The sequence below is a fragment of the Alosa sapidissima genome, chromosome 11 (genome assembly GCF_018492685.1).
Source record: "Alosa sapidissima isolate fAloSap1 chromosome 11, fAloSap1.pri, whole genome shotgun sequence".
Classification (NCBI taxonomy): Eukaryota; Metazoa; Chordata; class Actinopteri; order Clupeiformes; family Clupeidae; genus Alosa; species Alosa sapidissima.
In genome coordinates this window covers 23027313-23098458 of record NC_055967.1, presented here as the reverse complement: position 1 = coordinate 23098458, position 71146 = coordinate 23027313, and the positions used below count along the sequence as shown (strand labels likewise).

Below are 71146 nucleotides of genomic sequence, written 5' to 3'. Positions count from 1 at the left end.
TCCAATTTAAATAGTACAACATGGACAATCATTGTGTGGTGGTCAGTGTTGATATTGTGGTGGGCCGCCACAAATAATGCCACAAAATGTATGGGAAACACTGAAGTGGATGTTCATGTCACTGAGGACAAGCATGGAACAGTCATTCTCAGGGATGGAGGAGAGCAGGGTGTCCAGCTCATCCAGAAAAACGCCCAACTGTCCCGGTGGAGGGTAAATGACAATCACTTAGATTTTGACCGGAGCTGTTACAATGATGGCATGGTATTCAAAGGAGTCATATTTGTTTGACATTAACAGTGTAGTATTGTAATGACTCGAGCAAGGCTTGATTCCAAAACATAGCTTTATTGCCAGGAGCGGGTAACACAGACACAGAACATATCACACGCTAGAGAAGTCAAGAACACAAAGGGTCACACAAGAGGTGGAACTAAAAAGGGATTCACGCTACACTACAACACGTACATAAATAAAGGCACAAACACACACAATAACAACCCCAAAGTTCTCCCAGAATCCCCAGCGCAAAACATTGTGGGAGCCGATAGCCCGCAGCCTCCTATGCCGACGCTACACTATATTTCCATTTTTTGGAACAAAGGAAAGAGACACAGGTTTGGTGGGTTCACACACACATGCAACTAACTAAACCAGGTTAACAAACACAACAAACAGTACTAGCCAGGGACCTTATGCTGGCCCTGGCACTAGACATCAACAGCTGTAAAAGGCCTCCACTAGTGATGGGTCATGAACACAAGACAAACTGTAGCTCCATGCAGTAACTCCATAAACCAATATTCTCAAAGCGGAGTTGCAGACACTGATGATCAGCAGCATGGGCCTCCATCATTGGTACGGTGAAATTAAATGTAAAGAAAAGAATACAAATGGGCTGAACGCTGTATCAGAAGCGCTACACAAATGGCCTCCTACCAGTGGCAAACATAAAGGAAAACAGACAGACAAACAACAAAAACAAACTCAGTTGCGTCAGTTAGGTTACTCAGACACTCAATACATACATAAGACAATCGCGATACATTCAGTCATTCATTCAGTCAGTATTGAAAGGAGCTCTAGCAATCAGGGTAAACATGTCCAAAGGCAAAATCCAGCTGTCGTTGAGGTACACACACATTAAGATTATTATAGCAGAGCATTTCAAGGAGATTATTATTATTATTAACAAATAGCCCTTTGGTATGCGCTCATTGCACTTCTGCTGTGATGTATTCAGATATGAATATAATTAAATTTACTGTGTTGATAAATACAACATGTCTGAAATACCCACCTTGTAACACCATGTAATAATGGCAACTGTTAAAGACGTGGGTGTGATATGCCTTCTCACCTACAAAAGTCTAAGGCAGGGACATGCACTCTTTGATTGAGGGGTCATTCTACAGAAACGCAGACTTTTTGCATGGTTTACCACATTATTACTTAAGCATTTTGCTGCAAGAATACACATAAGGGACAGCTTAATAATTAAAAAAAAAATACATTTATTGAAGTTTTACATGTGGTGTTACTCTATGTCTTTGTCAGTGGTAAGTTGTCACTACACTGTTTGCACATCATAGCAATAACTGGCCTGTAAAGATGACTTATCTGTATATGGTGTAATGTTGAGGGGCGTTTTTAGGTGAAGGGGCATATCACACACAGGGGCCAAATTCCAGAAAAATATTCTAACTGCTTGTCCTATCTTAACTCGGGTTTTGACATTATTACATGTGTTACTCACAGATTCACCTGATGTACTCTCCATTAATTTGAACAGTATTTTACCCTGTTCTTTGATATGGACATAGAAGGTACATGCAACATTGGTCAGTCAAAACACTATTTTACAAGCCCATATACTGTACATCCCTATAAGTAGACAAGACAGACAAAAGACAGAAACTCTTCAAAAACGGTCCTGGTGTAAATTCCCAGTTAATCCAACAGAACATTTGTGAGCTGAGAAAGAAGGTTCATCAAAGAGACCCATAAACCTGTCAGCTGTTCAAGTTATGCAGGAGGAATGAGTTAAAACAGTTGGTTATCATCCCTTTAATGGCACAATATTTTGTGTCCATATCTGTGTCTTTTTGTTTGTACTGTAGTTGTCTTCAATAAATTATTGCATGTTTGACTGTACACATGACTCTGTCTTTCTTTTTCTTTTAGTATAACAAACCTGTGTGACCTGCTGGGTTAAGTGAGTGGGTGGTCCCTGGGTCCCTTAAATTCCCTGGGTAGTGTAGTCAACCGGTTTCCCTGCTTAGCCACCCTGAGGAAGAGAAAGAGTGCAAATAGAACTATGACATAAGCTAAATGGTTCTTGTTGTGTTAACCCAGCTGCTGGGCTCTATGACACAACATTTCTGCAGCGTCATCCACTGGAGTTGGTCAGAGGGGATTACACAGTCATTACACTACAGATGTTGAAATAGTTAATCCTTACCCCCATTTAAAAACAAATTGCCTGACATTGCACATTATCTACATAGAAGGGTACTGTTCCCACATATTTAGGCTCATCATCAAATGCTTGACCTCTTTTGAAAGCTGAGACCCTGTAGTGTTCTCTGAAACAGTCAGAGTGACTGTGTGATGTACTGGCAAAGAGTTACAGAGGTTTAGATGTTGTTTTTTCTTTAAGCCAGTAACATACAGTACAGGCCCTTTTTTCCAACCTGGAGCATGGCGGAAAACGGGTTATTTTCCCAGCGTAAAGTGTATTCTTATTTTGCACGTCTCTTTTTTTGAGCAAGACGCCAAGGGTGTGCCAATTAACGAAAAAAGTAGGGGATCTGGCGCATTGTTTAAAAATTGCTATCGTACACTACCTAAAATGTATTACGCCACTGACCAAGAGAAACCTGGTCAGAAGTCCATGGCGAGTTGTTTATGTGCCAGCCTCCTATGCCGACGCTACACTATATTTCCATTTTTTGGAACAAAGGAAAGAGACACAGGTTTGGTGTGTTCACACACACATGCAACTAACTAACCAGGTTAACAAACACAACAAACAGTACTAGCCAGGGACCTTATGCTGGCCCTGGCACTAGACATCAACAGCTGTAAAAGGCCTCCACTAGTGATGGGTCATGAACACAAGACAAACTGTAGCTCCATGCAGTAACTCCATAAACCAATATTCTCAAAGCGGAGTTGCAGACACTGATGATCAGCAGCATGGGCCTCCATCATTGGTACGGTGAAATTAAATGTAAAGAAAAGAATACAAATGGGCTGAACGCTGTATCAGAAGCGCTACACAAATGGCCTCCTACCAGTGGCAAACATAAAGGAAAACAGACAGACAAATTCATAAACAACAAAAACAAACTCAGTTGCGTCAGTTAGGTTACTCAGACACTCAATACATACATAAGACAATCGCGACACATCGCGATACATTCAGTCATTCATTCAGTCAGTATTGAAAGGAGCTCTAGCAATCAGGGTAAACATGTCCAAAGGCAAAATCCAGCTGTAGTTGAAGTACACACACATTAAGATTATTATAGCAGAGCATTTCAAGGAGATTATTATTATTATTAACAAATAGCCCTTTGGTATGTGCTCATTGCACTTCTGCTGTGATGTATTCAGATATGAATATAATTAAATTTACTGTGTTGATAAATACAACATGTCTGAAATACCCACCTTGTAACACCATGTAATAATGGCAACTGTTAAAGACGTGGATGTGATATGCCTTCTCACCTACAAAAGTCTAAGGCAGGGACATGCACAGGACAGGGCTAAAGTTGCCCGGGCAACTGCTCATCTGCCCTCTTTGATTGAGGGGTCATTCTACAGAAACGCAGACTTTTTGCATGGTTTACCACATTATTACTTAAGCATTTTGCTGCAAGAATACACATAAGGGACAGCTTAATATTTTTTTAAAAAATACATTTATTTGAAGTTTTACATGTGGTGTTACTCTATGTCTTTGTCAGTGGTAAGTTGTCACTACACTGTTTGCACATCATAGCAATAACTGGCCTGTAAAGATGACTTATCTGTATATGGTGTAATGTTGAGGGGCGTTTTTTAGGTGAAGGGGCATATCACACACAGGGGCCAAATTCCAGAAAAATATTCTAACTGCTTGTCCTATCTTAACTCGGGTTTTGACATTATTACATGTGTTACTCACAGATTCACCTGATGTACTCTCCATTAATTTGAACAGTATTTTACCCTGTTCTTTGATATGGACATAGAAGGTACATGCAACATTGGTCAGTCAAAACACTATTTTACAAGCCCATATACTGTACATCCCTATAAGTAGACAAGACAGACAAAAGACAGAAACTCTTCAAAAACGGTCCTGGTGTAAATTCCCAGTTAATCCAACAGAACATTTGTGAGCTGAGAAAGAAGGTTCATCAAAGAGACCCATAAACCTGTCAGCTGTTCAAGTTATGCAGGAGGAATGAGTTAAAACAGTTGGTTATCATCCCTTTAATGGCACAATATTTTGTGTCCATATCTGTGTCTTTTTGTTTGTACTGTAGTTGTCTTCAATAAATTATTGCATGTTTGACTGTACACATGACTCTGTCTTTCGTAAAAGATATTACGAAAAATACATCTCACATTTGCAAATTGCTAATGACGGAGAGGCACGCTGAAGACGCACTGTCACGAGATGTAAGCAACTCCTCTGCAGGATAAACGTTTTTTATTCTGTCATTCGAACATTATTGGGGTAAGTGTTGCTTTTTGCAGGCTATGTTTTCGATGGTAATCCTTTGTCAGTCAATAGTGAAAGTAACTAACTTTTCCACCTGGAGACGCTAGGTCACCATTTTCACCGGAACAGGTCATTTAACCATCCAAATGATTTCTAAACAGGGTTATTAAGTGAGACATTTTTCTCACATCTCAACTTTGGCCAAAATTTTCTGAAATAATTGTTTTCAGTAATAAAACCTCATTAAATAATATGCATTTTCCATATGGGGTCTTAAAAGCATGTCTCCTTCTAGCCACAGCGTTTTTGTTTCAAACATAAGCCTAGTGCTCAGATGACGTGGTAGACCAGGCGCTGTTGCTCACATGTCCATCATCGTTAAGCCTGATTTGATTGGTCCGCCCGATCTAGGGCGAGCATACTTGCTCCACAATGGAGCAATGCCAGACCGAACTTCCAGACCTCAAATGTTGTGGGCGGGACTAAGTTCGGACTGGCACCCAGGCTAGTGTTTTGTAGGTTCTTATGGTTAAATCGCATGCCATCGAAACATATACTCCTTGGCTACAAGAATATCCGGGTCTCATCTTCTAGGCTTGCTGTAGGCTCGAATTACTGTCAATCAAAGCTGGGGACGCTTGTTTTCCCAATTTCCTGCGATAAATCATACCTTGAGAACAATATGTCGCTCAGACACATGGGTGGGCCATCATAAAGAAGTTTAAACAGGGCCCTCATTCTGAAGTTGGTCCAGGGCCATCATACAGAAGTTAGTCCAGGGCCATCATACAGATGTTGGTCCAGGGCCATCATACAGAATTTGGTCCAGGGCCATCATACGGAAGTTGGTCCAGGGCCATCATCGAGAATTTGGTCCAGGACCATTTTACAAATGTTGGTCCAGGGCCAGAATTTTAAAACCATGTTAGGATATATTTATTGTCATTCACAGTTCTCTTTCTCAGTTGCAACAGACACGTAATATAACATGTGCATTTTGTCTAGCAATGATTACTATTAGATGCTGCAGTGCATGATATCCAGTACTGATTTGACTGGTGCAACCCAGGAGGCCTCAGTAGTTCACAAATCTACAGTTTGATCCATGCAATAATAAACAATGACACAGTGAGGAGAAAGGAAATTATGTTTTGTTTTTAAGTCTGCAGTAACGGGTTTTACATTAAAAGCAGACAAAGCCTTGCACATCACAATAGCACATTTGCCCTTGATAAGCTTGCTAGCATGATACTTGGCGACTCATATAGCAATACAGTTGGCAGCTTTCCTTTCAGTGCTGCAGGATGGTCTGTTCAGGGCACAGAAGACATACTGCTTGGGTGGCAAATGCTATCAAAATTAAATTGAAGATAAAAAACACATCTTACAGTAGCAAGTCGCTGCACGTTGTTGCTTTAATTAACAAACAAGTTTACAGTAAGTAATGTGAGAGGAGAGAAAGGTGAATTCTATATTTCATATAATCTTACAGTATAATTTTAACAATGTGTCATCTTAGTAGGCTAGACATTACTCCAACATAGAAAAACACATTTTTATCAATATCACATTTGGCATCATAGCATAAAGGCTAGAAGTCAAAGGCATACAATGCATCTCATATCAATCACATCAAGTCAAACTCTGTGATAAGATCATTGGTGCGAGACAGCCCAGTTCATGAATCCATTCAGCTTCCCTTACAGAATTCTCTCTAGATCCATTACCACAGGTGTATGAAATCAAGCACATAGTCACACAGTTTGCATTCACAAACCTTTGTGAAAATCAGAATGGGTTGTTCTGAAGAGCTCAGTGAGTTTAAGTGTGGTGTAGTGTATGTTCAGTTAATACCCCATGTTTAGAATTACAGTGAATATAGTGATATAGTCATTTCACTGCTGCCATTTTCACTGACTATATAACTATACAAAACAAGATAACATGTACTTTATGCTTGTATGTCAAATGTGGTGGAGTAAAACAAGTATTTAAGTAGAGCATATTTAAGTACAGGTCACATATTTAAGTACAGCATTCAAGTATATCATCAATCAATCAAAATATATGTAGACGACACAATATTCAGTGTTACCAATTGTGGGGTTAAGACAAGAAATATTTACTGCATACATGATATTGTGTCATGCAAGTGATTTTTAATGACACGGTTTTGTAATACCTGCCAATTATTTACAAATAATTTTCCATTAGCTTGCCAAACTTATACAGTTACTTACAGTAATTTTGTGTTTCCCAAGTATAAAGTGTCATTGCTAGTCTAGAGGAATACGCCTGGATTCAGGGGAAAATAGGGCGGAGGTAATGTCTCTGATTTCGAACAAAGCTTTTTTCAATAGCCAATCACGGAAAGGTGAGTATGCATATGTACTGGGGGTTTCATGAAAATACCGCCAACAGCGAACTAACCAAAACGATGGCGTTTAGTTTGCCTTTGTAAGCATCTCTGGTTAGCCTTTGCTTCGGCAAATGAGACATAACTTCTGCAGAGGTTTAAAGCAACTGTTGTTACGAATTTCAATTTCTTCAAAAATCGACTCTAAACATGCTTCAATTACGTTTGTATCGGCAGCCATTTCGCACTTCTGGGTACTATTCTCATCATGTCATTGCCAGAATAGAAAGTGTTACTCACTTTTGATTTTCTTTCTGAATAAAAGTGAACAGCATTTTTTGATTGCCAGGAACATAATCAGTAGTAAGAGCAGCAGAGCCATGAGCAGAGTCAGAATGACGTCTATAGAATGATACGCGATCCAGGACATCCTGAAGGACTGAGTGCGCAGGTGAGGGGCGCCTCCGTTCCTCATGACAAACTCGATCCAGAAAATGGCGCGGTCCAGAGGCTTCATGGGCTGGTCATGGTGGATCCTGGAGAGCCTCTGCATGTTCTCCCTGTAGGACGGCTCATAGAGCACTTCCTTTAGCGCCTCCACAAACACTGCTCTGTCTAGAGTGGCAATGTCCACTACCTTAGACGTACCTCTTGCTACCATTCTGGACAGGTTGTCAGGCTGATCAAACACTAGGGGCAGGCCAAGTATTGGGACACCATGGTAGATTGCTTCTTGGACACCGTTGGTACCCCCATGGGCTACAAACACTTTAGTCTTTGCGTGTCCCAGCAGGTCATTTTGGGGCAGCCAGTCCACTAGTAAGGTGTTGTTGCCAAGAGTCGAGGGCTTGGCCCCTGTATATCTCCAGATGACCTTTTGGGGAAGCTGAGCAAAAGCTGCCGCAATCTCCTCCGTAATATCACTGGGGAGCTCAGCTAAAAGAGTACCCAGGGTCATAATAATGACCCCATGCTCCCCAGAGCTATTGACAAACTCTTCCAGGTCAACAGGAAGTGGTCTAGCTGGCTTGCATTGGAACCCACTCATGTAGATCACATTGGGCATGGTTGGGCGTGGGAACTCAAAGGTGAAGTCATTCCTCATGAGCCAGATATCAGCATCCTGGAACAAGGAGAAGTAGTCGACGTCAGGCCCAATGAACCGTTTGCAAAAAGTGTTGTAGTGAGGAGCAACAACTGTTGAAATTTGATATAAATTAAAGGCGTATGTCAGCATGTTCTGAAGTCTCTGAGAGAAAGTCATCTTGTCTGTCAACTCAGCTCCTGGTATAGGGACATACGAAAGAGGGGTGGGAGCGATGGCAAAGTGTCCCTCTCCATGCACTGTCCACCTCACATTAAACACCAATGGAAGACCAAGACGTCGAGCCAAAAACACTCCACCTCCTACGCCTGGATCAGTCAGGACAACATCAAACTTGGAATCAGTGAGTGATTTCATGAGAGCCTCGTCTTGAAACATCATCGCCATCATCTCACACATTTGCCGGTGCAGCTCGGTGAACTTCTCCGCTACTTCCAACTCGAGCATCAAGCGAGTCCAGAAGAACTTTCCTTCTTTCCGTATGTTCAGCTGTCTCATCACAAAGGAGCCAAAGAACTTCTCATCAAAGCCTCCAGGGGTGGGAATGGTGATGGCCTTGTAATGGGGAGACTCTTCTTTAATGTACCAGCTGTCAGAGGCACGCACTACAGTAATGCTGTGGCCTCGGGAGTGCAGCTCCTCAACGATGACCTTCATGTTCACCCAGTGGCTGCCATCTAACGGGAACACCAGCACTTTACCTCCAGAGCTCACAGACAGAGTGACTGACAGCACCAAGACTGTCCAGGTGAAGTGATGCATCTTGACCAATCTGAAAGAAAAGAGGACAGACCAGTTACTGTGTGATACAGGCATGCTATGCTAACCCTAAATCGGGACTGTCCGGGATAGACTTCAACCCTCCAACAGAGAAATATTATGGGTTACAGATTTTTTTAATGTTTTAATTTTTTAGCAATGTTTTAAACAGTGTAATGGAACGGCATCAGGAGCATCAGGCAACACCGACCATATCCACCACCGACCTCATTCACTAACATCGTGCATTGTCAAAGTGAATTGTGGGTCTGTTGTGTTGCTTGCGCTGCTTGTGGCAAAAGTTGAGAAAAAATCAACTTTTCAAGCGCCAACACATACGTCAGCCATGCATCAGCCAATCACATTGCTTGTGTGCAAATGTCCTGACAGAAATTGAGCGTCAGCGTCAGTTCTGGCAGGCCAAGTAGTCAAGGCGCTGCTAACCGCTATGGGCGTCAGCTGATCAGCTGTCAACTCCCTTCGCACTCCCCTCGCACACCCCTCGCTTCTAAATGGCTACATCCAAACAGGGCGCCTTATTTAAAGCTGCTTTAGTTATTCCTAACTGCTTGCTGCTCGCATTTATGCAACCCACCTCCTCCCCTGCTCCACCCTGTCGTGTATAACATGGCATAGGCTTTATGTCATAGTTGCCTGCTCTGTTCATATGGGGGAATAGTTTAGCTCGCTCAGTGTTAAACTGTGTGAGTCCCCCCTAATGCTGCTGCTGTCCCCAGGCTCACTGCTCTTTCATGGTGCTCATGAAAGGTCTGGGGACCCCTCTGAACAGAGCCATACCGCCAAATTTAATTTGTAATATATTCAATAAAATTTCCTAAAGAATTTATTGCCTGTGTTGTTCTTGACTTAATGGACCTGACAGAACTCTTGAAAAGCAGAGTAGTGACACTCCTGTGGAAAATGCCATTTGCATTTCTCTCTGCTAAGACACTAAAAGTGGGTCATGATTAGATCACTCAGCAGGTCATAGAATCAAAACACATGTCTAGATCAAAACATAAATGGTTTACTGAACACTAAATCAAGTCAATTATCAATCAATCAATTAAGTAACCAATTAAGTAAATGGAGTATGATTTTCAGAATATAAAATAAAAAATTTGAATAATTTAATAAGAAATTGCAATCATATACTTTTATTGGACAGAGTGAACCATCAGTGAGAACCCATGTATTGAAGGTGAGGGTACTGTAAACACTTACAAATTAAATAACCCATAAACAAGATATTACTTTTCTTGAAATAAAAACAAAAGTTTGTTTTCTGTTAAAAGCACTTAATTCCAACACATCTGAGTTTGTGTTCACTGTAATCCAACAGATCCTCTTAGAGGACGTCAGATGCTGACTACTGAAACATTCCTACCTGTGTGTGAATACAAATATGGTATGTCAAAACTACCACAAACAAACATGACAAAAGTACACACACATTGCTATGTGTATGTAAATGCATCTTAGATATCACAATGTTATGTCAAAACTAAGCATACGCCAAAATAAGCTCTAAAGACTGTGTGTGCAAACTGCACCTGTACAAATTGCATTTCAGTGTTACACTCACCCAGCACAGGTACAAGGTTAACTGGAGAAAATCCCGGCACTGTGAGGATTCAGCCAGAAGAGAGGGCAGGAGTTATTCAGGATGAACGTGTAAACTACACAGGAAAGTCTCTGGACCACGGGACACAAAACACTCCCACTCCCAAGGTAATCCCTCCCTGGGGGAATTTGCCTTATTCACCCGGCGGCTAGAACAAGGTTAAAGGGTACACTTGCCATTATACAGAAGTCCAGCAGATGGTGGTGGTAATGCACTCAGTTTGCAAACTGCTAAAAAAACTCACTGTTTCTCAATGATCATCTGAAGGGTTGATGCTGCAGGTCTGGTTGCTGGTCAGCTGAAGGGGGTGATGCTGCTTAGTCTGGTTGCTGGTCAGCTGAAGGGGATGATGCTGCACATCCGGTCGCTGGTCAGCTGAAGGGGGTTAATGCTGTTGGTCTGGTTGCTGGCCTGATCTCTGGTTAGCTGGCCCACTGCAGGGTTCTGTTCTGGTTCTCCACGCTGTTCTCCCAACAGCCATGAGGACCTCTGCACGTCGTCATGTTTAAACCATAGACTGTATAAAATAGGTTTAAACTCATATAAGCAAAGTCCACCACAAGAACACTGTCATTCTACTCACTTGCTCCCTCAACTTAACAAAATCATACAATTTCAAGTTACTTTATTGTCCCCCCCTTTTATTGTCTATGATTCTTTATAGAATTAAGAAGTGGAATGGCTGCATCTACAAAAGAGTGTTTACAGCGGGGAGAATAAATATTTCAACCCATGCTAAAGTTGACTAAAAAGAGGAATATGAAATCATCTGCTAGAAATTGATCTTAATACCTTATTTTTTTTTATTTACGATACATTCACTAAGAAAATTGGTGTCCTTAAAGGTTGGATTTTAATGAGTAAAATATTGTATAATATATATACAATATAATAAATAAATGTTCTTCCTTAAATTACAGGGGCAATAAGTATTTGACGCCTATGTTAAATTCCCATAGAGGCAGGCAGATTTTTTTCATTTTAAATGCCACTTATTTCATGGATCCAGGATACTATGCATCCTGATAAAGTTCCCTTGGCCTTTGGAATTAAAATTGCCCCACATCATCACACACCCTTTACCATACCTAGAGATTGGCATGGTGTGTCTTTCAGTTAGCCTATAGCTGGTTTGATGCTCATTGAGTTCAATGCAAATCAATGTAAATTGCTCAACAGCTTGTACCACCACCTTGAGAGCCCCGTGTCCCATGCTAGACTTCTTTTCATGGATTTTTCCTCTGCTTTTAATACTATACAGCCTCATCTCCTTGCTGAGAAACTTCTTCATGAATTTAAACTTGATCTCAACATTATTGGCTGGATTTTAGATTTTATGACAAACAGGTCACAGTGTGTTAGAGTCAATGGTGTTCTCTCTGATAAGCCCAATTCTTCCACTGGTTCTCCTCAGGGTGTGTGCTTTCTCCTCTCTTGTTCATCCTATATTAGAGGGAGAGCAGATAACAAACGTTCAGAAAAAGTCCTGTTGGCAAATTTGAGGAAAAGTCGGTAAATGGGCTATTTCACACAATTTGAGGGTGCTGAATTTAAATATTTTGTTTACCAAGCTCAATTTTGAGTTTTAAGCTTGCTAATTAGCATAATTAGCATAATTCACATACTTTTTTGTTTTGCAATCAGATATCATAAGAACTGCAAAAAATAAGGCATTAATATACTCTTTATGTTACAGATATGTTGTAGGACAGGACAGGAATTACCCCAATGACCCTTAAGTAGCAAATTAAAATAAGATAAAATTAAAATATAAATTGAAATAATAGCTAAAATTCAGTATGAGGTTTAGAAACAAAATAGATTCCTTGATAATAAATTGATAGAATAGTAGGTGACAGCTCATTTTTCTGTAGAAAGTATTTTGTCACTAACTATTATGAACAGTTGTCAGTCTTCACAGAGGATTTACGCTGTATTTTTGACTGTGCTTGCCTAGTTAAAACATCTCACTGGTGCTCTTTCCTATCATTCAAATTCCAGCCATGCAGAAAAATGGAAGAGTGTGCATGTTTGAGGAGTGCTGAAGAGTGCTATGGAGATTGCATTATTTGCAAAACATTTAGACAAGATATCCTTTATAGTGCAACAAAAAGAAACATTCTCCAGCGCATCATTACTGCATATGATGCTGAAAGGGAAGTGGACCTAGTACAAATCCTCAGCTATGAACTGATTATTGTCCCTGTACTGTAGCTATTGCAGATAGCAATGGTTATTTGTGAAGTGGAAATAAGTCATCCTCACTCAAGTGCTGTCTAGCAATGTGGAATGTCCAGTAATGATCACTGCAAAAACTGCTCATTCAACACTGGTAATAGATGCTCAAGATCTAGTTATGTCTTTAGGACACCCATCTGACTGCAGCCCATTTAAGAAGTATGCAGGAAATCTGTGCAACTTGTTATTGTAATGAAATGCATTAAACACCATGAGTGACTCACTATATGTTAGCAATAAAAATATGGTTGTGTTTTGATTAGAATTTTCGAGTTTATTACATGTTAACTGTAATCATGTTCCCATTAAATACATTAATAAACTATAGTATGGCTTCTTTAATGCTTAAACATGTATTTAGAGAACACTTTTATTTGGTTTTAGTGATTACTTTTGAAATCAACCGAATTTAGGGAAAAATAGGCAAAAAAATCACTATTTTATGTTAAAATGCTGATTATGCGGCTTAGAACTCAGAATTGAGCTTGGTAAACAAAATATTCAGAATCAGCACCCTCAAATTAGGTAAGAGGGGTGGTTTACCAACTTTTCCTCAAATTTGCCGTCAGATGTTCTGTGAAGCTGCTCGGACCCTGCTCTCCCTCTATATACTAACAGCTGCAGAACTCAGTTTCAAAATAGACAAATCATCAAGTTTGCCAATGACTCTGTCATAATTAGTCTGCTTAAGGGAGGGGAACTAGAGCATGGACCAGTGGTGAATGACTTTGTCTCTTGGTGTGTGGAGTCCTATCTTGAACTGAACGTGTCCAAAACCAAGGACATGGTGATTGATTTTAGGAAGTCTGCACCTACTCCCAAGCCTATTGAGATAAGGGGTCTGGAGGTGGAGCTAGTTGACAGCTACAAATATCTCAGAACGGTGCTGGATAATAAATTGAGTTTCCAGACTAATTCAGAAGCCATCTATAAGAAGGTCCAACAGCGTCTCTACTTTCTAAGAAAAATGAATTAATTTAGTGTGATGACATTATTTTATAAATCTTTTATTGAGTCAGTACTTACCTTCTCTATCATTGTATGGTTTGGTAACCTTAACCATACGTAGCCAAATAAGCTGGGTCGGCTTGTCAGTGTTGCTGCCAAGGTTATAGTGGCGATTCAGTCTCCACTCCATCACTTATTTGAATGACGTCATCTTTTTAATCTGCTGCTTCTTTGCACATTTGGACTTTTTGGACTGTTGCTTATCCTGGCCTCTCCATGTAGTGATCTGGCAATGTGTTTTATTTAATGTACTGGTATTGTCTATCTGTGTTGTAATACTGTCATCATTTATTATCTTGTGTGTTGTGTCGTTGGTAGTGTGTCTTGATACCTACCTGCAACTTAATTTCCCCCTGTGGGATAGTAAACTTTGGCTTGACTTGACTTGACTTAAATACTTGTACTCTTTAACAACCTCTATTTCCTGACCGCTCCGGCCCCACGACCACAAAGGTTTCTATTTACTGATGCTTATTTGTACTGATTGCTAGGGAAAATAATAATTAATGCTACTAAAGATGCCACTGGTCCGTAGAGTGCACTCACAATGGGAGTTCATCTGTCATGCTGCAAATCAAATTTGGGTATTGCCCTTCTCCAGCTGACCATCCCAAAAATACACCAGAATACAGGAAATCATATCTAACAAATTCAGAATTTTATGGGGGAGTAACCCCAGACCCCCCACTCAACTTACTCAACTCAAGCCTATCTGTTCCTTTTGTCTTGTTCATTCTGCAAATAAAATATGAACTAGGCTAAGGAGTCGAGTCTTGTTTGGTTATCTTTTATTATGCAGTAAGCAGTTTGTTCATGTAGAGATTAGAAAACTAAACTGGTATTTTAAGCTGTTTTATAGCCAACGTTGGGTGAATACAACAAAAATATTGTAATATAATTTAGCTTAAACCAGTAAAGTAGGCTAGAGAATGTTGGGAACAGAGGTTTGAAATGTGTGTAGACAAATGATCAGGCTTCTCTAATTACTCTATTAACATCTAGGCCTACAGATTCATGTGTATGGAGGCCCGATATTATTATTTATGGTTTTTGTTTGGGGGGGGGGGGGGGGGGGTTGAGGGACATGGGGCCCCATCAGGACTGACAGGGGCCAAGGATATTGTGCTACGCCCCTGCCCACACTGAACGCGTAAGAACGCAACAAGGCCAATATATCCCTCGTGTAGGCCTACTCTCTGGGACTTATGCACAAGGTAACTGAAGTAGCCTAAATATATTTGTGCCTTGAAATTAATGTTTGAAATAAAAGACCAGAACAAAAACGTTGTGTGGCTATCTTGTATTTTATAAGTTAGTGAAAACGAGCTGATGGCTAGTTGAGTTTGTAAATATCAATAACCATAACAGCTAATGTCGGGATGAGCAGGAGACGACCATAAATCCTCCACTTCAGGTAGGGGTGGCCACAGCCTAACCTCAGTGGAACGTTTGTAAAACTTAACCACGATACTTTGAAGGCCTACTAAATGGCTTGGGCAACGGTAGAATGATAACATGGTAGCCAGATAACATGAACAGCTATGTTAACTTGTTACAATTATAATAACGTTAGCTGACTTTTTTTTTCAATTTCCGAGAGAGCTGTCAGCTGGTTCGTGGCGCAAGTGGATAGACGTTGGAATACCAAGTAAGCAGGTCAATCAATTTATTCGTGGTTCGATACCCACGTGAAGTTAATTTATGCTATTTAGGTGTTTGTTTTTTGGGTGGCATATTCATGGTCCAGTGGATGTAGTACTACATACAATTTTGACTTTTAAACATGTCATGTATATTTGTGTGCGTCTCCAGTGTATCAGAAAGTGACAAATCTGCAAGCGGCCACATCTGTCAAAGACTCGTCATCAATCATGAAACGTCATCAACGCAGCCAGTTAACATGGGAGCCAGTTGCCATGTAACACCGGGCATCGGATAATAATAGCCAGGGCCATGGTCGATTCGGACAAATAAGTACCGGTCCCCAAATACAAGAAATTGCCTGCAATAGGGCTAGGCTATCAGTCCGAGCACTATACATTGTTTCGATTTAACTCAATGAAATAAGACCTCTTCTTAATGTTTTATATTGTTGGTAAGATTAATACTGTTGTCTAAGAAAAGTCATTTTCCTACACCATGGGTCTCAACACGTCGCTCTCAAGCTCAGTCGCTTGCCACCTTGACAGAGGCTGAAGCACATTGCCACAACTCGAGGCAGCCTAAGAGTTTAATAAAAAAGTAAATCCTTCATAATTTAAAAATAACTCAATTTAGGCTACTTGGCAACGCAATAAGGCGCAGCGCAGCGCGCACGTTCAGTACCCCCCCCCCCCCCCCCCCCACCCCGATTTCAGTGCCCATCACTCCCAACAAAACCCTGTAAATATGGCGTGTCAATAAAAAGTCTAGAAGTTTGTGTTTAGAACATTTTCATTATGTCAGAATGTTTTCATGATCAATCATGATAATAGCCTACCATCTGCGCGATTGATGAGGTGATAATGACTGCACCTGGAGCCAGAGGTAGTTTGGGCGACATTCCTTTTGTTATTATTATGATAACGCATTATATCCGGGACAGGCAAGAATGCACCTCGATCAACAAGTGTTAGGCTACTTGGGAGTTTCGAGATTTGAGTTCAGCATTGTTCAGGAATAGGTGATAATGACTGCACCAAGCGAGAGTAGGTAACAATTACGTTCCTTTTATTATTATTATGATAACGCATTAGGCCTAACCTATATCCAGGGGTGAAAGTAAGCCGGTACTGGCCGGTACGGAGTACCACTAAAATATTTGGAGAGGGTACGCCGTACCGGAAAGAAAACTATACTGTCTCTGAAAAATATAGCACTTTCAGCATGACAACACAACTGCTAACGTCAAATTACCAGAAGCAACACGTTTCCCCCAAAATATATTTCATATCGTTCTGAACTGTATCTGAATTGTATCTAAACCTCCCGTGCAGCTGGACAGACAACGAGCAAGCTATAGCGCGCGTACAGTAGCCTACAGTAATTGCGCCAACGTGCACTGGTATCCAAAGTGTTTTAGCAGACGGACGTTTCTTGGAAAGTCTCCCAAATAAAAAAAACATACAGGCTAAAGAAAAATATGTTGATGTTTCAATAGCCTACAGTGTTTCGCTGGAGAGACAGGAGACAGACAGTGCGTGTACGGCTTAACCAGATCTTGCGCAGCAATAATGAAAGTGTTTTAGCGGACAGAAGTATGTTGCAGTCTCCCAAATAAAAAGGCATGACTCAAAGAAACGTGTTTCATGATATACAGTAGCCTAAAAAAAAATTGATTGGAAGTGGGAGCGAGCAGAGTAACTAGGTTAAATAAATAAATACATTTTGAAATTAAGTGTTTGCAATTTATTCATAATCAAAAACAGATGCAGGTGGGTTAAAGAGTGATACTAGAGTGATAAGAAGCCCTAGTGAATGCTTGATAAGTAGACTATAATACAGTAAATAAACAAATAAATAAATAATTAGGCTAAGTGAAAATTTCGGCGCGCATTATAACTCTATATCATAGTACCACCAAGAAATAAAAACTACTTTCACCCCTGCCTATATCCGATTATATGCTTTCTACAGGTGGAAATTCGCCTTTCCTTTTATAATTATCCCATAGGCCTATATGTTCTGTATGAACAGGCACCTAGCTTATGTGTTCTCTCCCTTCACGCAGACTCATGACAACAGATGTGAAATATAAACACGCTTTTAATAAATGATATGCAATGATAAAAATGCTTTGTATAAAATTAAAGTCCTACAAAGTCCAAGGATGACTAGGCTACTGTTCTTCTGGCTCCTGGCACTCCTCGAACCACTTTTGGACCAACAGCATCACCGCTATCTTGCACTGCCCCCTTTTCACCAGCGGCATCCGCGTGAGCGTCTTGCCAATGTCGTCTGTAAATGACTTCTCCTCATTCAAGTTGGCATCGATCTTCTCGAGATGTTTGGTTAAAGCCGCTTGCACTGCCGACATCGGTGGTTCCCGCTTTCTTTTCTTTCGCTGGATAGTTGTGGCTGCGAGCTGAAATATGGATGAAGACGCAGGAGCTGGCGAATCTGTGTCAGTGGACAGTGGCTCTACATCGGTCGCCAGGAGGGAGCTTGCAGCCGAGGGATCAGGGTCGAGCGTGGTGTCCAACGTGGTGTCGTTCTAAATATAAAATACAAAAAATGCATGAGATGTTGTATTCCAACATCAGACAGAACCATGTAAACAAAGACACAAACAACCACATTTTTGAGAATTCACTTAAACCTACCACATAATTGTGGAACGCTCCTTCCCTAGCTCTTCCTTCGTTCAGTCGTCGCACATCCCACCTTCTTCTCTTCTTCAGGCGTTGCTCTTCTTCCAACAACAGCCACAGGCAACACAGCTCCTCTTCTTCATAGTTCGACATGCTGACAGTACCACTGAATAGCTACTACACACCTGCTAAAATTTGGGCTGCTGTTTTCCTGCTTTTAACTAGCCTGGGTGCCAGCCGAACTTAGTCCCGCCCACAACATTTGAACAAAATTCTGCTCAGGGCCCCCAAAAGGTTCGGGCCGGCACTGCGCTCAACTCGCCAGGGTTGACCCAGGTCTCGCATAAAAATAAATCTACTATCATACATATCATGTCAACATCAGCTATGTCCGATTTAGTAGAAGCAGATCTTAACATTGTGAAACAAATTGCCCTCAGTTTCAGAAACTGTCACACCAGTGAGTGGAGTAGCAACAGACCCCTCATCCTCTCCTCTTTGGATTTGAGACAATGTGAGCTTATCATAATTTAAGCAAACCATATTTAGCCATTTCCCGGCCTGCCTTACAAATAATGTTCTCTCAAGTAAAAATTATTTAAGTAAAGTGACTGTAGACCAGAGTATGTTAAAGTGACTATATTATGAAAATATTTCTGGGATTTGGTGTGTTATTGTGTGTCTCTGGTGCTTCCACACGCATACAAACTTGGAAGAAAAACATCCATGCTGTTTTGAGTGAGATAAGGGTTTCTGGATGTATCCTGCCTTCAGCATCCAGGGTGAGCTGGTCAAGGCTTTGACGTCACAAGCCGAAACATTTCAATATTCCCACCCACCACCTCCTTTTAGGGCAATTACGTTACGTGGATATCATGGAAACCTATGGAGCTGGATGGAAGTGGGCAGGGAAAAGGATTTATACTTACTAAATTGTTGAACAAACATGAATAAAATGCACAAAATAAGGTTGGTGTAAGAGTTATCTGTTTGTTCATGGGATTCATTCTAATTCCATCACTTACATATTTCCTACAAGTAGGTGAGATAGCTAAGCTTATGTTGTAGGCTACTGAAGTTCCACTGTTAGATAGCTAGCTAGCAAGCTAACCGTTTTACATAGAGATTATGGTAAGTGTTAGCTAGGGGCTAAATTCGTCCTCTCAACACTGGGGTATTGGAAACGAAATAGGTTGGTAGTGTACATAGTTTCAGCACGAGTCAGTTACATACACATTTCTTCATAACCATTGTGTTAGTAAAAGGATTGAATGTCCTGTGAATCAATATGTAACGTGTGACTAGCATCTAGCTGTCTTTGGAATTGGAATCAATAGCCACGTTTGCATGGACATTTGTATTTAAATCCGATTGAAATGAATCTGATTAAAGATTTCAACCGACTTGTTTACGCTAAATAATCTAATTGGCAATTATTGACCAAGATAATATCACAATGCTTCATCTGAGTTCTGTAGCCTAGTATAGTATAGTATAGTACACTATCCTTCACTGGGCTAGTGCCTGCTGTGTTAATATGACCGTGCTGATGCTAAGCTGCAGCTCCCTCAAATCTATATAGGTTCTCATGCATATTAGGCTAGCTTTTGCCAATGAAAATGAATGCAACATAAAAAAAAATAGTAGGCCTAGGCTACTGCTGCTAACTGAAACGTTTACGTTACTGTAAGGAAATGATTATTATCATTGTATAATCATTTGTGTAAGCAGAAATATTGTTGTGCTGAATTCTAAGAACAGAGAGTTCAAGTTAAATGTTGTTGTGCTGAGTTCTAAGAACAGAGAGTACCAGTTAAGTGTGCAGACAGACAGGAACTGCACCCATCTCATGTCTAGCTTTCCAAAAACGGGAGATTTTTTTTCGGGGGGGGTGGGGGGGTGTCAGTGTTTATACCGGAGCTGTGTTTGCATATTTAATACGTTTCATACACGTGTTTCAACACTGAATTTCGGTCGTTGCTTTTACTTTACCATTACCTTACGCATGCCAGTTATGTATCCACCAGCTGCCTGCCTGCAGCCTACTTCCAAAACTCCAAAGCTGCTTGCTGTCAGATTTGGTTCCGAGGGAACAAGTTCAGTGTATCAACAACACTCAATAACAGTTTATGTGATGTGTTAATCAATTAAATTCCCAACAATTTCACAACAGCTAGTTCTGGAGTAGGCCATTCATCTAGCCCGCTTCCTTACGACGAGACTCAGGCTGCACCCACTTCCTTATTTGGGTTGCCAGGTTTTAGCCTATGACAAAACGGTTGAAATTGAAACTAAGTGATCGTGTATGTGTAGGGTGTATTTCATACACAATCTGGCAACCTGAATGCATCAATGATTTTAAAATGAAGTTTGATGGCCATGCAAATTACTGGAGTTTTCCGGGAGAAATAACAAAACGGGAGTGTGCTGGGAGATGACCTTGAAATACGGGAGAAACACGGGAAAAACGGGAGTGTTGACAGGTATGCCCTGGCTGTCTGTGTGTGTGGGTGGGTGAGATAAGAGTATGTCACAATGAAGTCGCTATGCCTTGTTTTCTATTTTCTGTGTGCATCTGTACAATAAAAGACACAGCTTTTGGGCTGCAGAGTCAGAGACTGATGGTGTGAGGAATTCTTCCTTACATTAGCAGGCTCCTCTTGGTACCAGAGTTTGTGGGCAAAGCCATACTACGTGTTGTGGTTGGGGTTAAATTCCCTGACAGTTACCAACAATGTTAACAACAAACTCAGCTTCACTGCTGCAAACAAAGTTGGCTATATGCTTCGCCATATAACGAACCAGCTAGCCTTGTGATAACAACATCTTTACCTTTTGTTTAGTCCACTGAAAGTTATCCACATATCAAACGATTAAATACACAGTTATGGAGGAATTGTTTCGGGGAAGCAGTTGCACTATATCCCACTTTGCTGCCTTTAAGCCACTTAAATCCATAGCCTAGATGAGCGTTACAACGACGTGATGGTGAAGCTAAATGCCCAAGAAACGTCACGTCAAGTTGCCTACTAAACGCAAAAACTTAATGACAGCTTGTGGTGGTGCTGCCTAATTGAAATGGGATAGGCAAGTATCTTATATTCGGCTATTATGTGTGGCACATTTATTGGGCTTTTAGCCTCTTTTAATTTAGGTCTATTTGATGTTGAACTGATATGACTGAGCAGCAGAAAAGTCATAGTCGATACATCGTTTATTATTATAATTAGGCTCTTGTGATAGCCTACTATTACTTTACTACTATTACTGTTATTATTATTATTATTCGGATGAGGCAAAGGAATGTAAATCTGAGTCTGAAATGTTGGCTACAAACAGTCTATACTGCTGTAACTGCACTGCTGCTATTATTAATTGTTAACTTCCGGGAACTATTTGAGGCTTCCATTAGCTGCCATTGTTGGAAAAAATGGAACATTAGCGTCAATGGAGTTGTCGCAACTCTACCTTTATATGGCTCTGGTTCCGGCCACCTCCAGCAACTGTCTGTCTCAGGCTTTAAGCATACAGTCTGGCTCTCTTAAGACTACAGATCCTGTTCAACCGTTTCCTCTGCCCACAACTGTTTCAAAATAAAAGTCTCCACTACAATAATTCCCTATTAAATAATTTAACCATTTAAGCTATCCAACTATTTAACTGTTCAACTATTCCAACTGTCAGTTATCATCAACTATGCCTCTAGCCTACTATATTAAACCACCACCTACCTAGCAACCAATTTAGCAACCATTGAAATTAAGCACCTATGTCAGTTTCCATACCAACCAAGATGATTATACTAGCAAACCACTGTAGTAACTTTATTTCAGATACTTAGCCACCATGGACACCCTAGCAACAACCTAGCAACGACTTCAAGTACCCTAGCAACAATCCAACTATTTAACTGTTCAGCCATTCCAACTGTCAGTCGTCATCAACTATGACTCCCCGCCAGCTTTTTTCTCTATCTGACCTCCATCTTTTTACCTAGATTATATTTTAGACAATATTCAACAATATTTCATTCAGCATCCATTTTTGCATTTTCATGCACTCGTAATTCCTTGGGGTGTTGAGGAACATGGGGCCCCATCAGGACTGACAGGGGCCAAGGATCTTGTGCTATGCCCCTGCTGAACGCGTAAGAACGCTAGTAGGCCAATATATCACTCGTGTAGGCCTACTCTCTGGGACTTATGCACCAAGGTAACTGAAGTAGCCTAAATAATTGTGCCTTGAAATTAATGTTTGAAATAAAATACTAGAACAAAAACGTTGTGTGGCTATCTTGTATTTTATAAGTTAGTGAAAACGAGCTGATGGCAGGCTAGTCGAGTTTGTAAATATCAATAACCATAACAGCTAATGTCGGGATGAGCAGTAGACGACCATAAATCCTCAAATGTATTGATTCGAACAAATAAAGACCGGTCCCCAAATAGCCTAAAAGAAATTGCCTACCAGTAGGGCTATCAGTCCACGAGCACTAGAAGACATTGTTTCGATTTAACTCAATGAAATAAGACCTCTTCTTAATATTTTATATTGTTGGTAGGATTAATAATGTTGTCTAAGAAAAGTCGTTTTCCTACACCATGGGTCTCCAACAACACGTCGCTCTCAAGCTCAGTCGTTTGCCGCCTTGACAGAGGCTGAGCACCTGCCACAACTCGAGGCAGCCTACGAATTTAATACAAAGGTAAATCATTCATAACTCAATTTAGGCTACTAGCCCCCCAGATTTCAGTGTCCATCATCCAACAAAACCCTGTAAATATGGCGTGTCAATAAAAGTCTAGAAGTTTGTGTTTAGAACATTTTCATTATGTCAGAATGTTTTCAATATTCACTAATTCAGAAGCCATCTATAAGAAGGTCCAACAGCGTCTCTACTTTCTAAGAAAAATGAATTAATTTAGTGTGATGACATTATTTTATAAATCTTTTATTGAGTCAGTACTTACCTTCTCTATCATTGTATGGTTTGGTAACCTTAACCATACGTAGCCAAATAAGCTGGGTCGGCTTGTCAGTGTTGCTGCCAAGGTTATAGTGGCGATTCAGTCTCCACTCCATCACTTATTTGAATGACGTCATCTTTTTAATCTGCTGCTTCTTTGCACATTTGGACTTTTTGGACTGTTGCTTATCCTGGCCTCTCCATGTAGTGATCTGGCAATGTGTTTTATTTAATGTACTGGTATTGTCTATCTGTGTTGTAATACTGTCATCATTTATTATCTTGTGTGTTGTGTCGTTGGTAGTGTGTCTTGATACCTACCTGCAACTTAATTTCCCCCTGTGGGATAGTAAACTTTGGCTTGACTTGACTTGACTTAAATACTTGTACTCTTTAACAACCTCTATTTCCTGACCGCTCCGGCCCCACGACCACAAAGGTTTCTATTTACTGATGCTTATTTGTACTGATTGCTAGGGAAAATAATAATTAATGCTACTAAAGATGCCACTGGTCCGTAGAGTGCACTCACAATGGGAGTTCATCTGTCATGCTGCAAATCAAATTTGGGTATTGCCCTTCTCCAGCTGACCATCCCAAAAATACACCAGAATACAGGAAATCATATCTAACAAATTCAGAATTTTATGGGGGAGTAACCCCAGACCCCCCACTCAACTTACTCAACTCAAGCCTATCTGTTCCTTTTGTCTTGTTCATTCTGCAAATAAAATATGAACTAGGCTAAGGAGTCGAGTCTTGTTTGGTTATCTTTTATTATGCAGTAAGCAGTTTGTTCATGTAGAGATTAGAAAACTAAACTGGTATTTTAAGCTGTTTTATAGCCAACGTTGGGTGAATACAACAAAAATATTGTAATATAATTTAGCTTAAACCAGTAAAGTAGGCTAGAGAATGTTGGGAACAGAGGTTTGAAATGTGTGTAGACAAATGATCAGGCTTCTCTAATTACTCTATTAACATCTAGGCCTACAGATTCATGTGTATGGAGGCCCGATATTATTATTTATGGTTTTTGTTTGGGGGGGGGGGGGGTTGAGGGACATGGGGCCCCATCAGGACTGACAGGGGCCAAGGATATTGTGCTACGCCCCTGCCCACACTGAACGTGTAAGAACGCAACAAGGCCAATATATCCCTCGTGTAGGCCTACTCTCTGGGACTTATGCACAAGGTAACTGAAGTAGCCTAAATATATTTGTGCCTTGAAATTAATGTTTGAAATAAAATACTAGAACAAAAACGTTGTGTGGCTATCTTGTATTTTATAAGTTAGTGAAAACGAGCTGATGGCAGGCTAGTCGAGTTTGTAAATATCAATAACCATAACAGCTAATGTCGGGATGAGCAGTAGACGACCATAAATCCTCAAATGTATTGATTCGAACAAATAAAGACCGGTCCCCAAATAGCCTAAAAGAAATTGCCTACCAGTAGGGCTATCAGTCCACGAGCACTAGAAGACATTGTTTCGATTTAACTCAATGAAATAAGACCTCTTCTTAATATTTTATATTGTTGGTAGGATTAATAATGTTGTCTAAGAAAAGTCGTTTTCCTACACCATGGGTCTCCAACAACACGTCGCTCTCAAGCTCAGTCGTTTGCCGCCTTGACAGAGGCTGAGCACCTGCCACAACTCGAGGCAGCCTACGAATTTAATACAAAGGTAAATCATTCATAACTCAATTTAGGCTACTAGCCCCCCAGATTTCAGTGTCCATCATCCAACAAAACCCTGTAAATATGGCGTGTCAATAAAAGTCTAGAAGTTTGTGTTTAGAACATTTTCATTATGTCAGAATGTTTTCATTATCAATCATGATAATAGCCTACCATCTGCGCGATTGTTCAGGAATATAGTAGGTGATAATGACTGCACCTGGAGCCAGAGGTAGTCTGGGCGATACTCCTTTTGTTATTATTATGATAAGCATTATATCCGGGAAAGGCGAGAATGCACCTCGATCAACAAGTGTTACTTGGGAGTTTCGAGATTTGAGTTCATCATTGTTCAGGAATATGTGATAATGACTGCACCTGGAGCGAGAGGTAGTAGGCTACATTCCTTTTATTATTATGATAACGCATTAGGCCTAGTCTATATCCGATGATGCTTTCTGGAACAGGTGCGATTTCGCCTTTCCTTTTATAATTATCCTAGGCCTATATGTTCTTTATGAACAGACGCCATTGCTTATGTGTCCTCTCACTTCACACAGACCCATGACAACAGATGTGAAATATAAACACGATTTTAATAAATGATATGCAATGCTAAAAATGCTTTGTATAAAATTAAAGGCCTACAAAGTCCAAGGATGACTAGGCTACTGTTCTTCTGGCTCCTGGCACTCCTCGAACCACTTTTGGACCAACAGCATCCGCTACCTTGCACTGCCCTCTTTTCACCAGCGGCATCCGGGTCAGCGTCTTGCCAATGTCGTCTAAATGACTTCTCCTCATTCAACAAGTTGGCATAGATCCTCTCGAGACGTTTGGTTAAAGCCGCTTGCACTGCCGATATCGGTGGTTCCCAGGGTCGGTTCTCCCTATACGCACTACGCAAGTTGCGTTGGCCCCGCAAGTAAATGAAGCCCCCCTTCCCCCGTCTCCCCTTCAGTCAAGCTAGTGACAGACAGGTAGCCTATAACCTACAGTTAGCCTATAGCGACAGGTCTCATGGCTACATTAAGAACATGAACATGAAACCGAATTACCATTCAGGACATGAGAAACGGAAGAAGAAACTTCACGAGAATAAGCAGCGGGAACAACAGTCGGGTAAATTGTGTTCATTCCGAGGTTTGATACAGCCTCTCTCCAGTGTGTGTTGCTTTCCTAGCGTAGGCCTACCTAACAGGGCAGTGAATCCCCTGATCTGTGGCTTGGTTGCCAGCCTTCACCAGTCACAGTAGCCTACATGGGAAAGTTGTGAAATATAATCGCATATTCCGTTTTTTAAATGCGGGCGACCGGCTACATGTACCGGTATATAACGGCATATTTAAATGCGTTCATAATAACGTGCAGCTCGGGATGAAACTAGCAGTTCTTCAGCAGAAGTATAAGCCTACAGGACCCGTTGAACCTAATTGGTGATTTCACTCTTCCCATACAAGAAGTAAATGGTTTTTCAATGTTTCAGTCAAGCTTTAGTTGGTTTAGATAGCCTACAACTGAACGCATGCGAAATGGAAAGTAGCCTAATTTATTAACTTTGCTGTGCTGCATACTAGACAATAGAGACACAACGTAAATTAGGCCTATAAGAAGTATTAAAATGATTGTTTAAAATAGTATGTTTGAAGTTTTTTTTTTAAGGGAATCAGGGGGAGCCAGTTCAGTAGGCCTAGCCTACTGTAGGCTATGCCTTTGGCAAGTATACTACAGACACGGGTGAAGAACAGTCAGCCTCAGCCAGGCTATAAGCACAACACAGACCCTTACAACAAAATAACTGCATTACTTCAAGTGTCAAACTGCAGATTTCTGAGTATCAAAACCACAGTTTTGGAGGAAATATGTGCATTTCTTATGCAGGACATTTTTGGACACAACAAAACAGCATTGTACTACTGTACTTTACTGCAGAAATGCAGTATTTTCAACATGAAAATATTAGGCTACTGCACTATACTGTAGTATAACTGAACTGTACTTCGAAAAAACTGCAGCATTTTGTAACGGGATACGTACAGCAAGCATCAAAAGCAAGCAGCCCAGCCCTGGGCATTTATAGCTGTGAAGGTGATTCACGCACAATTATTTTTCTTTCTCCCTAGTCCCTTATGGGGAAAAACACTATATTTGGTCATTTCCGTAGACATCCAAAATGGGGCGGGATGATTGTATTGGGAGCACTGAGGTGTCAGGTGCGACTGTTAACCCTTAAAGGAGTATACCGTCACACCAGTGACGGGAATGTTGAGAAATGAACGTTCTAAAGAATATCTGGGTTCATTGAATTCAACATAGAATTTTAGAACCTTCAATTGTTGTGGAACTTAGAACGTTCAAAAACCTACACCTTTAAGGGTTAAAAAAATTGTTACAATTTGGCCCTCAGAGTTCAGGTTGGAGGGCCCTTTAGGAAGATTTTGCTGAGGGCCCCATATAGGTCTGAACCGGTACTGGTGGTTCCCATTTACTTTTCTTTCGGTGGATAGTTGTGTGAAATGGGGATTAACCCTTAAAGGTGTAGGTTTTTGAACATTCTAAGTTCCGCAACAATTGAAGGTTCTAAAATTCTATGTTGAATTCAATGAACCCAGATATTCTTTAGAATGTTCATTTCTCAACATTCCCGTCACACCGGTGTGACGGTACTCCTTTAAGGGTTAAGACGCAGGAGCTGGCGAATCTGTGTCAGTGGACAGTGGCTCTACGGTCGCCAGAAGGGAGCTTGCAGCCGAGGGATAGGGGTTGTGTCGTGGTGTCGTTCTAAATATAAAATACAAAAAATCCATGAGATAAAATCTCTTAATAACGATTTGTTGTATTCCAACATAATCAGACAGAACCATGTAAACAAACAACCACATTTTTTGAGAATTCACTTACCAAAGGTGGCACGTTTGACTTGGTGTCGCGGTGCTTCACACAGTTCGGTAGCCAGTGGTCGGGAAGGTCGATCAATGTAGCCTAGTGTACAGTGATGGCCAAAAGTATTGGCACCCATGCTAAAGTTGACTGAAAAGAGGAATATAAAATCATCTTTTGGAAATTGATCTTAATCTTAATAAGTGAAAAATGAGGAAATATATAACCTTTAAGGACACCAATTTTCTTAGTGAATGATTTCTTAATGTATGATAAATAAATAAATGTTCTTCCTTAAAATACAGGGGTCATAAGTATTCCCACCCCTATGTTAAATTCCCCATAGAGACAGGCAGATTTTTATTTTTAAAGGCCAGTTATTTCATGGATCCAGAATACTGTGCATCCTGATTGAGCTCAATGCCAATCAAACCAGCTAATAGGTTAACTGAAATAACACCCATGCCAATCTCTAGGTATGGTGAAGGGTATGTGATGATGTGGGGCTATTTTAATTCCAAAGGCCAAGGTAACTTTATCAGGATGCACAGTATTCTGGATCCATGAAATAACTGGCCTTTAAAAATAAAAATCTGCCTGTCTCTATGGGAATTTAACATAGGGGTGGGAATACTTATGACCCCTGTATTTTAAGGAAGAACATTTATTTATTTATGATACATTATTCATTCACTAAGAAAATTGGTGTCCTTAAAGGTTAGATATTTCCTCATTTTTCACTTCAAGATCAATTTCCAAAAGATGATTTTATATTCCTCTTTTCAGTCAACTTTAGCATGGGTGCCAATACTTTTGGCCATCACTGTATGTTCAGTTAATAATAACCCATGTAGTATATGTTCAGTTAATAATAACCCATGTAGTGTCTGTTCAGTTAAGTAGCCTAAGGGATAACGGCCGCCGAGGTGTCTTGTTATACGGAATTAATGGACGAGGACGAAGGGCAAAGAACTCCCCGACGCGCTTATCACCCAGTTGCCACTGTAAAGCAAAGAAAACACGCGGTTCCGTTTAAAAAGAAGCTCACTAGTTCAGCTTGTTGTACAACTTTCGTTGGCCCTATAACAGCGATAGCAGGACAGTTAGCTTGTTTACAGTTGATTCCATTGTTGCAAAGCCTGCAACCGTTGTCCTACTATGGTTGTTATAGTGACCATTCATATGGAACGGTGTCCTGTTATTCAGATTTAATAGCCACCCACCAGCCAATCAGAAAAGAGTATTTCTTCTCTCCGGCTGATAATAACCCTTAAAGGTGTAGGTTTTTGAACATTCTAAGTTCCGCAACAATTGAAGGTTCTAAAATTCTATGTTGAATTCAATGAACCCAGATATTCTTTAGAACGTTCATTTCTCAACATTCGTACACCTTTAAGTAAGGGATAACGGCCGCCGAGGTGTCCTGTTATACGGAATTAATGGACGAGGGCGAGGGGCAAAAAAACTCCCGACACACAGCGGAGTCCATTAATTCCGTATAACTGGACACACCTCGAAGGCCGTTATCCCGCTTATCACCCGGTTGCCACTGTAAAGCAAAGTAAACACGCGGTTCCGTTTAAAAAGAAGCTCACTGTTGTACAACTTTCATTGGCCCTATAACAGCGATAGCATGGACAGTTAGCTTGTTTACAGTTGATTCTATTGTTGCGAAGCCTGCAACCAAAGATTCTAGAGTGCTGCAACCGTCGTCCTACTTGGTTGTTATAGTTACCATTCATAAGCATTGATATGTAACGGTGTCCTGTTATTCAGAATTAATAGCAACCCCACCAGCCAATCAGAAAAAAGTATTTCTTCTCTCCGGGTGATAAGGGATAATAACCCATGTAGTGTATGTTCAGTTAATTACCCATGTTTAGAATTACAGTGGATATAGTGAGGGAAATGACTGCTGCCGAATACAAATCAAGATTCAGTAATGAGTACTTCATAGTGCTGGGCGGTATGACCAAAAATGTATATCACGGTATTTTTCAAAATTCTTATGGTTTCACGGTATATGACGGTATTTTTTTTTTCATGCATAATCAGATGTTCACAGCATTTTCTACAGGTTGAGAGAGGAATTGCTGCAGTACATTGACTAAGGATGGTCTATTTTACTGTCATGATGTAGAATAACTCCACACTAGTGGTAATGCAGTTTTGCATGGCCCCAGAAAAGGATGCTGTTTACAAAGAGCCACTCATGATTCTAATGAAGAATCTAATCAGAATGCAAAGACAATTGCATTCAAAATACACAACTTTTACTGTGCAAATTTCACAAACATCTTAAAACCAATACAAAAAGTAGTGCAACTTGCAATAATTATACTTGTTTGAAAATTATACAATTTAAAATAAAACTTCTTTGCTGATATGCTTACTCTGTTAAATAGGCCTATCAGAAACATGCCTTATTGTTATTGTGTGGTTTACATGACGTTAGTGGTAGGCTAACGTTAACTTCATGTGGCCTGCCATGAGCTTTGGTTCAGTTCGCTAGGCAAAACATTAACAAAAAAGTTAGTTTTGGTGCATTGATGACAGTCAGGATCATTTCTAACTAGCCAGCTAGTATTGCTCAGTTCCTGTCTATAACATGCTTTACTTGCTACCTGGATAATTTCAGCGAATATTCTTAAAGTGAGATGAATGATAAGATCATTAAACTTCACTGTGTTCGGTGGGTTGCTAACGAACGACATCACCTACTAGCCAGCTAGTTACAGCTGTTGAACAATCTCAATTTAAGTTTCGTGTAAATCCCTTTCAATGCAGTATCCCTTAACGTTTTTCCTTAACTAAATAAACAATTTAAGGTATCCTGTGCAACACCCTTAAATAAACCCCTTACCTAAGCAGAAATTAAGCCTTAAAGGTCATACTAAAGGGGAAAGCTCAAGGTGTTTTGTGTTTACCTATAACTATGCCTCACAGTCGCACCATGCGTGCGTGTGAAAAAAGTCCCGTCTGAAACACTGTCGCGCGGCGCAGCGTTCCAAACGTTGTGTAATCAAATACACCGGTATGGCGGTATATTAAAAATTCATATCATAACGAAAATATACACCGGTATACGGTGTGAACCGGTATACCGCCCAGCACTAGTACTTCATGTCCGTATGTCAAATGTAGTGGAGTCAAAAGTACAGTATATGTCTTTCAAATGTGGTGGAGTAAAAGTCAGAAGTTTTCAAAAATACAGACACTCTAATAATATATTAAAGTATTCAGGTTGATTTATTTAGTCCCTGCTTTATCAAATAGATCCTTTTCAGTACATTTCTGTTACCAATTTTTGGAGATGAGTAAAGAAATTAACTGCATAATTGAGTTTGTGTAATGGTGATGATTTTAATGACAATTTTTTGTAATACCTGGCAATAATCTTACATTAGCTTGCCATTTACAGTTTACAGTAATTTTACATTTACAGTTACTCACAGTAATTTTGTGTTTCCCAAGTAGAAAAATATGAGGAAATGCAGAAATAATAAAAGCTAATACAAAGGTATTACGAAGGTGCTTGGAAAGATATCACCAAGGGCTCTGTAACTATATCATTGCCAAAATAAAAAGCGTTACTCACTTTTGACTTTCTCTCTGAATAAAAGTGAACAGCATTTTTTGATTGCCAAGAACATAATCAATAGTAAGAGCAGTAGAGCCATGAGCAGAGTGAGAATGACGTCTATAGAATGATACGCGATCCAGGACATCCTGAAGGACTGAGTGTGCAGGTGAGGGGCGCCTCCGTTCCTCATGACAAACTCGATCCAGAAAATGGCGCGGTGCAGAGGCTTCATGGGCTGGTCATGGTGGATCCTGGAGAGCCTCTGCATGTTCTCCCTGTAGGACGGCTCATAGAGCACTTCCTTTAGCGCCGCCACAAACACTGCTCTGTCCAGAGTGGCAATGTCCACTACCTTAGCAGTTCCTTTTGCCACCATTCTGGACAGATTATCTGACTGATCAAAAACTAGGGGCAGGCCAAGTATCGGGACACCATGGTAGATTGCTTCTTGGACACCATTGGGGCTACAAACACTTTAGTCTTTGGGTGTCCCAGCAGGTCATTTTGGGGCATCCAGCCCACCAGTAAGGTGTTGTTGCCAAGAGTCGAGGGCTTGACCCCTTTATATCTCCAGATGACCTTTTGGGGAAGCTGAGCAAAAGCTGCCGCAATCTCCTCCGCAATATCACTGGGGAGCTCAGCTAAAAGAGTACCCAGGGACATAATAATGACCCCATGCTCCCCAGAGCTATTGACAAACTCTTCCAGGTCAACAGGAAGTGGTCTAGAAGGCTTGCATTGGAACCCGCCCATGTAGACCACATTGGGCATGGTTGGGCGTGGGAACTCAAAGTTAAAGTCATTCCTCATGAGCCAGATATCAGCATCCTGGAACAAGGAGAAGTAGTCAACGTCAGGGCCAAAGAACCGTTTGCAAAAAGCGTTGTTATGAGGAGCAACAATTGTTGCAATTCGATATAAATTAAAGGTGAATAACAACATGTTCTTAAGTCTCTGAGAGAAAGTCATCTTGTCTGTCAACTCAACTCCTGGCATAGGGACATATGAAAGAGGGGTGGGAGCGATGGCAAAGTGTCCCTCTCCATGGAGTGTCCACCTCACATTAAACACCAATGGAAGACCAAGACGTCGAGCCAAAAACACTCCACCTCCTATGACTGGGTCAGTCAGGACAACATCAAACTTGGAATCAGTGAGTGATTTCATGAGAGCCTCGTCTTGAAACATCATTGTCATCATATCACACATTTTCCGGTGCAGCTGTGAGAAGTTCTCATTTACTTCCAACTGAATCATAAAGCGAGTCCAAAAGATCTGTCCTTCTTTCTGTTTGTTTAGCGCTCTCTTCACAAGGGAGCCAAAGGACTTCTCATCAAAGCCTCCAGAAGTGGGGATGGTGATGGCCTTGTAATGGGAAGACTCTTCTTTAATGTACCAGCTGTCTGAGGGTCGCACTACAGTAACACTGTGGCCTCGGGAGTTCAGCTCCTCAACAATGACCTTCATGTTCACCCAGTGGCTGCCATCTACCAGGAACACCAGCACTTTACCTCCAGAGCTCATGGACAGAGTAACTGACAGCACCAAGACTGTCCAGATGAAGTGATGCATCTTCACCAATCTGAAAGAAAAGAGGACAGACCAGTTACTGTGTGATATAGGCATGCTATGCTAACCATAAATCTGCACTGTCCAGGACAACCTACACTTCGACCCTCACACAGAGAAATGTTATGGGTTACAGCTTTTTTATTGAAACACGGCTAAACAGCAATGTTCTAAACAGTGTAGTGGAACAGCAGGGGGGTACAATCCTCATGGCTGACAGCGTAGCAGCAGCATCAGGCAACACTGTCCGTCTCCATCAGCGAACCTCATTCACTAACATCATGCATTGTCAAAGTGAATTGTGGGTCTGTTTTGTTGCTTGTGTAATGGAAATGTGTTGTGTTGAAATGGGGTACCTGTGCCTCTGAAGCAAACCATCCCATCTGTGCCAAACCGGATGCAATGTTAGATAATTAATGAGGAGGCGGGACTGAGATGGCCAGGTAAGCGGCAGGATTCCTCATTCGCTCCTCTTTGCTCTGTGCCCCTTTGGGTGGCAGCTATGCAAGTTGGACACACTCTTTTATCTCAGACCGAGAAAGATCGGCGTAGAAGAGAGAGATGCTGCATTTACTGTGGCAAGCTTGGTTACTTCAGAGTCTCCTGCCCAATACTCTTGGGAAAGACCAGTCCCGTCCAGAGGGAGGGCTGTGACGGAAGCCACCTTTTCTCCTGAACCATTTTTTGTGCTGGTGTCTACCTACCCATTAAAATCTCCTGGGCAGAACAAGTGTACTCTTGCCATGCCTTGGTAGATTCTGGTGCTGCTAGAAACTTTATAGATGCCAACCTTGCCAACAAACTCAGAATTCCTCAAGTTTCTCTTGCTGTCCCTCTCTCTGTCACTGTTTTAGATGGCCAAGCTCATGGTGGCATCTGTTACATTCCCTGTATGTCTTAAAATTGGGAATCACCAAGAAAAGATAGCTTTGCATTTAATAAGCTCCCCTGAGTTCCCGGTGGTCTTAGGTTTCCCTTGGTTAAGCTGCCACAATACTCATATAGGCTGGATTCAAGGTGTTATCCTTGACTAGAGTCCTAAGTGTCACACTACATGCCTCTACAAGTCCTTCCCTTCAGCCAGAGTCTGTAGATTGTCTGAGTTATCATATGTCCCCACTGAGTATCTGAACTTGAAGGAGGTGTTCAGCAACAAAAGGGCATCTTCTCTTCCACCCCAGGCCCTATGAATGTACCATTGAACTCCTGCCTGGTACCACACCCCATGCGGCCGTATCTTCTCACTTTCGTTACTTGAGCGCAAGGCAATGGATGCCTACATCAAGGATGCCCTGGCCTCTGGCTTCATTCGCGCCTCTACTTCCCCAGCAGGGGCAGGGTTCTTTCTTTTTTGAGTAAAAAGATGGTGATCTACGCCCATGTATCGACTACCGGTGTCTCAACAAGATCACCTTTCGTAATCGCTACCCTCTGCCCTTAATGTCTACTGGTTTTGATTTACTTCAGGGAGCCGCCAGATCTGGTCAAGAATACTTGGGCAGAATACGCCCATAAACCCTCTTGTCTTCAGGCGCGAGGATGTCACCATTTCAAGCCTACTGTTATACTGGATATTATTGCCTTGCTGGATTTCGGCTTGTTTTGACACGGAATGTTTAAGGCATCCCTTTGGATTTTGCTACTGGATTTGTTTGCCCTTTTCCCCTTGATTTAAACTGTGTACTCTGGACTCTGACTTTGTTCATTGACTTTGATTCTCTGGATTTTGAACTATTTTTTGTTGCAAATGTTTCATTCAATCTTCTGAGCTTTGGTCTTGGAATAAACCTGGAATACCTGGAATAAATTCAGCTGAACTCTACTCTGATTGCTCTGCATTTGAGTCTCATTTGCCACTCCAGCGGCCCGGGTGATGACATACCATAGTTTCTCAACTATATATATCTATGCATCCAAACACGGTGCCATTACAGACAGTTAGCCAGCCATTCTCTCTCTGCCAGTAATGTTTGTACCACTTTGAGCAGGGTAAATGCTTGAGTGTCCATTTAGTCAACACAGAGCTTTTAATAATTGTTTTGGGCATATGCAGCTCACTGGACTGCTGTACATCTCAAATAGGTGACTAAGGCAGAGGTGGAGAACACCAGTGATTCAGGTGCAGAACAGTTCTAGGGGAACAGCAGCACTGCAGGTGCAGAACAGTTTTAGGGGAACAGCAGCACTGCAAGTACAGAACAGTTCTACAGAAAATTTGTGGGCTGAACTGAAAAAGCAGGTTTGTGCAAGGAGGCCCATCAGTCAGCTGCTCATGTTTTCTGCCAGGAGGAACAAGCCAAAATAGTTGTTTTTTTCATCTGTGGCTATTTCCTGGTCATTCTTGAATATATTACATCAAAAACTACTGACAGTAGCTTTAAGATGAGATATTGAAATTGAAATATGTTTTACCAATGTTTAAAAATGTGCAACCACAACGGTTGATTTGCATTCAATTAGTTGGGCTGAATTGATCATCTGCATTTAGACATTCTAAATGTATAGTCTAAACTCTGTCTAAAAACAGACAGGCTGTTCCTAACCTTGCCTCCACTTCCCATTGGGCTGAGAATCCAAGGTGTGGAGGTTATGCCACCACCTGGTATTGTGTGGCATAATATCCCCTTGTGCCAGGTTATCATCCTTTTAATGGGATGATATTATGTCTCCTTTTCTGTGTCTTTTTGTTTGCACTGTAGTTGTCTTCAATAAATTATTGCATGCCTGACTGCACACATGACTCTGCCTTTCTTTTATTATAACAAACCTGTGTGACCTGTTGGTTAAAGTGGGTGGTCCCTTGGTCCCTTAAGTTCTTGGGGTTGCATAGTAGTGAACCCATTTCCCCACAATGCCACACTGAGAAGGAGTCAGCTTTATGTGAATAGAACCATGACAGCTGAATGCCTCTTGTTGTGTTAACCCAGCTGCTGGACTCTATGACATAACATTTTTGCAGCATAATCCACTGGAGTTGGTCAAAGGGGAGTTCATGGTCATTACACTACAACTGTTATTAATGATCTAACCAACCTCTTTCATTAAGACTACTTGAAATACAGTTTAGATACTGTATATAGGGCAATTGCAATTGGAAGAGTTTGCTTCATATCTATTAGTGAAATCATTTTAAAACCATTTGGAGATATGTATTTTACTTCACCATTCTCCTTCTTACTCAGTAGCAACAGACATGTAATATAACATGTGTATTGTGTCTAGCAACGGTTACTATTAGATGCTGCGATGCATGATATCCAGTTTTGATTTGAGTGGTGCAACCCAGGAGGCCTCAGTAGTTCACAAATCGACAGTTTAATCCATGTAATAATAAACATGGTTTTGGCCTAAACATAGTGAGTAAACTTTACCTTAAAAGCAGACAAAGCCTCGGACATCACAATAGCACATTTGCCACTGATAAGCTTGCTGTTACAGTAGCAATACAGTTGGCAGTATTGTGTTATGAAAGCTTTTCTTTCAGTGTTGCAAGATGGTCCTTTCGTGGCACTGGACACATACTGCCGGGGTGGCTAGTGGGACAGGTGGACACTGTTCAAATGCTGTCCAAATTCATTTGAAGATGAAAAACACACCTCACAGTGGCAAGTTGCCGCATGTTGCTGCTTAAATGATCATGAGTTTACAGTAAGTAATGTGATACCTTAAGGGAATCATCTTGTCTCAACAAAGAGAGAGAAAGGTTAATTTTCATGTCATATTTTATATAATCTTACAGTATAAATGTGTCATCTTAAGAGGCTAGCCATTACTCTAGCATAGAAAACACATCTTTAATATTTCCCTTTTATCACCCGTCATCATAGCACAAAAGCTAGAAGTCAAAATGCATCTCATATAAATAACATCTCAAGTCAAACTCTGTGTTAAGATCATTGGGGGCGACAGAGCCCAGTTTATTAATCCATTCTGCTTTCCTTTGGTACAGAATTCTATCTAGATCCATTGCCACAGGTGTATGAAATCAAGCACCTAGTCATGCAGTCTGCATTCACAAACCTTTGTGAAAGTCAGATATGAAGTAAAACTTGTCACCTCAAAACGAATTTGAAAATGTTGTATTTGCATTTGAATTGCCGAATTTGAGCAATTGTATTGAGAAACCGAATTTGAATAGTATATGCTAAAATTGAATTCATTAGATTGAAACTGAATCCCAGCCAACATGAAATTGAATACAATATTTTGAAATTGAACTCATTTGCTCTGATATAGTACATGAATTATAGTCACTGAAAATGTTGCTCTTTGCACTTTCACATTCAGTTCTCACAATTCAGTTTCAGACCGTGAAATCCAACTTCAGTCTACCAAGACAAAAACAGCTGGTCGCTAAGGAAGCAATCGAGTGCAGATCAATTGTGATCACAGCATGGGAGCCTCCGTCTTTGTCAGCTCATGAGTAGAGCGAAGCGTGCAGCACTGTAGATACCAAAGAGCACAGTGCCCCCTCAGCGAGCTGTCTCTGGAACCCCCTTACAAACTAATGAACTGTGTCAGAAGGGAGGCTCCAATGCTGCGATTGCTGTTTTTGTCTTGTCATTTTCCTATCTAATTTTAACTTCTTTAAGTTAATCAGAGTGTCTGTGAACTTAGAAGTAGTTCATGACTTTCTTTTTCGTTCTTCGTATGAAAATAAAGTGACACAGAGGCTAAATCCCCTAGTCATTTTTCAACAATGGAAAAACAAGAGAATACACTAAATCTAAATCAATAGAAACTGTGTTGAAATGTGTAAGTCAGTGAATGACTATACAAACTAGGTACTTTGTTGAAAATACCTATATTTACAGTTAAAACAATTATTAAAAGGTTCTAATCAACTGGAAATGTGGCAAACATGCTTGGACAAAGACCCATGGTTATCTTGCACCCATGTACAGTATGGAGGATGGTAAAAAGTGGCCTCACTGCTAATAGATTATGCTAATAGGGCATGCCAGGTAAAAGCCTGTTCAGTCATTTAATTACAAATGTAAACAGCACAGAGTTACCGAATGGTAGTGACTTTGTTTGGAAGTGTGGTCTATTGTCAGATGAAATGACAATTGCGCTCTTTGGCAAGAAACTTTAGGTGTTTAAGTGTAAATAGAGGAATGACTACCTAATGAGAATTATGAAAAAAATTGAACATTTTCAAAGGAAATCTGTCAAGACACTTAAAGTGGGTCATGATTGGATTATTCATCAGGTCAATGGACCAAAACAAACGTCCAGATCAAAACAAAAAAAGTTAAGAATATTGAAAAAAAAAAAAAAGCTTCGGCCATTGCCATCTCAGTTCCCTGATCTAAACTCCATAGAAAAAGAGTGATTCAAAGAGGAGAATGCGCAAGTGTGGACCTATGAATCTGGACGATCTGGGAGATTTTGTAAAGACGAATGGTCTTAAATCCCTTGCTTTGTATTCTCCAACTTTATGGGGTGTCATAGGACAATATCACTAGAGTAGATGTTTTACTGTATCGTCAAAGGGATGCAGGGGTGCCAATAATTGTGAGCGTATTTTTGTTAAAACATATTTATTTCTTTATGAGATTTTACTTTTTCGCAAAATAAATTTTCTTCCATTCAAGGTTGGATATTTCCTTATTGTTTTCAATTGTGAGATTACAATAAGGTCAACTTTAGCAGAGGTGCCAATAATTCTGGAGGGTACTGTAAATTGGTGCATTAAATTCTTACCAAATCGTTTCAGAAGTGCAACAATCAACGCCCACGCCACACCCATTTTAGAAATGTATTTTCTTCCGCATTGTGCTTAATCTTCCGGTCAGTTAGTTCTGGCTGGTTAGCTTCATTCGGATAACACGACAGAAGAGGATGGAGAGGTAAACTTGGGAGGATACAAAAAATTCATGAGGTCAGATGGCAAGATTGTACTTCTCCACCCAAGATTATTCACCTCTACAGAGTGAGTAGATGATTGCGGCGGTGGCCTCCCGTATCATATGTAAATATATTTTAGAGACAGACTGGCCATTCTCAGCACAGTATGTCAATACATAATGGTCATAATATATCCTTATAAAGTGATTTATTTATTTTTACCCAAAACCCAATGCATTATATGATTACTTACTATCTAAAATGCTAAAACCAAAACACTTACTGCAGTGCCGCATATCATCTACCCACTCCGTAGAGATGAATAGCCTTGGGTGGCGAAGTACAATCTTGCCATCTGACCTCCTGATTGCCAGTCATCTCGATAGAACTCTGCTATCTCAATGTATCGCAATGGATGTACTGCTCAACGGGAAGTTCGGACACAAAGCAGACAAAGATGGCGCCCCCTTGTTTGCACACAGAATAATGGCTTCTACATACCTGACGCACCCGACCGGTAGCGCGACAATGTGACGTCAAAATGACGTAGATCTCTCTGGCGCGCCAGGGTTTTGGCCGTGTAGCACACGGTAGCGCACCACTCATTTTTTTTCAGACGAGCGCGACAAGGCGGAAACAGGAAGATGGACTAGTTCGAGGGCAAGCGAGTTGCAGTGTTTTGTTACAGTCGTGAATTTTTAATAGTTTGCTGGATAAGTTAACAAAGTTACCAGTGAGAGTTGCAACACATGGAATTAAGAGGAAAGAATAGAAACGATTTATTTTCAAACAAAGGATATCTATTAAGGCCTTAACAAAATCTCTTTCCACTTCAGGAAATTACACAAACTCAGCCAGCTGCTAGCTAGCTAGCCAGCTAACTAAACTGTTTAAATTATTAAAATTAAATTAATAAAGTACCTATCTATATATCCATCTATCTATCTATCTATCTACCTGTGCACACACCTTGGAAACTACATGATAATGATGATGGTAGTTGTGAATAGTAGCAACCAAAGTCTGAAGTACCATCACAGAGGCTAGCTACTGGTGTTTCTTACTGCAGCTTCTTCTGCTGTGTAAGTAGTTAATGTTAGTCTTTTCAAAACAGCGACACCTCTGTTCAGGAGAATATTGCAACTAGTGTTGCGACCACCACGCGCGAGTATAAATGGTTACGGCGCTTCTGTGACGTCACATTGTCGCGCTACTGGTCGGGTGCGTTGAGTATGTGGGACGTTTAAGGTGAATACTCAGTAGGGCTTAGAGCAGTGTTTCTTAACTGGTGGGTCGCGACCCAGAAGTGGGAGGGGTAGCGGGGTCCTTGGTGGGTCGCGGAGCTGTGGTGAAAAAATGCTAATTCATTTATACGGTTAAAAAAAAAAACATTATTTGAGTTATTGTTATGGTTATTTGAGAATTACATTTAAATTGACTTGAACGCTAAAAAAATTGGGTCGCGACCTAATGACAGTGGAAAATTGTGGGTCCCAAGACTGTTCCAGTTAAGAACCACTGGCTTAGAGTTATTTAGGAAGAGACCGCTTTTTCTGTGGTGTTTGAGAGGTGGATCAGACAGCTGGGCCGACTCAACAGGAAAGACAGCTGTTTTCCTAGGAGAGCAATCTCGGTTCCACGCATCACTACTAACCCCTTTTTATTTCAGACTTGCTTCTGTTTTATTTTGCGAACTGCTTAAATTTATTGTATGACCCCCTATGGACAGATTTCCACAAAACTTGGCATACCTCCAGAGGATGTCAGGTTAATCATACACATGAAATTCGGTGCTGTTCAGAACATCTCAACTGAAGATAGGGGCGATTAAAGTGGCATAATATTGCATTTTAATTTTTTACCAGGGGGTGCAAATCACAAATGAGTGGTTATGGTTGATGCGGCCCTTGAGACCAACATATCATAAAATAATGGTCATCCTTGGTTCCACGGTTCAGGTAGCGATTTAGGAAGAACTGCTACATGCCCACCAAGTTTCATGTGCCCCGGTGTTTCGGTGTCCCGGGAATTGTTGACTAAAAATTCATGAAGTTGATGACAAGGGAAAAAAAAAACTTTGACAATCCCTATGTGACCGTTACACTAGGGGGGAATTGTGTAAGGAAGGCTGGGAAAACGAAGTCTGCGATGTTGGACTCACATGGACAGGATATAATTTGATACTCAGAGAAACAAATGAGGAAATAGTCTGAAACACATGACTTTAGAGTCCTTCTAGGAGGAGGGCGCAAGCCCGGTAGTTCACTTATGTTCCTGGTGAATTGAGACACCTATTAGATATGGGTTCACACCGGTTCTCTTGATATCGACAAGATGAAGCCATTCGGCTACTGTCCTCTGCTCAGCTCAACTCAAATCTACGCGCTGCTGGAGGATGTCATATCAACAATATGGCCGCGGCTAGCTACTTCCGGTGTTTGCCAATATACCCAATTATGATTGTTCTTTTGATTACCAGCAAGTTACAGTAAAATATTTCAATGTTAATTTAATAACATGTAGTTCACTACTCCCCAACACTGTTTCTATAGTTGTTTTTAGAAGTGTCTGGCTATGTGAGACAACGCTTCATCAGACTTTGTCTATGCTGGTCTGGTCAATGGTCATCTGAAGGGTTGATGCTGCACATCCAGTCTCTTGTTAGCTGAGGGGGTTAATGCTGCTGGCCTGGTCACTGGTCACCGCTCAAACTACTACTCATCACTCATAACCTCCTCCGTGTCCAGGCTAAAAACTCTATTCAGGACTGTGGACAAACTCCTAAACCTCCTGTCACTGCCTGTCCTAAGACCCCTGAGCAGTGCCAGGCCTTCTTACACTTCTTTGACGATAAAATTAGCCAAATCTACCACTCTTTCAACCCCAATGCTATCTCTCTCTCTTCTCCTCCTTCTCTGGGCCCTCAGCTCTCTCATTTTACCGCTACTGACTCCCTCACCTTCACTGACATCATTACTAAGTCCAACTCCTCATCATGTCAGCTTAAACTTAAAACTTAAAGCCTGCTCCACATCCCTGTCTGAACCCATTACATTGATTGTTAACACCTGCCTCAACTCTGGTGTGGTGCCTGCTGCCCTAAAGACTGCTGCAGTTACACCCATTCTCAAAAAACCTGACTCCGACCCTACATCACTAATAAACTACCGCCCTATCTCCAACCTCCCCTTCCTGGCCAAGGTACTGGAAAGAGTGGTGGCCTCACAACTACACACCTTTCTTAACCACCACAACTTGTATGAGCCCTTTCAATCTGGCTTCCGCTCATGTCACAGTACAGAGACTGCCCTTCTACGCATAGTTAACGACCTCCTCCTGTCTGCTGACTCTGGTTCACTTAACATTCTCATTCTCCTTGACCTTAGTGCTGCTTTCGATACCATCAACCACAATGTTCTAATCTCCCGTCTGTCTGCTATTGGTGTTTCTGGCACAGCCCTCAATTGGTTTCAGTCATATCTTACCAACAGAAAGCAGTTTGTAACACTTGGTCCACATCAGCCCCCCAAGTCCCCTGTCACTCGTGGTGTCCCCCAGGGTTCTGTACTTGGGCCTCTCCTCTTTCTCATATACATCCTCCCTCTTGGCCAGATTATTCGCAGCCACGGTCTCAACTTCCACTGCTATGTCCCGTTTAGATTACTGCAACTCACTTTTCCTTGGTCTCCCCACTAAAACCCTTCAAAGACTACAATATATTCAAAACTTTGCAGCCAGGCTCCTCACCCATACCAGACGATCAGCACACATCACCCCCATTCTCCATCAACTCCATTGGCTACCAGTTCCGTCCCGGATCAAATACAAAGTACTACTACTCACCTTCAAAGCCCTCCACAACCTTGCTTCCCCCCTACATCTGCGACCTCCTGACCCCTTACACTCTTTCCCGCTCACTCAGATCCTCTGACCAAAACCTCTTGGCTATCCCCCGCTCCAGACTCTCCACCCTGGGTGGCAGGTCCTTCAGAGCCTTGGCCCCCAAACTCTGGAACTCCCTCCCCCAACCCCTTCGTGCCTGTCCTTCTCTTCCTTTCTTCAAAGCACATCTCAAGACCTTTCTGTTTAATGATCACTTCTCCTCCACACCCAACACATAGTTCCATACAGATAACTTGTCTTTGTTGTATTGCTTTGTTTGTTTGTTATTGTGTTTCCCTGCCTTTGTCTCTGTTGTATTGTTTGTTTGTTATTGTGTTTCCCTGCCTTCCTACTATGTAAAGCGACCTTGGGTTTGAGAAAGGCGCTATATAAAATAAACATATTATTATTATTATTATTTTGAAAGGTTAATGCTGCTGGTCTGGTCGCTGGTCAACTGAAGGGTTACTGCTGCTGGTCTGGTCACTGGTCCGGTCTCTGCTCAGCTGAGGGGGATGGCGTCCTGCTGAGAGAGAGGCTGCAGGAACAAGCCCAGGGTTCCAGCCACACACACAATCACAAAGACCCACAGGAAAAGCCGGTCCACAACCATGGCCACAAACTTCCAGTCCTCGTTGACCTGGAGGAGACGGAAAAGGAGAGGAAGGTGGAGGAGTTTGAGGAAAAGGAGAGGAAGTCTAGCTCAGCTCACAATTATCACCTGGACACTCAAAACATGTATGTAAGCTCATTCTAGGAATTTATGTGTGAGTGATACCACTATGATGTGTGAATGATTCATTCATTGCATTTTTCTGTTTGTCTGAATATATAACTTCAAATATCTTTTAATTTATATCTTAATACTTTTTGAGTTCTTAATATTAATATTTATTATTTATCAAAAGTTCAACTCTTCACTGGCTCCTCACAGTTTTGAAATGTTTTAATCAGGAGCATACAAGCGGTAATAAATTAATGGGCACAAAATCTCTCACAACATCGCTTTCATCTGAGGAACTTACCAGCTGGTCCTCCTCCTCCCCGAGCAGGCATTGGGAGATGAACTCGAGGCCATGCAGGGCTCTTTCCACTGCAGGGTCCTGTTCTGGTTCTCCACGCTGTTCTCCCAACAGCCCTGAGGACCTCTGCACGTCATCATGTTTAAACCTGTAAGCAGGGTCCACCTGAGTGTCCACCTCAGTGCTGGAGCCGAGCGAGCCGGAGGACGAGCTGGAGGAGGCGGCTGCGGTGGCGCTAGCCGAGTCCCACGAGTCATCCTCCATCCTGGGCCCCGCCGTAGGCTGCTCCCTTCCGCCGGTCCTGCACCTGCGGAGCCGCTGCTGAGCGGAGTGGTTCTGCGGGCGCCTCATGAAGAGCAAGGCAGGGAGGCTGACCAGGAACACCTGCCTGACCCAGCGGGGCATGGTGTGTGTGCTGGGGGCGCGGTGGTGCAGGTTTAGCACACACACACTCGTGACGATGGAGAAGGTCACGAGCACCAGGGTGAAGGTCAAGTACTTCCCGATGAGCGGCACGTCCAGGGACGTGGGTGGCACGATCTTGGAGATGAGCAAGAGGAAGACGGTGAGAGCCAGCAGCACGGAGATGCAGAGGGTGATCTTCTCTGCGCTGTCCGACGGCAGGTAGAACACCAGGATGGCCAGGGTCGAGATGAGCATGCACGGGATGATGAGGTTAATGGTGTAGAACAGCGGCTTCCTCCGGATCAGGAAGTCGTAGGTGATGTCCACGTAAGTGGGGTCTGAGGGGTTGACCGTGCGCCTCCCGGGCAGGGCCAGGATGTCCCACTCTCCACTGGGAGTGAAGTCGTCCATGGTGGCCATCTTGGTGCGGAGAACCAGGTCGACCTCTGTGTGGTCGTAGGTCCAGGAGCGGAACTTGAGGGTGCAGTTCTGCCGGTCAAAAGGGAAGTGCTTGACCTCAATCCTGCAGGAGCTCTTATAAATGGCAGGAGGCAGCCAGTACACCAGTCCGCTGGCAAACACGATAGCGTTGGTGTAGACTGTCACCTCGTACTCCCCGTCGGCGCTGGATGGCGGAACGGGACGCAAATGGGCAAGTAAGAGCGAGAAACCACCCATCAGGTACAATGTACCACAATCTCAACACAACGAAAGTAACGACACATACTTGTTGTACAGAACAACATCTGGAAGCCATAAGTGCTTTGAGGGAACTCTGAGCTTGGTGATCCCTTCGTACTTAGAGGCGTCCCATGTCAGTCTGAAGTCCTGCCAGCTCTAACACAGGTGAACCATCAGCCTCCCGCACACAGCATGTGGTGTGACACACACATCATTGGGGTATAACACACACATCATTGGGGTATGACACACGTCATTGGGGTAGGTATAAATATATATATACTCTTTTGATCCCGTGAGGGAAATTTGGTCTCTGAATTTATCCCAATCCGTGAATTAGTGAAACACACTCAACACACAGTGAGTTGAAGCACACACTAATCCCGACGCAGTGAGCTGCCTGCTACAGTGGCACTCGGAGAGCAGTGAGGGTTTAGGTGCCTTGCTCGAGGGCACTTCAGGCGTTCCTACTGGCCAGGGATCGAAACGGCAACCCTCCAGTTCCAAGCCCGAAGCCCTAACCAGTAGGACACGGCTGCCCAAAAGACATCAGTGGCATCACACACACACATCATAGTGGCATCACTCACACATCATTGCCTGTCAGTAGTTTATGTTATTGAGACATTATCGCAACAGAGCAAAGTGCAAACCTGTGTAAGCCAGACATTGGTCACCATGATCTGTTCTCTTTCATTCTACAGATTAAAAACAACATGTCAGTCAAACAGAAGGAAACTGGAACACTTAGCATACTAAAATCAACGGGTGTGAGAAATTTAAAATTTTAATTCACTGAAATCAACATAGACATACACAAGCGTTAACACACTTATAAGCCGACTATTAGGATATGTACATGAGCCGTTTTGTAGCTGTTTCTCTAATCGTCACCATGATCCCCTTCCTAACTCAAGCTGGTATGACAGTGATAGCTATTGGAGGGCCGACGCAGGAGGTTACCATGGTGACTCAGGAAACAAAGGAGTGCGCGCACATCACAGGAGTGCAGGTGCTGGACCAAAAAAAGTAACCGAGAAGAAATAATAAAGGTCCGCACACCGATTAAAGCTCCCAAACGTGGATTTATTTAGCAGGACATGTTGTCCTTCATCAAAAAATGCAATGCAGAACAGGTGTAGGGGGTGGGGTATATGTACCTGGGAATAGGGGAAGGGGTGTGCCACTCATGAGTAAAGAATATATACAAAATGTACACAAGGGGGCCCAATAGTGACCAACAGAACACCCAATCAATATTGGCTGTACTATTAAAGAACAGGAAAAATTACATTAAGGCCTGCTAGAGGCTCATGTAGTAATGTTGATGTGAAATGGTCTAATACAGCTACATAAATATAATTTCATAAATATCACATCGTAAACTTGGCAAGTTAGAATATCCTACACAAATCCAAAATCTAGGTTTGGGACCTTTATTATTTCTTCTACCATGGTGACTCACCACACTGATGAGCTGCGCCAGAGACACCTGCAGGCTGACAGTCACCCGCTCACTGCGGTTGGCTGCAGGTCGGATGAGCTTGTTGTAGCGATCTTCCCCTAGCAACCAGCTCATCAGGCGCTCCTCTGCACTCTGGCCTCCTCCACCTGGACGACATACAGTACACACCTATGCGTCAGTCAACCTGTATGTGCTATTAGGCCTACACACCTGACCTGTGCGTCAGTCGACCTGCATGTGCTGTTACACACCTGTCCATCAGTTTGAGGTTTGTTTATGAAGTCAAGACGTTTAAAAACTCACTGTTGAGAAAGAACGTTTCAATGGCAGCTGCTTCTCATAGTAATTTATCTATGCTAACGAAGACTGTACTGACACCTGCAGTTTCGAATACAGTAGAGAGACTGGCATGACAATACCAGCCTCTATTACAAACGAATCAAGAGACAGGCGAATATAAAACGCTGCTCGACAATAGTGCAGACGTCTGTGCAAATGTATGGATGACTACGGTCAAATTGTAAAGAAATGGACAGATTCGAACGAAGTAGGCAATGGGATTATGACTTCACGTCAAGTTAAAACTGAAGATGCACAGTCGGCAAGCTCCAGTATCCAAAGTGGGTGATTATACAGGGTTTTCACTATTTAACAATGTAGCCTCAATAATGTGGGGAAATATGCCACCATGTCACTGTAATGGGGGAAAACATGAAGCTGTATCAGCATATTAAGCACCAAATTTGACACTGTAATGTGTAACATTCTGTGTAACCTACATGTATTTAGAACTAGGCCTACTGCCGACATGATTTCAAGCAAAATGCTATTTAACCTTGTAGTGGCGCTCGACCTTAATACAGCCTTCCACAGCGCCTAGGTGGAAAGGTGCTTGCCATGGCAGAATGCGCACAAGAATTGTATACATAAGAAACGCCAGATTTTGGGGTTGCTCCTCCAAAAACGCGTAACTCCCTCTATCGCACGTAAATGACAGATTTAAGCTAAGGGGAGAATTTGCGCAGAGAGAAATGAGAAAATAAATTTTACTTAAGCACCCTTACGCACCTTTGCGCACAAAATGCGGCAGCTAGGGTTCTCACAAAAACTAAAAGAACGGACCACATTACTCCAATTCTTAAGTCCCTGTACTGGCTTCCAGTGAGCACTAATGCTTGTTTATAAATCAGTAAATGGACCTAAATACCTATCAGACATGTTTCAGCAGTACACACCTTCTCGACCTCTCAGGTCTCAGGAGAAAAACCTGTTAGTAAAACCTGCTGTTAGAACTAAACATGGTGAAGCAGCTTTTATCTGCTATGCGGTTCAGTTTTGGAACCTACTTTCGGATTACATCAAAAAGGCCCCAACTGTAGCCAGTTTTAAATCTAGACTTAAGACCAAAGTGTTCTCAGATGCCTTCTGCTAACTACACTGAGTTACAAATTCTGAATCTGCCTTTAAATTATTCTACCTTGTGTCTTTTATTTTGTCTTTTTAATTATTCTTTATTTTTTTTAAATGATTTTATCTTCTGCGTTTTATGTCTTCTTTTTTATTATGATCTATACCTTTTAAACTATTATTTGACTATTGCCCTTCTATGCTTTTATTTGCTATTACTGTTTACTTTTGTTTATGTAAAGCACATTGAATGACACATTGAATGTGTATGAAATGTGCTATATTAATAAACTTGACTTCACTTGACTGAAGCACTCCATGATAGTGTAACCTTCAGAAGTTTCTACTGAAGAACTGTGACAGAATACAGAACTACTTCAACCTAAGGCATCCATGACATGTGAAACCGATGAATAAGAAACACACTTACTTGGTATGAGACAGGACAGGCAGAGGAGGAGGGTTGAAAGCAGTTCCATTGCACCTCAAAGACTTTCTTACTGAAGACAGATGCCACCTTTAGACCAGATAAAGATGTGGATAAACTCGCATAGCCATACTGTGAGTTTGGTGTCTATCTAAACATTACGTTTTTGTCAGAAATAACTTTTTGCACAAACCTGAGTTCATCGGTCCTCCGTTTTTACGATACACTCACAGCTCCGACACTGCTGTAGTGGAATGTAGGGCACAGAACGAACCCCTCCCCCCAGCCACACACACACACACCTTCCCCATAACTCTTACTCTACACTAACAAAGACAACTTATGGGGATGTTAAATTACTCTAAAATGGTAATTGGTAAAAGGTCATTTACATTACTAGTATTATTGAGACCAGTTAGCTTATAGCTAGCGTATAGCTAAAAGGGAGCTATAGGCTAACTGGTTTAACACACTTCCAGTGACTTATAGTAATCTAGGCTGCCTGTGTCAGACTGGGTTATTAGACTCACAGACAAGAAAAGGGCATATATCCTCTCATCTAACTCTGGGGTAGGCAGTGAATAGGCTATTTCTCATAAAGTTGGCTTGTTCCTTTAAGAATCTGGTCTGGGGAGGCCCTGGTGTGTAGAATGGACCAGCCATAATAAAGGCTGCTGTGGGTAAACCCTTCACCTGTATGCTCTGGCCACAGTCTCATGACAACAGTAAGCAGCATTACACAGCTGGTAATACAATTGATTATTTTCTGTCTGTGTGACAGACTTGTTGACCATCGAGACAGACTTTCGTCTCATTGGTGGACTAACCGAGCTGAGCCTGGTAGGGCTGCCAAATGCTCTCAGTCTCAGACACTCTAATGGGGCAGAGCCTGGTGGGACAGCGGGAAGCTGAGGCGTAGCCCAAGGACAAGTCTCCGGGTCTTCACAGGAGCCGAGCTGGCAGTAGGAGACATCTCTCCAGGCTTCTCCTGGGAGCTAAGCTGGCAGTTCTGGGTTGTGCTGAAGCACACGTCATTCAGACTAAAAAGTAACATAAAGATAACAAGCGTTCCTAATGAGACCATGGAACTGTGTGTGTGTGTTGATCAATGACATAATTTTGTGGGAGGATTAAAATCAGTATATCCCTGTATTCCTGTGCATTCAATGTTTTCTGTTCCGGTCATTCACTAAAATAACAAACTGAAAAGCAAAACTTTTTTTGCTAAAAATATGAAAACCACAAATCACATCACACTTCACAATCACGCAACATTTGATTGGCAGTCAACAAGCAAGCAAATCATCGTAAAATTATTTATTATTCATAAACTTGATACAAGTTTACAAATTCTGTACATGGTCGAAATTTCACTTGCAATGGAAAAGAAAAAACAAGCCAAACCCAGCACATGGCCCCAGCGTGAAGTTGAACAGCGTAACTACCAATAGATGGCACCACATCAGAGGCCATAAATGACCTATGGGGACTTGAGAACAAACACTGCCCAATAGTGAAGGGCAAGCAAGCGATGGGCCTATATCTCTGAGGAAGGCTTTCTGATGACAGCCAGGTCCAGGAGCATTTAGAACTTGTATGACAGTTTATTGCCATTTCCGACAATACCTTTAAAATAAACATAGAGATGAACCTCCATGATACCTGTGTACACTGACTGAAGATGTATGATCTTTTTATGTGAGAATTTTATTCCAGGACAGTTATTGGCGAATAGTTAAGTTTCGAGAGGACCATGCTATGTTCTTTAGCTCGTTTTGGCCAGTACTGACCAACTTCAAACCATCAGTTAGAAATAAGACACACACTCATCCTTCCACGCCCGAGGCCATCATTGCGAAGAACAGTTCACAGCTAAAACCCCACCGCTGGTGGCCGGAGTGCACCACCAGGTTATGTCATGTGCTGTTATGTTTGTCAATCAGAGCTCAAGGAAGGAATATTGAACAACTTTTCTCACCCCTGGCTCAGACATTATATTCCTACCTAACTCATATTATACAAGGTTAAATTCAGTGTTTGGATATGACATGATCTTCCAGGTGGACCAAAGAGGCACATCTTAAGCATACTGTGCAAATACCAATCAGCGGAACAAGAGCACTTGCCACGCCTGTCGTTCCTGGGTTAATGTCCAATAGCATATTTGGAGATAAAAACAGAAGAAGCATGAAGCGTAAAGTAACACCATTACCCTCCAGACCACAGACGCCAGCACGGCTCCAGTGTGTGTGTTAGCATGATGCGCTGGGCATGGCCGTGCGGCTCCTGTGTGTGTGTGTGTGTGTGTGTGCGCGTGTGTGTGTGTGTGTGTGTGGCAGAGGGCTGGTTCTATGAAGAGGAGGCCCCCGTTAGCATGGCGTTCATTTTTAAAGGCTATACTTGTTCCTGAGTTTCTACAGAACATAATGAAGGGACATCTTTAAAGAGACAACCCTCTGCACTCACTGTTTTGTTTTTTTGTTTTTCTTTTAAACTCCAAGTAACAGTGAGTGACAAGATTCTCCATCTCCAACTGCAATGCAAATGTCGATGGTGCATGCTGTACACTTGAATGTTCTAAAGCAAACCTAACCCAGCAATGGAACAAGTTATAATCCTTTTCTATAATGTGCATCTTAACAGCTTAACACTGTACTATGATAAAAGAATTCTGTTATGGTATTATCCTTTCCACTCTATTGTATTCGGTTATTGAGCAGCTACGCTTGTCAAAAATAGAAAACATAAGGCTTAACCATATTTTTGTACAGAACTACGCTAGTGAGAGGATTTAATGTGATGAGGAGTCAGCTTATAACATTAGGATACAGCACAACCTTCCACCCGTACTGACCACGGCGAGAGAAGAACACAGAGAGGCTTCTACATCGGCCTGCAGACGGGACAGACTGTCACCTCTACTACTGACCATGTCCCCTGCTCACCTCTACCCCTGACCAGATGCAGTGTAAACACAGCCACCCAGTCTCGACCTCACGCATGCGCGCAACACAAACGCACGCACGCACGCGTGTCTCTGTATTACTATTAAAATCTGCTCAATATCACACACGCGTATGCAGGACTACTTTTCAGCTATGGTACAATGGCAGACACCTCCCAGTGGGGCCTTCTGAAGCCCACGCTTGTGTCTATCTGGGGGGTTAGCTACATGCTAAAAGCTAGTGAGGACAGATGTGCTGTCGGGTACTCATCGGTGGGATTAGCTGAAGTCATCATGGTCATCTCTTTCTCGCCCTCCACTTCATGTTTGGTGTCAAGACAATAATCATTAAGACAATGGAGAGTACAATACAAGCATATAATAGTCCTGTAACAATCTCAAAAGTATGAACCAGAACATTTCACACACTACAAGAGCTTCAGAGAAGACCAGAGCAGCGTCTCTGGAATGGCTGGCCAGGGCAGTCCGGCTCCACTGCGTCCTCGGCGTCTGTCCCGCCGTCTCCGAGAGCACTCAGTCCCTCTCCCACCAGCATCTGAGAGTCGAGAGACAGTCCCTCTCCACCCTCTGTCCCAGAGACAGGAGACGAGCACACGCCTGCAGCAGTGGCCTTCTTCTCCTCAACGAACTCCAAGCTTACTGAGCAGCCGGCCACCACTGCAAGCCCACTGCCACACACTGGCCATGGGAAATGTCAGACGTCCGTAGGGGAGGCTCCAGCCAGGCCCTCCCGTTCGCTCCCAAGTTCTGGCGGAGCAGAGCAGAGCTCTGGCCTCCGACCTCTGACCAGACGTCTGGTCCTCGCTGAGCCCGAGTGGACAGAAGCCATTCCAAACAACACAACGGAAGTCCGTTTCCATGGAGACGGAGGGCGCCTCCCTCCCAGTGAAGTCAGTGAAGTAGGGAAATATTACACAAAAAAAGAACAGGGGAAAGAAAACAACTACTGAAAGAAAAGAAGCGTAAGGTTTGACCTGAAAACTTGTGCTCCCAGTACACACAGACAGAGGGTCCAACTCTAGCCATCTTCTTTTGGAGGGGTGTACCAGCCTGGGGAGGAAACAGAGACAGTACAAATAAAACAACACAAAATGTACTATTTCTAAAGAACAAAACCGTATGACAATATAAACAATATGACAATCAAGGAACAAGGAGTTTTGGGAGCAGCTGAAATTCTTATCCCTTCAGTGTTAACTAACAACACGAAAACACATTTTCCAAATCATTGACGATTTACAATTTGAAAATCAAAAAATGTGACACATTCTAGCCTACAGGCTCAACAGAAGTGGTTGTAATATTACTGCTTTAAAATCTAGGACACAGTGTAGGAAGGATGTCTCATGCCATCTAGCTGTTCATGGTACAAAACACACTATTTTAAGTGCATTATAATTTCAGTTCTGACACTTCAACACTGGTGCCATTTCAGAATGCATGTTTAGGAACTGGACAAATCTAAAGCCAGGGTATCTGCACATTTTCCAAGTCCAAATTTAAAGACTTTTAAGACCTTTTTAAGACATCTAAATGGAAAAATTAAAGACTATACCATGGCAAAAAAGATACATACAACAACTTAAAACTGTTTTATGCAATAGTCAATAGTTTCTACTAATTTCAACCCACCCCATTTTAGATGTCTACAGAAGTTACCAAATATATTTTGGCAAAAGACAATAATTGTGTGTGAATTACCTTCACAGCTATAAATACCCAATTTTAGGGTCTGGGCTGCTTGCTTTTGAAGCTGGCTGTACATATCTGGTTGTGCTACTGGCTGAGACTGACTGTTCTACACCTGTATCTGTAGTAGCCTAGGCTACTTACCAAACAAGTGTACTGGACTAGATATTAAAATAATATTTTTTTCTAAGGTAGAATAAGCTATTTAAATACTTTAATAGGCCTACTTTATATAATTTACTATGTGCATCTTTTGTCCCATATGCAGCACAGCAAATCAAAGTTGATCCACTACTTTAAATTTTGCACACCAGTTGTATTTAAACCAACCAAAGCTTGACTGAAACATTGTAAAACCACCACAACCACAAAGTGAAACCACCCCATTAATTAAGAGACAGGTCCTCCTCGCATGTTCCTGCTGAAAAACAGCTGGTTTCATCTCAAGCACGCACGTTTTTTTTTTTTAGCCAAAATTTTATGTAGTCGCCGACATAAAAAAAATGCGGTTATATTTCACAACTTTTGCGAAGTACTGGGAAAGGCTGGCAAGCAAGCTGCAGACAGATATTACAGGTAGGCTATAGACAGATATTTACTTAGGCTAGGCCAGCAACACACGCATATGCAAAAAGATCAACTTCACGTGTATTTCCTCCTGATTGCGAAAACGTTTGTTTTCTTTTTCTGTCGGTCAGTGGTTCCTTCGTAAATTGAGCAGCAAATTATCAGACGAGTGACAGAAGCACCGGTCCGCGCATAATTTGACCAGAAGTCTTCGTGTCTATAATTTGTGAAACGATGCTGCGTCCGAGCAGAGATTCTAAGCCCAACGCAACTCCAAGGAGGACAAATGAGCGTCCGGCTTGAGGCTGCGCCGGACAGGGCTTTTAAAATCCGTATGTCCGGCCTAAATCCGAACATATGGCCACCCTATCGCTAACTGGCCTACTAACTCCCTACTTTCTCCCGCTCACTCTACCGTTCACGGCTACCTGCGTATCTCTCAGGCCTCGACTACACCACGAAAACGTCAGGCATATTTTTACATATTCTTACCGTTTTCACACCTTCAATTACACCCGTGAAAAACATCTTCACGCTGCAACCACTACACTTTCTCCAGTAGCCTTATAGTCACTTACAGTTGCGTTTAAAAAATACACGAAACCGGGTGGAGACATTTCACTCGCTCTCTTGCACTCGCTGGAGGTCCCATAGCCTACACAAATTGAATACCTCCTTTTCGAAAATTCAAGACATTCCAGACAATTTAAGACTTTTTTAGGCCTTAAAAACCTAAAGTTTTTTAAAAGACTTTTTAACGATCCGCGGGAACCATGTAAAGCGTCAGCACAGGCCAGGATCATTGTAAGCAAGCCTGTTTAATCCATTAAGATGAGGATCTATCCAGACCTATTCTGAATAAGGTTACTCAAGAAAAGCTCTTAGAAATCCATCTTACCATTCTTTTCATGAATCTGCACCAGGGACTTGTACGACTGTTGTGCTCTGGCCAGATTATACTGGTTCTGTAAAAGCAAAGGACACGCGTGTTTAGTCCTGTTGGTAAAAATGGCATACCAAAGTGAGACACGAGATCCAGTCACAGAGAAGTACAATCAAGATGCAGAGTTTAATTTGGCTGTATACAGGAGAGAGGCACACACGAATCACAATGCACTCCAGAATATGCGCCTCTGACTTGACACAGAATTATCCAGGGTTTAAGTATACAACAGCAAAGGATAGATAATCATACAGTAACAGTGGCAGAGTCAAGAGACATCCAGGCTACCCTAATCAATAATGCAAATGGCTTTTGACGTAAAACAAACAACAAGAAGTGAGATCAACCCTGACGCCTTATTATCAATGGTTGGGACAGATATCATACAGGGTCATGAAGTACGAGCATACTTTTATTGTCGAAGTGACATTAAATCACATATTGGAATATTGGACCTAATGCTCTATTCCACTTTCTCTCACTCCTACACCACAGACCCACCGCTACAGGGCTCGTGAGCAGACAGAAACACTCTCTTCAGACTGTGGGTGCATGTGGAGCACCATTAATGAATTACAGTACCTTATTGGCTCCAAACTGGATTCTGGCCTTCCCTTTCACCAAGGTGGCGTTGATCTGCATGATGACGGACTCTATGGAATAGGCACTGCTCCAGCCCTGCGACAACAGAGACAACAAGAGAGAAAGACGGGGCGGGGGAGTAGAAGGGGGGGGGGGTGCATGGGGGTAGAAAGGGAGAGAGGGGGGTGGGGAGTGTAAGACAGAAAAGGGGCATTTAACTTGAGGCGCACAGCTGTTTCAGCATTAGACGTGCATCACCACACATGACATTTCATTTTTTACTTCTGAACTGTTTATGAACTGTGACTATGTCCAGTCAGCTGCATATTAAAATCGTTAAGACTGTGAGATCATTTTAATATTTTTTAATTAATTTAAAGCTGATGTGTACCAAGACATGCTAAACACAAACCTGTTTAGTGAGCAGCTCCATACACAAGGCTCCTCCACCAAGAACGTAACTGTCACAGTAAGATCAAAACACAGTCAGTCTGAGGCATCTCCACAGTAAGATCAAAACACAGTTAGTCAGGCATCTACACAGCTTCAGTAAAGCATGAGATAGGAAGACCATTTCACGCATGAGGACTGAAAACTGAGCCAGACAACAGACTACTAGCAGGTAGTAAATGAGAAATGAGTAGGGATGTAACAATATGCTCAACGATTCACAATATTAAATTCACAATGTAATTTTCTCAGGATGTTTTATTTTTTTTAGCTGCAAAAGCTGCAGCATTGTTTCCTGCGGGGAAGGGACATATAGGCCTACATATATATGTAGGCTATGTATAATATATATATAATATAATAATATGTTAGTCATATATATATATATATATATATATATATATATATATATATATATATATATATATATACATACACACATACACTTTTTATCCTTGGGACAGGCCCTTTTGAGTCTGGGAAAAGATTTTCTGACCTGAGCTGCAGACAAATTATGACTAAAAGCAGATTACGCCCTAATCAGTTTAAAAACTGCATTGTTATACATTTTTATCTCAACCGGTTGTAATCTTCACACGTGTGTATCAATTTTTATCTGATTCACAGTACATCGTTACATCCCTGGAAATGAGGGAAGGACAGGAAGGAACAGAGTGATTAAGGCTCTACAATGTTCCCAGGAACGCATACTTACCCTCCAGAGAGAACAGGGGATACTACCCGTACAAACGGTGGATCAAACGGAAAATTGTCCTGTAAACAAAAAAAACAACCAATTTAGCTCCTTAACATCAGCGGGAGCTTTTGAGTGGTGAGACGAACAGGAACGTACTACACGTGGGAGCAGTTAGCGTTGGCACCTCTGGGGTTTATAGAGGAGAGAAACGTGCAGCCGGGGAGAGGAACCTACTTTATAGGAGAAGTTCAGCAGGATGTAATCCACTCCCTCCTTCTCCTTCAGGACCTGCAGATCGCTGTGTAACGGGCTATCAGGGTCCACCCTGAGGACAAACAACGCAAACACAACACGTGACTCTCAAATTCACTCTGCAACTTCTTTTCACTAACATCATCGTTATGATGAGCAAAATTCAGATGAGGACAGGAAGCATGTAAATGGAGGGCAGAATAACATTTCTGGTATGAGAGACTGAATTAACACGCACAAGACAACTAGACAACAATCATTAAAAAAAACATGTTGAATTTAAACCATAGCATATAGCTATTGATATAGCCACCTGTCCCCAATGGCATCACCAATTTTAAACCATAGCGTAAAGCCACCTGTCCTCCATCTGGTGAAAGCACAGCCCTTTTTACATCAAATGAAAACAAGCTATTCAGTGCAACATATGCGTCTCTCAAGGGAAACTTCTACTTAAGACAGATTTCAAGACGCTTTGCATTCAGCGACATTCAGTCACTTATTGAAATATCCCATAAAAGTGTCAGCTAAATGGCTAAATGAAAATAAATGTAACTTACGTTTTCACCTTGACATGCCACTCATAAAGGCTGTCATTGACTAGCTCCACTGAGTAGATCCCTAGAAGAATGCACAGAAAACATGAATGGGACGAATGCACAGAGCCATGTTTGTTCTGTGAGCCATGAGTTCTTCACCACACTCACCTGACTTGAAACTCTGTGATCGATAGATCTCCCTGAGTTCCTTCATGAGACGATCCGATGCCTGAACCGAGCCCGACACTGCACCCTGCACAACACAATCCAACACAACCAAACACATGCCTGTGAAACACAGGTCAATCAGCATCCTTCAATACAAAACAAGAATATATACATGGAGCATTCAGCACTGTCCAGCCCTCTGCTGGTTCAGCGGAGATACATTGAAACAGCACCCCCTGCTGTCCAATGGATGTACAGCACTGACATTTCAGTACTACATCCCTGACAGCACGACTATATAGGTTCGACTATAAAGGACTTGAGGAGGAGGCTTGCTTAGTAGCAGTTCTGAGAGGCCACTAAAGGTGTGGGTTTTTGAACATTCTAGCATAAGATTCCGCAACAATTGAAGGTTCTATGTTGAATTCAATGAACCCAGATATTCTTTTACTTTAACGTTAATTTTCCAAACATTCCCGTCACACCGGTGTGACGGTATACCTTTAAGGGTTAAAGATCCACAGTGACTGCAACCTCCCGTAGCATAGACGTAAGAACCCTCCTCTACGGGTGGGTGTCTCTTACATTTAAGTGATCCTGCCTCTGGTTCTTGCGGATCTTCTCCAGGATGGCCAGGTTCTCCTTCTCGATGCCGTCGTCCTCTGACTTCTTGACCTCAGCAGGCTCCTCCTTCATCTCATAGTGGTCAAGGTCCTCAATGTCCTGCTGCCACACAAGATACACAAAACCAGTGATATAAAGCTCTGGAAAAAATGACCACTGCACATTTTTCTGATGTCATCCTACGGTTGCTGAGTGACATTTGAATAATTGACAGTCATATTCAAATTTGCAGTGGTCTTTTCATTTTGAATACTAGCGCAATTCCTGTGCAAACATGCTATTCCTGTACAAAACCCGTATCCCAATTACATGCCCACAGGTAGGACTGCATTAAAATAGGATGATGGGGAAAAACATAATTTCAGCTAAGCATTCAGTATTAAATACTTGATATTATATTACGTTATAATAAATGTGCAGTGAGCAGAATTTAAGCATGGCTGCATCAGATATTTTTTATAGATCAAAATTACATAAACAGCTGTTTTGAGTTAAGGCTACATTTCGCCTATTGAATAACTTGATCAAGAAGACAAACCATTTTGTGGAATGAAATTTGCAACAATGTAACTCAAAAACAGTCTCTGGTAGCCTATTGACATCACACTCTGACCACTCGCTGTCTGTAGCTGGCCATGTTTTGCATCATTCTGAAATGTCCTTAAATTCAGGACCATTACCGCTCAGTTCGTGCCCATAGCAAGACACCTGCCAAGTCTAAAATCAATCGGGTGAATGGTTTGAGAGATATGTGAATACAAAAAACAGACAGACGTTCGTGTAATTTATAGATAGATGACTCATTTGAATGTCAGCAACCGTAGGATAACATCAGAAAAATGTGCAGTGGTCTATTACTGTTTTTCAGTACATGCTAAGTAATCAAGTCCATCAACGGCAGGAAATCAATAATCAATGCCAGGAAGCTACAGCACAGGTGGAATATAATGAATAGGGAAGAATACCTCTCCCATGTCATCTTCCTCTTCGTCTTCTGAGGTGTCTGTGGTGCCATGCTGGGAAATCAGAAAATGTGGATAAATATCTATACAACTCAGAGGGAAAAAGAGAGCCCATAAGCGGTCATGATTCAGGTTCATTTACTGGTCTGGTTTATTCAGAAGTCCTATCACAGACAGCGTTACTGTGTGTGCAGGGTTACTGAGCCGTCCTATCACAGACAGCGTTACTGTGCGTGCAGGGTTACTGAGCCGTCCCATCACAGACAGCTTTACTGTGTGCAGTGTTACTGACAGTAGCGGTTAAGTCATTAAGAGACCTCAGACCCATTAGACCAGCCTCAGACTTCAGGTAGTGACGTCAATTCCGAAAACAAGTACATAATTTACTTTACTCTTTATGGAGAATACAGCTGGAAAAAACGTGTTTTCTTTTACAGTTCATGGAAAAAATAGTCACATTAGGTAGAAGCTTTTTATTATTATTCGTAATTCACATTTATTTATTAAATAATCGATCGCGACTGACTGTCCACGAGATCTGCCAGAGTCAGCTGGAAGGAGCTTGTGACTCACGCTTGTGAATCACGGCAGATATTGCGCGAAATTTTGGTTTATGGCTATCGTTCAGGTGTCCTTCCTATTCATTAGCATGAACATGATTGACTAAATAAATGACTATGATGTTTAATAAACCATTGTAGGCATACAAGTTATCATTACATCACATCACATCAATTAAGTGTTTTCTGTAGGCTAGGATACTGTGTGACATGCTTTACACTAGGCTACAGCATATAAAAGAAGGCATCCTCTTGATTGTTTGTCCATTTTTGCACATTCCAACATAAGGAAGCAGCATGAGGAAACTTGTCATTTTTCTGCCTTATTTTCTAACTACTTTTACGAGTCTGCAGTATCACAGCTGTTACAAGAGGGTCTGGCGTCCCTTTGTTATGATGCACTTCCTGTGACGCGGTCATTCGTCTCTAAATGACTTAACTCCCTCTCGTTACTGAGCTGTGCCAATCCATTGGGCTGGCTAGCATCACCTCAATCCAAAGCCCTCCATGCCGTCAGTACCCTACTTCAAGCTTTTATGTTCTCCCTGTAGGGACATTCCTCTGTCTACTATGTAAAAATATACCTTTATGACTTGGTTGAAGATGTGCCGTTCTCTCTAACAGAAGTCTTTCTGTCCTGGCTAAACAAATGCTCCTGTCTTTCTTGGGTAGATATGTAGGTTTATATCTTGTCGATCCTGTGAGTAGTCATGCACAGGTCTGTCCTGCAAGTAAAAACATACTTTTCTGCCCTACCTGTCTGTCCTGTTAGTAGTCATGTACACGTCTGTCTGCCCTACCTGTCTGGCCTGTTAGTACTCATTTACCTGTCTGTCCTGCAAGTAGTCACATATTGGTCGTTCCTGCAACTGGTCACGTGCCTGTCTGTCTTACCTGTCTGTCCTCTGAGTAGTCGTATACCTGTCTGTACCAACCTGTCTGTCCTGCAACTGGTCACGTGCCTGTCTGTCCTACCTGTCTTACGTGTTGTCACATACTTCTGTCACGTACCTGTCTGTCCTACCTCTCTGTCTTACCTGTCTGTCCTGTGTGTGGTCACGTACCTGTCTGTCCTACCTGTCTGTCCTGCACGTGGGCACATACCTTCCTGTCCTGGCTGATGGGACCAGCAGGCAGTGGCTGGTCCAGCATCTCCACATCAGGGTGCTGCGGCAGGTTGTAGAGGCGGCACAGGTCACAGATGAGCCGTTTCAGCTGCTGCAAGAGCTGCACAACCCAGCACACACAACACAGTTAGCGTGTTAGCACTTCCACATGCGCACACACACAGAGAGAGAGAGAGAGAGAGAGAGAGAGAGAGATCTAACAGTTGGGAAAACTAGACATTGTCAGTTCCATGCTACATACACACACACACACACACACAACCAGACATCCCACCATAGCAGAATTTATGGCATGTCCAGCAACTCCCACCCAATCCACAGGGGTAAACAGCAGCCGAGTGAGGCCCTGTGCCCTTTCACATACGCCTTCACATCACAAGGGCGTGTGCCATGTCAGGGACATGCCATGCGAGAGGGCTGTGGTATTGGGGGCCTCTGTTGAGTGAGGGCTGTGGTATTGGGGGCCTCTGTTGAGTGAGGGCTGTGGTATTGGGGCCCCCCTGTTTTGTGCGTTGAGTGAGGGCTGTGGTATTGGGGCCCCCCTGTTGTGTGCATGGCGTGAGCGGGTTCCTTCTCTTACCAGAGTGTTCCCCCTCCTCACATCGTCCAGCCGCTCCAGTACCTCAGCCAAGCTCGGGTCTTCAGAGTCAACAAACCATATGGGCGGTGTAGCTGGGTAAGACTCCTAACAGACAGACACAGATACAGACACAGACACAAACACACACACACACGAGATTAGTTTTCAAATGGGGGGCACTCTCAGTCTCTGCATCAATTAAGGGCAGCACACCAAACACCGCTGAATGATGTGCACAAACAGCAGTGATGGCAAGATTAAACATTTTTTTTCAGTATCAAACATGTCATTGTTTCATTCCTGGCTTCAACACTGCTTTGTGAATGAATTTGAGATAAAAAATTGGTAGATTTAAAAAAAAATCAGGGGCCATCTATGGATCTGCACAAGGGCAGCAGGAATTAAAACGCTAGGTTCAGCACTAATTATAATATTACACTGACACTGATACTGCATTTTAAATAAACATGATGGACAGCATCCATCTTCCAGATGTGTCTAACTCTGACAACATAAAATTGAGTTATCCAGAAGAATCATGAAACCTGCAAATACCTGCAATTGTAAAAACAACACTATTTTGCGTGGGTTAACATCAACACACGATTTTGTGAGATTGTATCAAATGAATGTGGGGTTGTGGATATAAGAATGCTTTTGTGGTCGAAGTATATGGCATCACCTATGACGTTGTATGCAAAAAAAAAATCCAGCCTCGACAGATATCTCAATCTGAGTTATTGTGAGCTGAGCTGTTATGAAAACAACATAGGTCTATAGATGGGGGTGACTAGTTGATAGTAATTTATTTCTGTTAAATGTCAAACTTGCGTAACTACGTTGTCTAAATGAGCAAAGGTGATCCTCTTCGTTGAAATGGCGTCGCAATACAGTGTATAAAATGTAAAAACATGACGCGTGCAACACTTGCTTTTCCTGTATGAATAACAAGCCAACAACATAACGTCACTACGCTGCAAGCTAGGTAGCTAGCTACTAGCAACGTTGTTCTTTTGCATGAAAACATTGCGACCGACCAACCATTATTAATTGTCACCATAATATTTTAAAAATATACCATATTGATTAAAATGTAATAAGGACTTATGTATAGACTCTGCATATAAAAATATACCTTAATTTAAGTTCAGGTGTCAGGATAATACAAACATAACTAATGACAACTTGCTATCGTTAGCTAGAAGTCACCAACAAATATTGACAACTTATTGCAACGTTAGCGGTGGGTATAACCGCTTAACAGTTAAGATAACAATTTACAAGTTATCGCATTAGTTATTCTGCGTGTTCCCTGGCAAATAAATAAATTAGTAGTTAGAAAGCTAGCTAGCTGGATTGGACATAACTTAAATATAACTGAGGAGCTAAGAAGGCTAGCAGCTAGAATTTCTAGCTTTACGACCAAGGCAAGGCTTCCTACTAGAACTAGAACTAGTTAGCAAGTAAGCTAAACGTTGATTGCAAATTATCTCACGTTAACCATTAATGTTAGCTATGATGGTTTTAGTTCATACCAACGCGAAAAGAACCTCAAATGTCGCACGTTTTAGCTTTAAAGTGAACGCTATGGGGAAACTAGCTAACGTAGACAGACCTAACGTTTTGACCATCCGATACGTTCAGTCCGTAGGTTCAGTTGCTAACATTAGCTCGTTAGCATTAAAGCTATAGTAACTCCTCCGTATTATGTAGCTAATGTTAGCTAGAAATATTAGCTAGATTTCAAAACATCGGCCTTCATGATTGGCTTCTCAGATGCCTTCATTTAACATGAGTAACAGTAGTATACATTGCTTTATGACAATGGCTTGTTATTTTCATGTTGGACAAAAGTTTAGATTTGTTTCCCAACCCATTAGTACGAACAGCTCGCAGTTGCTGAGTTGATTCCGTAGCTTCAAAGTAGGCAACTGCTTTGGACACACTAGCCAAGATTACTCCATGCCTAATAATACTACAACTGTCAATACCCGATAAAGGTGACAGTGCACATACACATGTAATGCCATATTGTTATTTTGACTACTGCTACATCATTTGATACACAACGCGGCCTCTGACCTTTTTTCTTTCTTTCGGAAATTGGGCCTAAACAGAAAGCTAGCTAACCAGCTAGGTACTAGCTTGATGCTCAAACCAACAAACTCTAGGATACCCTCATCCTCTGTCATCTTACCGTGATGTTGCAATGTATAATCAGGAGCTTTTCGCCGGTCACATTGAACTGACAACTGAGTTCATCTGGTTTCCAATCGATGATTCTGAAACGCTCGTGATTTTGGTCAAAAATTGACTCCAGAAACTTTAATTCGGCCTTGAGCCCCGATACCGACATCTTCCACTCATCTCCGGCCAACCCACGGGGAAGGGGGGAAGTTGCAAACTACTGCGACCGCGCAATCGAGCCTGAACCAGAGACCTTGCACTGCTTGATGGAGGCAGTAGGCTACAGTACATGACATACGTTCCAGCAGATAAAAAAAGTAGCAAAGCCTACAGGCAAGCTCTTATCAGGGATTTTATTCAGCATTTCTTAAATATTACAGACCATGAACGTTAGCCTGAACCTTTTTAAACAAAATAAACTAACATGATTTCTCTAAATGAAAGATCTGCAATGTCAGATCATATTGCTTGCAAGAAACAGAAAATTGGCTTGGCAATCTTCATAGCCATGTCCATGTCATTTTATGCTCCAGGACACATGAATGTAGCCTATACATCACCCTGAATACACTGATCTATATAGGCTGGAGTTAAAACTCCACAATATCTTGTAGGGAAAAAAATAAAGATTGCTCTCATATTGGGATTTCCATAAAAAACGTTTCTATTTAAAAATGATTCAATATTATTATGTATATTAAATGTGCAAATAAAATCCATTAACTTCAAAGTAACACATCAGCTCTCACACAAAGGATAGTGCAGTGAGTAGGCCTACATATTTTTTCCAAAGTCTACAAATGTCTCTATACCTCCACCAATGAGTTTCTCAATGTCAATGCATCTCGCTACTGACTCAGCAATGTAAACAAGTGTTGTTTTTTTTAACTAACTGAAACAAAGACCTAAGATGCATAAAACACTGACATTGGAAACACCATGAGTCTTTGCAACATGCATACTGTTTTATCACTACTATAATATGTTTGCTGCCCTTTCAAACATCCGATATTCACTAGTGGCATGTGCAACAGTGGTGTGGCAGAAGTGTAACAGCTTGCGCTAGTTACATTGCTGCTGGTGTGCGCTACATACAGGACTGTTAGAGTGAAAGCCCAACTCCCCTTATGTTTTAGTGTCTGTGGGGGAGTTGGGGGCGGCGGCTCAGGGGGCGAAGATGAGCTCCAAGGTGGCCTTGATGTCTACTTCAGTAGCCCAGGGGGAAGAGGATGGGTGGGTGCTGGCTTGGGGGGCGAAGATGAGCTCTAAGGTGGCCTTGATGTTTACTTCAGTGGCCCAGGGGGAAGAGGATGGGTGGGTGCTGGCTTGGGGGGCGAAGATGAGCTCTAAGGTGGCCTGGATGTCTACTTCAGTGGCCAAGGGGGAAGAGGATGGGTGGGTGCTAGCTCATGGGGCTCCCCCGGCAAAGATGAGCTCCAGGGCGGCCTGGATGTCTCCCCCAGTGGCCTGCAGCGCTCGCAGGATCAGCTCCTCGTCCCTGATGCCCATGTCCCTCAGCTGCTGCAGCTGGGACTGCCACTGGCTCTGTTCACACAGAGAGCATATGCAGCTAACACTGGCTTTATTCACACAGACAGGACATACAGCTAGCACCGGCTCTACTCACACAGACAGGGCATACAACTAGCACTGGCTCTAATTACAGTAACACAGACAGGGCATACAGCTAGCACTGGCTCTGATTACAGTAACACAGACAGGGCATACAGCTAGCACTGGCTCTGATTACAGTAACACAGACAGGGCATGCAGCTAGCACTGGCTCTGATTACAGTAACATAGACAGGGCATGCAGCTAGCACTGGCTCTGATTACAGTAACACAAACAGAGCATGCTAGCAACTAGCACACCTGTCTGCGGCTCATTCCTGCCTTAACAGAATGTGGTCTTTGAAACAACATGAACCACAAACACTGCAGGCATTTGTCTTATTTCCGAAACTATAAATACACTCTCATTGGTAGCACATGCTGTGTAGTACATGCCGTTTTACATATTTTATGTACTGTATCTTCACTCCTGGTGGGATGCACAATGCCCACACCTGATACAGTACCAGTGAGTGTGTCTCACCTGCGGAGTGGGGCTCACCTGCAGAGAGGACATACTGGACACCTGTAGGGCCTGTTGCAGCGCCTGGTTGAAAAGGTCATTGGTAATGGGAGTCCCGGCAGGCACAGGAGATACACCTGAGGAGGGGCCCTGGAGAGAACATGACCAAACCCACTGGGTAACACAGTCTCAGCTCTGTTACTATGGGTAACACAGTCTCAGATCCTCCACTCCTTTACTATGGGTAACACAGTCTCAGCTTCGTTACTATGGGTTACACAGTCTTAGCTCCGTTACTATTGGTAACACAGTCTCAGAGCCCCACCTCGTTACTATGGGAAACACTCAGCTCCGTTACTATGGGTAACACAGTCTCAGATCCTCCACTCCGTTACTATGGGTAACACAGTCTCAGAGCCTCGCTCCTTTAAGAACTTCAGAACATCTGTTCCTCTACAAGGACCTCAAAAAAAGAGCAACAGAACCCGTTCCTTTACTATGGATTAAAAGAAACTAGGGATCTCCAGTCCTTTTCTAGACTTTAAGGTTTCTGTATGAATTTTAACAGAATCAGGAGCTTTACAAGTGCTTTTTGTATTTTCTAAAAAAAATCAACTCAAGTCTCAGAGCCTCCTCTCCCTCACAAGTGCTTTTGTATTTGTCCTACTAAATGACTGGTTGAGCAGTACTTGTACCTGGTTGCTGGTGGTGGGAGTGACTGCGCTGCTGTCAGGGGTGCTGGCGAGGGCCAGGGCGGTGGCCAGCTCGCTCTGGGTGATGGGCCGAGGACCCAGAGCGCCGCTGTAGCCGAGCGTCACTGGACGCATCCCCGCCGAGCCCCCAACGCTAGTGGAGGGACCACCACGACCGCCCTGAAATATAACAGCGTTAATATGTTTCACAAGAACAACGTGAGTATCAAAGGTTGCCATACTTAGAGTGAGATGGAGTTTACTGCAAAAACCTTACTGACTGGAAGTCGTCATCATCGTCAGACAAGCCTTCAAACAGAAATCCCCCTATAAAACAATTCACATTAAAGTATCTGATAAGCCTCAGCAAGTTAATATGGCTTTTCCAACAACAAGCTTGTAAGTTGGTAAAAGAGACCTCACATACAGTATAATTCAATTACATTTGAAAATGTTATGTTAACAAAAGTGTCATACAGGCAGTGTGGTCCAGATTTATGGCAAAATAATTTCAGCTAGATCAAGTATAGGGCAGCCGTGGCCTACTGGTTAACGCTTCAGACTTGTAACCGGAGGGTTGCCGGTTCGAACCCTGACCAGTAGGAATGGCTGAAGTGCCCTTGAGCAAGGCACCTAACCCCTCACTACTCCCCGAACCCCTCACTGCTCCCCGAACGCCACTCTTGCAGGCAGCTCACTGCGCTGGGATTAGTGTGTGCTTCACCTCACTGTGTGTTCACTGTGTGTTCACTGTGTGCTGAGTGTGTTTCACTAATTCACATTTTGGGATAAATGCAGAGACCAAATTTCCCTCACGGGATCAAAAGAGTATATATACTTATAAAGTATATCCTCAAAGTATGAAAGTCTGAGTGAATCTGCAGAAACTCCATCACTCCAGAGGCAGGAGCAGGTTATGAACTAAAAACAAGCTGCAGGAGAGAGCAGGGCATCTAGGACTTTACATTGGCTTTAGATCTCGATTTGATTTTCTTGTGTACTTGTTCATCCATCCTGCTCTGTGGACGGGCCGTGCTGTCAGCAGAACTGTGCCAGCCAGGAAGTTGGGACCAGACCAGCACCAGGCCTGTGCGGCAGCGTTGGCGTTTTATTTATATTAGAGAGTAGTCTGCCAACTGAGCTTGTTCTGCTGGCTGACTGGGCCACAGTGTGATGGGCTACACACAGTCTATTTGAGGTGTCCCACCACACCAATGCCAAAATGCTTCCATGGAATGTCAATGGTATAGAACTGCCATTAATGCCATCTCTGAGATATTTCATGAGAAGCATATTATTATGAAAGGTCTTCAAAAAACAACAGCATTAATACTTCTCCATAACCTCAGAGTATCACTGATGTTTGCAGTGGTCTTTGCACCATAGCTCGTTCCCTGCCAGTGTCCTGTGCTTGCCTGCTCCATGGCATGAGCTCGTCCTGAGCCCTGTGTCCTGAGCGTGCCTACCCCGTGTACATAGCTTGTCTGCCCTGTAGCGTGAGCGTGCCCACCTGGCATGTCTCCGTAGGACCCTGAGGAGAGGTTCCTGGAGGAGGTGGCGCTCTGTGGGGCTGGCACGCTGCCCGTCACCGAGTGCAGCACCAGTATGATGGCGTTCACCAGCGCCGGGTGTGCGCTGATAAGCCTGGGCACACACACAACACATACACACACACACACACACACACATTTCAGTACCTCTCTCTCCCCCTCGCTCTCTAGATCTCTTTCTCTCTCTCCCATTATATTTCATTTAGAGCACACAACACACATTTCGGTAGCTCTCTCTCCCTCTCTCTCTCATTATAATTTCATTCAGAGCACACAACACACATTTCAGTAGCTCTCTCTCCCTTTCTCTCACTGTCATTTCTCTCACTGTCTTTCAGAACTCATTATGATGTACAGTATATCAGACCATTTCAGCACTAACCCCTTCTCTAACTGCAGGGCCTTTCAGTTGGGAAATATGTAGGTTGTTCGTACAGACTGCAGAGGTATACAGACCCTCACTATAGTACTGCTGACCGGGCTGCAACAACATTGCAATAGCTTACTTATGAAGAATGTGAGTGTTTAAACAAAAAATAGAGTTGGTTTGGCTGCTTTGTAATACTATCTGCAGCTTTTCTGATAGTCCGAAGCAGACTGAGTAAATGTTAAATGAATTCGAGTTGGCCTATTTGTATCTATAGCCTAGAGTTTTTTTTGCTTATTTGTTTCTTTTGTGTATTTTGTTGTGAAAATGTAAGATCAATGAATTATGAACAAAAATTCAATACATGTACATATTATAACAATATCTAGTCCTTGTGTGATTTAGTATTTTGGTGGTTCTATCACCTGGCCCCTGAACAAATAATAGCCCAATATCACTACAATGTAAACTGTAAGTCCAAAATAATAATCTAGTATCAGCAATATTGTTTTCCAATAGTAATTCAATTTTACTCACACATCAAGCATGTTTGGGTCGGTGAATTGCACAAATAGATCTTTATCTTGCAGGATTCCTGAAAACAAAATATATTTTTATACAAGAGCAATACCAGTCCACAACAATGATAAATTCATGTTACAGGCTAAATTATGTGTGCAATGATGGAAATGTAGGTTGCATCAAAAGCCCAAATGTATGTCAGACTGCCTTAGCTACATGGTTGATCTGTACTTACCCAAAGCAACTGGGTCACTGCTCAGTCCTGGGGTCGCTACTATGATCTGGTCCAGAGACTCCTTATTATTCAGCATTTTAAACACCTACCGGACACAAGACCTTAAAATACAGATATCTCAAGTACTATTACCAGTAGAGCTTTCTGTTATCTCATATTTAAAAACAACAGTGCTCAGTACCTTCACCTGTTAGTATCTCTCTCTCTCTCTCTCTCTCTGTGTATGTACTGTGTGTGTGTGTGTGTGTGTGTGTGTGTGTGTGTGTGTGTGTGTGTGTTCCTTTACCGAGTCCCGGTAAGCTGTGCTTGTGTGAATGGCTGCTTGCAGAACACGGAATTCCCTGGCTGCCGCTGCTCTGTCGACGGGCTCTAAAAAGGACCAGGAAGAGCACATGTGTCAGGGAGCCCACGAGACAGCAGGGATCTGACATGTGGACTAGGGGCAGAGGAGAGGAGAGGGGGCCACCAACAGCAACACGTCACCTGGGAGGGGCTCCGGCTCTGGCCAAGACTTCTTCAGGATGTGTACTGTAGAGCCAGATTTGATCCCATATGCATCTAATGTCAGGTCATCCTTTAGCTTTCTGCCACAGTACACCAAATCTGCAGGGAAAGCATTCAGTGTATCACATTTCAGCTGAGAAACCTAAGATGTGATGATAGCCTATTACTGATGCAAAAACAGAGGACAAAACATGATGTAGTCAAGGTTATTATGTGTTCATGTGTTTGTGATGATGTGCCATACTCCTAAAACTTAGTTTAATTGCCTTTTTACATGCAGTAGCATCCCAAAGCAATCACTGTGTGTCACTGTACACATTTACTTGCCAACCTATAAGGTCGGGGTCTGGTACGGCATCAGGTAACTGCGCAGAAACGAGCTGCTTCAGCGTCGCAACGCGATACCCTCCAGGAGGAACGTCCCCGGGCTCGCTCTCGGGAAACTGCAGCACCGACTTGGGGAGGGATGGCTGGTCCACTAGCTTCAGTGAAAGCCGCCATTCTGGAAAGGCCATCATTTTCCCCGGACAGACGAATCTGTAGCAAAGCTAGTGTTAAAACCAACCGGACCCGATGACAGTTAGCCTACCTTGATGCAAGATATCTTGCGCGCTTGCGAGGATGTGGCTTAGCCTACTTGCTGAAATAGCAGTCGGTGCGACGTTCATGTATTAATATAAGTAATATGACACTGAACCTATATCGTTAATATAGCAATTCATTATTACAAACAAGCAAAAACAGCATATATACGTCAAAATAGTCTAATCCTTTTAAATAGCCTTCAGGCTGAGTTGTAGACGCGCGCGCACAGTGACGTTGAACTTGCTGCTAGTCAACACGGCACCGGTTTTCTGGGAGTTGTAGTCTCCACTGCTTGCCAGCTATTGGATTCACCACTTCAAGTTTTTATAAATGAATTATTTTCTTATGATGGGTAGGCTGTGAGTAGTCTGTACGATAGACTGTTCTGAATCAGAGAACGAGTGCATGACGAAATGGATTACCGCTTTATCCAGGGCAGATATTTCCAGAACTAGGCTACAACAGGCTTAATATGGGCAATTGTAACTTTTGGCGACAGCGATTATTGTTTTGAGAAAATGCTTTTCACCCGCCTCACACCACATATAAATAGTACGTCCACACACCGTAGATAAATCAAGCATATGGTTACGTATTTGTTCCCACATGCACGAGCTCCGGAGTTTCAGCCCATCCATCTGCTGAGTGGAGGTGCCAAGTCCTAGCCACTTCAGCTCGATTCTCTTCCTGATTTAAAACAGATTCCATGCTCAGATTATTACAGTGTCATTAACAAGCTTGTAAAACAATCTAGGCCAGAACATGTTTTACATTATAACTTGTGTTTGACACAGTGCGGTTATGCATTCAAACAAACAATCAGATAATAGCGTTGCCAACTCCGATTGGTGCTTTAATCAGACTGTTCTGCATACTGTATAACTGCTCTGACAGATAAAGCAGCCAGTATTACAGACCTGTGACAGAAGTGATGCAAGGAGTATTCACCTGAGCATGTTTGAAGAGTCAGGGCAAGAAACTAATGTAGAGATGATCTTCAAAGGTTTTCACACCTCAGGAAAAAAAGACAAAGCCTACACCTGCAGACTTTATTCTGCACACACGCAAGCACACACACACACACACACACACCTTTGATGTTCGGCTACTCCAGAATGCTAATTGTGTCTTGGCCCACAGATTCAGAAATCTATTCAGCACCACAGCACAGCTTTCAAAAAAATGACAGAAATCAGAAGTGTGGCCTCAGCAGGATATGAAAGTTTTGAGTTCAGAATAATATTTGGTCCAACACCAAGTCTTGCACAGCACCATACCACTGTCTGTGACCAGACGTCAGCATTATGCACGGGTCAGATCCGTGCATTAACCTCATATGTTTCATTTCACAAGCTCATAACAAAGCTTGTCCGGCCACGAGGAATCTCCTCGAGGAACGTGCACACTGATGAAACACTGATGCATGGACAGATCATCAATGATCATCACCCAAGCCACAACAGCGAAGTTGACCCCCAGTAGCATGAAAGCACTCCTATGACAGCGCTCGTGTGGAAGCCTGCTGCTGCTAAGCCTCCAATCACACAGGGCTGATTGTGTGTGTGTGTACCGCCATGCTGGGTTACCCGATGTCTGAGTGCGTGTGTGTGTAGCCCGATGGCAGATGGTTGCATTGCTGGATATGCTTTTCAATGAGCGCCAGTCACCAGTGAGTGTCTCAACGCTCAGAATATAACGCCTTAAAGCATATGAGAGCCAGAGGATGCACACACACACACACACACACACACACACAAATACATATGCACGCACTCATGCACACATACATATGCATACACACACACACAC

At 42.3% G+C, this 71146-nt stretch overlaps 5 protein-coding genes and 1 long non-coding RNA gene across 13 annotated transcripts in view; 1 reads left to right on the top strand and 5 right to left on the bottom strand.

Annotated features, from left to right (window-relative positions):
* LOC121723685 (UDP-glucuronosyltransferase 2A1-like) overlaps positions 1 to 10659 on the bottom strand; it is a 49958-nt gene extending 39299 nt beyond the window's left edge. The window contains exons 1-2 of one of the 2 annotated variants that reach the window (XM_042109601.1): positions 10523 to 10658; positions 8836 to 8950 (exon numbers count right to left, since the gene is read on the bottom strand). In XM_042109601.1, coding sequence (XP_041965535.1) covers positions 8836 to 8940 — 105 coding nt within the window. In that variant the 5' untranslated portion in view covers positions 8941 to 8950; positions 10523 to 10658. Of the gene's footprint in view, positions 1 to 6114; positions 8951 to 10522 lie in introns of those variants that run through there. The other variant, XM_042109598.1, reaches the window with a different exon arrangement.
* A 20177-nt stretch (positions 10660 to 30836) lies between these two features.
* On the bottom strand, positions 30837 to 39167 carry LOC121723823 (UDP-glucuronosyltransferase 2A1-like). The gene is given in 3 exon segments (XM_042109963.1): positions 30837 to 31670; positions 31673 to 32790; positions 38911 to 39167. Coding segments are annotated over 2 exon segments (1563 nt in total). The 5' UTR covers positions 32781 to 32790; positions 38911 to 39167; the 3' UTR covers positions 30837 to 31215.
* A 3767-nt stretch (positions 39168 to 42934) lies between these two features.
* LOC121723824 (neuronal acetylcholine receptor subunit beta-4-like) lies at positions 42935 to 48189 on the bottom strand. The gene is made up of 7 exons (XM_042109964.1): positions 48110 to 48189; positions 47920 to 48006; positions 46083 to 46228; positions 45271 to 45315; positions 44664 to 44773; positions 43535 to 44561; positions 42935 to 43149 (listed from the first exon to the last, which is right to left on the bottom strand). The coding sequence occupies exons 2-7, from the start codon at positions 47966 to 47968 to the stop codon at positions 43012 to 43014; spliced, it is 1515 nt and encodes a 504-aa protein (XP_041965898.1). The 5' UTR covers positions 47969 to 48006; positions 48110 to 48189; the 3' UTR covers positions 42935 to 43011.
* LOC121723839 lies at positions 44594 to 49067 on the top strand. 2 transcript variants are annotated; one of them, XR_006035060.1, is made up of 3 exons: positions 44594 to 44782; positions 45322 to 46350; positions 48698 to 49067. It is a non-coding gene; the product is annotated as an uncharacterized LOC121723839 (long non-coding RNA). The 2 variants fall into 2 exon arrangements; XR_006035059.1 differs by lacking the exon at positions 44594 to 44782 and having other exon boundaries at positions 44978 to 46350.
* A 151-nt stretch (positions 49068 to 49218) lies between these two features.
* LOC121723832 (ubiquitin-conjugating enzyme E2 Q2-like) lies at positions 49219 to 63085 on the bottom strand. Of its 4 annotated transcripts, none has more exons than XM_042109975.1 (13): positions 62819 to 63085; positions 60622 to 60726; positions 60019 to 60141; positions 58358 to 58408; positions 57354 to 57491; positions 56769 to 56868; positions 56622 to 56682; positions 56044 to 56134; positions 55828 to 55886; positions 55075 to 55123; positions 54663 to 54758; positions 54036 to 54102; positions 49219 to 51931 (listed from the first exon to the last, which is right to left on the bottom strand). In XM_042109975.1, the coding sequence occupies exons 1-13, from the start codon at positions 62975 to 62977 to the stop codon at positions 51900 to 51902; spliced, it is 1131 nt and encodes a 376-aa protein (XP_041965909.1). In that variant the 5' UTR covers positions 62978 to 63085; the 3' UTR covers positions 49219 to 51899. The 4 variants fall into 4 exon arrangements, with proteins under 4 accessions (XP_041965909.1, XP_041965908.1, XP_041965911.1 ...); XM_042109974.1 differs by having other exon boundaries at positions 57354 to 57494; positions 62819 to 63084; XM_042109977.1 differs by having other exon boundaries at positions 56769 to 56853; positions 62819 to 63083.
* Positions 63086 to 63147: 62 nt separating this feature from the next.
* Positions 63148 to 69585, bottom strand: ubl7a (ubiquitin-like 7a (bone marrow stromal cell-derived)). Of its 3 annotated transcripts, XM_042109972.1 has the most exons (11): positions 69506 to 69574; positions 69084 to 69289; positions 68732 to 68851; positions 68535 to 68617; positions 68249 to 68333; positions 68029 to 68086; positions 67085 to 67218; positions 65852 to 65901; positions 65572 to 65754; positions 64922 to 65032; positions 63148 to 64353 (listed from the first exon to the last, which is right to left on the bottom strand). In XM_042109972.1, the coding sequence occupies exons 2-11, from the start codon at positions 69268 to 69270 to the stop codon at positions 64216 to 64218; spliced, it is 1149 nt and encodes a 382-aa protein (XP_041965906.1). In that variant the 5' UTR covers positions 69271 to 69289; positions 69506 to 69574; the 3' UTR covers positions 63148 to 64215. The 3 variants fall into 3 exon arrangements, with proteins under 3 accessions (XP_041965906.1, XP_041965905.1, XP_041965907.1); XM_042109971.1 differs by having other exon boundaries at positions 69084 to 69585; XM_042109973.1 differs by having other exon boundaries at positions 65578 to 65754; positions 69084 to 69584.
* Between the last annotated feature and the right edge of the window lie 1561 nt (positions 69586 to 71146).

What these genes read in the sequence shown, in the direction of transcription:
- LOC121723832 (XM_042109974.1), bottom strand. Translation starts at nt 62,977, where the DNA reads ATGTCGGTATCGGGGCTCAAGGCCGAATTAAAGTTTCTGGAGTCAATT. An exon ending in CCATCAGCCAGGACAGGAAG is followed by an intron (nt 58,409 to 60,018) that starts GTATGTGCCCAC and finishes CTGATTTCCCAG; the next exon opens with CATGGCACCACAGACACCTC. An exon ending in GCAGATTCATGAAAAGAATG is followed by an intron (nt 51,932 to 54,035) that starts GTAAGATGGATT and finishes TTTCCTCCCCAG; the next exon opens with GCTGGTACACCCCTCCAAAA.
- LOC121723824 (XM_042109964.1), bottom strand. Translation starts at nt 47,968, where the DNA reads ATGGAACTGCTTTCAACCCTCCTCCTCTGCCTGTCCTGTCTCATACCA. An exon ending in GATGTTGTTCTGTACAACAA is followed by an intron (nt 44,562 to 44,663) that starts GTATGTGTCGTT and finishes TCCGCCATCCAG; the next exon opens with CGCCGACGGGGAGTACGAGG. An exon ending in GGGAGGAGGAGGACCAGCTG is followed by an intron (nt 43,150 to 43,534) that starts GTAAGTTCCTCA and finishes CGTCTCCTCCAG; the next exon opens with GTCAACGAGGACTGGAAGTT.
- ubl7a (XM_042109971.1), bottom strand. Translation starts at nt 69,270, where the DNA reads ATGATGGCCTTTCCAGAATGGCGGCTTTCACTGAAGCTAGTGGACCAG. An exon ending in CAGTGACCCAGTTGCTTTGG is followed by an intron (nt 68,087 to 68,248) that starts GTAAGTACAGAT and finishes TTTTGTTTTCAG; the next exon opens with GAATCCTGCAAGATAAAGAT. An exon ending in GTCCTACGGAGACATGCCAG is followed by an intron (nt 65,902 to 67,084) that starts GTGGGCACGCTC and finishes ATTGTTTTATAG; the next exon opens with GGGGATTTCTGTTTGAAGGC.